General features: G+C 37.8%; 3 protein-coding genes across 4 annotated transcripts in view; 2 read left to right on the top strand and 1 right to left on the bottom strand.

Annotated features, from left to right (window-relative positions):
- LOC127617129 (solute carrier family 25 member 48) overlaps nucleotides 1-4,608 on the top strand; it is a 5,612-nt gene extending 1,004 nt beyond the window's left edge. The window contains exons 2-7 of the mRNA XM_052089034.1: nucleotides 83-126; nucleotides 1,260-1,331; nucleotides 1,859-2,111; nucleotides 2,380-2,655; nucleotides 3,405-3,538; nucleotides 4,034-4,608. Coding sequence (XP_051944994.1) covers nucleotides 83-126; nucleotides 1,260-1,331; nucleotides 1,859-2,111; nucleotides 2,380-2,655; nucleotides 3,405-3,538; nucleotides 4,034-4,138 — 884 coding nt within the window. The 3' untranslated portion in view covers nucleotides 4,139-4,608. The remainder of the gene's footprint in view (nucleotides 1-82; nucleotides 127-1,259; nucleotides 1,332-1,858; nucleotides 2,112-2,379; nucleotides 2,656-3,404; nucleotides 3,539-4,033) is intronic.
- Nucleotides 4,609-15,732: 11,124 nt separating this feature from the next.
- LOC127617149 (complexin-2-like) lies at nucleotides 15,733-61,814 on the top strand. 2 transcript variants are annotated; one of them, XM_052089062.1, is made up of 4 exons: nucleotides 15,733-15,818; nucleotides 49,097-49,252; nucleotides 54,739-54,914; nucleotides 58,470-61,814. In XM_052089062.1, the coding sequence occupies exons 2-4, from the start codon at nucleotides 49,222-49,224 to the stop codon at nucleotides 58,665-58,667; spliced, it is 405 nt and encodes a 134-aa protein (XP_051945022.1). In that variant the 5' UTR covers nucleotides 15,733-15,818; nucleotides 49,097-49,221; the 3' UTR covers nucleotides 58,668-61,814. The 2 variants fall into 2 exon arrangements, with proteins under 2 accessions (XP_051945022.1, XP_051945024.1); XM_052089064.1 differs by lacking the exon at nucleotides 15,733-15,818 and adding an exon at nucleotides 15,871-15,984.
- Nucleotides 61,815-67,797: 5,983 nt separating this feature from the next.
- On the bottom strand, nucleotides 67,798-71,121 carry LOC127617204 (THO complex subunit 3). The gene is made up of 6 exons (XM_052089131.1): nucleotides 70,929-71,121; nucleotides 70,430-70,586; nucleotides 70,118-70,322; nucleotides 69,791-69,952; nucleotides 68,768-68,868; nucleotides 67,798-68,524 (listed from the first exon to the last, which is right to left on the bottom strand). The coding sequence occupies exons 1-6, from the start codon at nucleotides 71,106-71,108 to the stop codon at nucleotides 68,361-68,363; spliced, it is 969 nt and encodes a 322-aa protein (XP_051945091.1). The 5' UTR covers nucleotides 71,109-71,121; the 3' UTR covers nucleotides 67,798-68,360.
- Between the last annotated feature and the right edge of the window lie 968 nt (nucleotides 71,122-72,089).

The following is a 72,089-nucleotide window of genomic DNA, read 5'->3' as shown; positions in this document are numbered from 1 at the left end:
GAATTTATACACGTAATGTCCATTAAAAAGTTGTTTTGCACACTTAACTTGCAACATACTGGATAATTTGTATTTGTTACAGGAGCATCGAGTGTGGTGGTTGGACATCCTCTTGATACTGTTAAGGTAAGACAATACATGCTTGATTTGTGAGTCAAGTTCAGTGTTGGGGAGTAACGGAATACATGTAACGGGATTACGTATTTAAAATACAAAATATATGTAACCGTATTCCACTACAGTTACAATTTACATAATTGGTAATTAGAATACAGTTACATTCAAAATGTGTTTTGATTACTGAAAGATTACTTTGCATTTTGTTGTCATTCGTTTCATTTATAATTTAGTCCTTTCAGATGGAAAACACACACATATATATCTATATATATATCTATCTATCTATCTATCTATCTATCTATCTATCTATATATATATATATATATATATATATATATATATATATATATATATATATATATATATATATATAAATTATGCAATCCAAAGTGCATTTGAACAGTGGTGAAATACTTTCTTATGAAGAGTTACATTCAAAACGAACAGACAGAGAAGCAAGTTTGGAGCAGAAGAAATAGAAATAAACCTTGTGTAAATTGTCAGCTTTACGCTAAGCTAAAATGCTATTTCTAACCATTTTATATGCACATGTTACCAGGCATGATCATATTTTTTAATCAAGAAAATTCACGTTGGATCATGATTGATTTTTTTAGTAAGACCTTTGATATTAGGGCAAAAATCTTATTCTTGATGATAATTTTGTATTGTTTTCCTGTAAAAATTATCTAAAAATCAGTTTGATTTATCTTGTTTTAGAAACAACACTGCATAAGATATTTAGGTTTTTCAGAGAATGTATTTTTAACATGTGTATTTTGTCTTACTGTACCGGCAGAGTATTTATAGTCAAAACAAGTTAAAAAAAATCAGCCAGTGCTGAAGAAGTAATCCAAATTATTTAGAATACTTTAATGACCTTGAGTTGTTTAATGGATTATGTTACAAGTTACATTTTACAACATGTATTCTGTAATCTATAGTGGAATGCATTTCAAAATTAACCCTCCCAAACCTGGTCAAGGTGTACAAATAAAAAAAAGTGCATGCAAATTTGTATTTAACTTTTAAAAACTGCCAAAAAAAATTCTGACTAAATTACTTGCTAAGCCATCTCTGTCCCCTGTACCCTCTGGTGTACATGTATTCTGACTAGATTCCTTCTTGCTCCTTTGCAGACTCGTTTACAGGCCGGCAAAGGATACAAGAGCACTCTACACTGTGTTGTAACAATCTACAAGAAGGAAACTGTAAGTCCCAGCATTGATGGATGGTATCTTTATTGATCAATTAAAATATTTACTCAAAAAATATATATATTTAAGTATCTTGTACAATAACTCTCTAAATATCCTGTAAACAATTTATGAAGTTTGGGAGGAACTTGTTCATTTTGTCCTGCCAGTCATATCTCATATACATATGACATATCGCCACCGGAGTGAGCGATCACTCCAGTGGCGATTCTTCCGGCATCCCTCTTTATATTTCATAACACCTATATTATTATTTCAATATCGTTTGTCTATTTTTTGCTTTGTCAGAAAGGGGTTACTTCAGGCAGTATCTCAGAGCTTGAGCCCCTTTGTTATGGACAGTACTCCAAATCCGTTTACTTAAATATACTACTGGACTATATTAACCAGTGAACGTTTGAAATCCAAATGGCCAGTGCTAGTTGCCTTTACATGAGAGCATTTAGGTGTAAAATGTGATTTAATTTTCTTGGAAGCATAAGTAGAAAATGCATGGTAACTTATTTTTTGTCTTGTGATAGGTTACTGGCTTTTTCAAAGGACTTTCCTTTCCACTGGCAAGCATCACCCTCTATAATTCTATGGTCTTTGGCTTCTTCAGTAACACACAACGACTCATTAGCAGATATCGCTATGGTGATGGTAGACACCCATCAAGCATGCTTGACTTAACTGTAGCAAGCATGTTAACTGGCCTTGTTTCAGTGGTGCTGGGTGCCCCAGTTGACCTTGTCAAAATTAGGCTCCAGATGCAAACCCAACCTGTTCTCACAGGTAAGCCATAGGCTTGGGTATTTTCCATAGCAAATGTAGAATTTAGCACCCTGGAGCAATGTGTGCGAAGGAAGTGGATGAAAATCCCTGTGTAATCATTACTGAAAGCTTCTGACTCAAAAAAAAGTTTCATGTGATTTAAATAATTTGTAAATGAACAACAAACCAAGTCAATGAACAACTGAAATAATATTTATTGAGATAACATAATAATAACATTTTAATAACACACAGTATTACTCACATACTGTTTTATCTGTGTTTTCAGAGAATTTAAACCTCGCTGGAAACGGGAATGTTCCTCTTCGTTCAATGGGAATTCAGACCCAGTCTATGTACAGAGGGCCACTCCACTGCATTAATACCATACTGCAGAATGAGGGCATCCAAGGGCTCTACAGAGGAGCGGGAGCCATGATATTGCGGGATGTACCTGGTTATGCTCTTTACTTCATCCCATACTCATTATTTTGTGACTGGCTGAATCCTAATAGCAATGGCTCCCCCCATCCCTGCTCCATATGTCTTGCAGGAGGTTTAGCAGGTAAATGAGACATATTTATCTGTTCAAAACCTGAGTGAGCTTTTTGCTGCCTACAAAGGCTGAATTCTAATTGAAATTGAACCTCATAAGGGACTGGGTTGGAACACTTTACTCAGGCAGCAAGAGCAGAGAGACACAACTTACAATTTATTTCAATACTTTGGTGTTAATTATGTCCATGGTCAAAACCCTGTCCTTGTCTTACCCTGATTCCCTATGGTTAGCCACAAATAATGATTTTTATCCTGTTGGATTTGGCTCAAAATCGCAGTGGATCAAGGTTGATGTGACGGCACCAGACAGCCGGCTGTTCAGCTTCCCGTCTGTATGCAGACTGCACACATAGTCAGCTCACAAGGGCTTGGAACAGAGGCATGCACTATACACTGACCTATAAAGAAACACCTGATGCACTTGTAGTGTTTTTATTTTTGAGTGAATTTGAACATGTGTTGAACTTACTGTATTTCTCTCTTGAGTTAATAGGTTGTGAGTTAGATACTCTGTATGACACAAAACTACTTCTCAGCAGTCATGCACAGATTAACAAGCATACGTCTTGGCTAAGGCTAGCAGGATTGTTTTTGAAAATATCTTGCTGTACCTCCCATTAAGACTTTCCTATAGCTATGTCAGAAAAAAAGCCTGGTTTAATGACCTTAGTGGTTCAGTGACAAGCGATTTAAGGAAACAATATTCTCCAGTCCATTACATGAGATCTTACTTATGGTTTTGCTATTGTTTTACAGGATCCATCTCATGGGTCACGGCCACACCATCTGATGTGGTAAAAAGTCGGTTGCAGGCAGATTCCATGCAGGAGAGGAAATACAAAGGCATTCTGCACTGCATCATGCAAAGTTACAAAACAGAAGGAATTCATGTAAGTTTATCTCACTGTTACTATATGTTATGTAATTTCAAAGCTGTAAAACTTTGAAAGAATTTGTATTGCAGGGGCAGACAGGACATTAATGGCTGTTAAACAATAAACAAAAATAACTTGGGTAAATTGGTAGTTTGTTGATAGAGATCTTCTTTAACAAGTTCATGATATTGATAACCTAGATTTTAGGAATTTAAGGAATATCTAAGGTATACAAATAATTGATTATTTCAAATGTACATTATTTTGTATTTTATCACCAATTTGACACGGCACGTTTTAACATGGACATTATCAAATACCTCTGAATGTAAAAAAATTCTGATTAAAAACAAATAAACTGGTCTTAAGACATAGACACATTAATAGATATAGCTAAAGTCTTGGTATAAGTTAATTTATGTTGGTTGTATATATGTTGTTTAAAGATTTCTGTGAAATATAAATACAATTCAGATGCTTTTTCTATATTTGTCTGTTTTGTCCAATTAGGTTTTCTTCCGAGGGGCAACCGTGAATGCTATCAGAGGATTTCCAATGAGTGCTACCATGTTTCTATGTTACGAACTTTCCCTCCAGTTTTTCCGAAGTTTTTAACACACAGTAACTCTGTCTGTTTCTGAAAAGATTCTAATGCACATTTACAGTATATGCTCCTCCAAATGATTTCAGAGATTTAAATGGCATGTAGAGACTTACATGTGGCTTATATTGATGTGAGTTTGTTGTTGATACATGGAATAGTATCAGTGAAGCTTTTAGGCTTTTCTTATATTAAGAAATAGTGGTTAATAGGTGCATATTTTGAACATTGTTTTAATCAAATATTTTAATATATAATTGTGCAACATCTGCATGTGAATGCTGTACTACTTTAAATTTTGCTCTTATACATGTGCTTATTATCCAATTAAATGTATACTCCATGGCCTTTACCATTGAACACCTAGCATATTATTAGCCTGTGCTTAAAGGTTGTAAATATGTTTAACAATATATCATTTTGAAGATATTTTTAAATTGCTGATGCATTATGATGCACATATATGAAGAAATATAATTAAGTAAACCAGTAAAATAAAGTTTCTGTGTTTGTATATTTCACACTGTTCCAGTGCTAATGCCGGATATTTTGTGAGTTTGTATGGGATTATATAATTATTTTTCATAGAAGTACTGCTCAGGAAATAATTTTTATGTCTTGGCTGTGGTATGTTTGAAAATGTTAATTTGAGAAGTCAAGAGAAGGTCGAGTAGATGTCTTATAAAACATTTCGATTATTTCATGTCCTCTAATACAATTACAGGTGAAACTCGAAAAATTAGAATATCGTGCAATAGTTCATTAATTTCAGTAATTCAACTTAAAAGGTCAAACTAATATATTATATAGACGCATTACAAGCAAAGTAAGATATTTCAAGCCTTTATTTGATATAATTTTGATGATTATGGCTTACAGCTTATGAAAACCCCAAATTCAGAATCTCAGAAATAAAAAAAAAAGGATTTTAAATACAGAAATGTCGGCCCTCTGAAAAGTATAATCATGCATATGTACTCAGTACTTGGTTTGGGCCCCTTTTGCATTAATTACTGCCTCAATGCGGCGTGGCATGGATGCTATCAGCCTGTGGCACTGCTGAGGTGTTATGGAAGACCAAGATGCTTCAATAGCGGCCTTCAGCTCTTCTGCATTGTTTGGTCTCATGTCTCTCATCTTTCTCTTGGCAATGCCCCATAGATTCTCTATGGGGTTCAGGTCAGGCGAGTTTGCTGGCCAATCAAGCACAGTAATACCATGGTCATTGAACCAGGTTTTGGTACTTTTGGCAGTGTGGGCAGGTGCCAAGTCCTGCTGGAAAATGAAGTCAGCATCTCCATAAAGCTTGTCTGCTGAAGGAAGCATGAAGTGCTCTAAAATGTCCCGTAGACGGCTGCATTGACTCTGGACTTAATAAAGCACAGTGGACCAACACCAGCCGATGACATGGCTCCCCAAACCAACACAGACTGTGGAAACTTCACACTGGACTTCAAGCATCTTGGATTGTGTGCCTCTCCATTCTTCCTCCAGACTCTGGGACCTTGGTTTCCAAATGAGATGCAAAATTTGCTCTCATCAGAAAAGAGGACTTTGGACCACTGAGCAACAGACCAGTTCTTTTTTTCTTTAGCCCAGGTAAGACGTTTGACATTTGAAGCCCATGTCCAGGACCCGTCTGTGTGTGGTGGCTCTTGATGCAGTAACTCCAGCCTCAGTCCACTCCTTGTGAAGCTCCCCACACATTTGAATGGCCTTTTCCTGACAATCCTCTCCAGGCTACGGTCATCCCTGCTGCTTGTGCACCTTTTTCTTCCACACTTTTCCCTTCCACTTAACTTTCTATTAATGTGCTTTGATACAGCACTTTGAGAACATCCAACTTCTTTTGCAATTACCTTTTGAGGCTTTCCCTCCTTGTGGAGGGTGTCAATGATGGTTTTCTGCACAACTGTCAGGTCAGCAGTCTTCCCCATGATTGTGAATTCAACTGAACCAGACTGAGAGACCATTTAAAGGCTCAGGAACCCTTTGCAGGTGTTTAGCTGATTAGAGTGTGACACTTTGAGCCTACAATACTGAACCTTTTCACAATATTCTAATTTTCTGAGATTCTGAATTTGGGGTTTTCATAAGCTGTAAGCCATAATCATCAAAATTATATCAAATAAAGGCTTGAAATATCTTACTTTGCTTGTAATGAGTCTGTATAATATATTAGTTTCACCTTTTAAGTTGAATTACTGAAATTAATGAACTTTTGCACGATATTCTAATTTTTCGAGTTTCACCTGTATGTCATAACGTTTTGACATTTCAGATTCATTTAATGTGGCTTCTTGTAATTTTAAAAGGGGAATATCATGTCAAAGACATAAAAGCATTCATCACGAATTTTTACAAGATCTATAAAATCCTGGCATAGACTGGCACACACTAAGGTATCTGAATCACTAGGTGGCGCTGTTCATCTATTTCTCAGGGAAATCATAGACGAGTATCGAACAGATTGTTTTCATTAGATGGTGACACTGTATAAAACAAAGCTGAGAAACAAACCTTTTCCTCGTTGAGTTGTTGAGGGGGGCATCAGTGTTGATAGAAAATTACAGCCCTTCAGAAAAACATGGCTTTCCCAGGGAATGTGGACAATGCTTAAGTCTCAGATAGTACATACAGAAAATATCAATAAAAGTACAGCTCTAAACATTTCAATTGATCAGTTTGATTTGAAAATATTTGGGTTTCAGACCATTTTAGTCACACAAATTTAAAAAAAAATGTACAGCCATTGAAGTGATGGATGAGCTATAAGTGAAAACACGGCAGAATCTGAAGCAGCAGTCTGTATTGTATCTATCTCACTGCTGCTGATTGGCCTCTGCAAAACACCACCTCCATCCACTAATAACTGATGCTGGTTTTCCCATAAGCCACAAGCAAAACAGCCTAAGCCCCAAGTCAATCAAGCCATGAAGATGCTGCCAAAAGCACTTTTAGTAGGCTACTAATGATATGCTATATACTGCACTGATGGATCTTAAAGGAATAGTTCTCCTAAAAATGTAAATGCTCTTTTCATTTACTCACTCTCCAGTCATCCATATGTGTTTGACTTTCTTTCTTCTACAGAACACAAACAAAAACTTTTTGGAGAATATATCTGCTCTGTAGATCCATACAATTAAAGTGAAATGTAGACAGATCTTTGAAACTCCAAAAAGCACATAAAGGCAGTATAAATGCAATCAATAGGACTCCAGTGGTTTAATCCATGTCTTCAAAAGCGATATAATAGGTGTGGGTGATAAACAGATCAATATATAAGTAAATTTTTACTATAAATCTCCACTTTCACTTCTGCATTCTTCTTTTGTTTTTTGCGATTCACATTATTTGACTTAAATATTGATCAGTTTCTCACCCACACCTATCATAGTGTTTCTGAAGACATGGAAATAACCCCTGTAGTCAGATGGATTACTTTTAGGCTGTATTTGTGTGATTTTTGGAGCTTCAAAGTTTTGGTCACCATTCACTTGCATTGTATGGCCCAAAATAGCGGAGATATTCTTCTAAAAATCTTAATTTGTATTCTGCAGAAGAGAGAATGTCAAATACATCTGGGATGGCATATAAATTGTTCATTTTAGGGTGAACAATCCAATTAATTGACCTTCTTTTTGTATATTATACATTTATTAAAGATTACTTCAAGGATAATACATCAAGCCATCCATGTTCATCCAATGTTCACGACTTGTCTTTGACTATGCAATAGTTGAAACCAATTTTTACTGCGTACTGTACATTATACTTAATGTTGCTTCTTTGATAATGTTGGCCATTAAAACGTTTAAGAAATCTTTAATAAGGCACTATTTCAAATATGAATGATACACCTAATTCTCAGAGGAGCAGCAGGTGGTAACCCATTATTTGTCTCGTATATATTCCCATCTTTGGAACAGCATCTTTCTTACTGATGACTCAGATGTGGTGGCTCTATACGCAGCTGCTTGGTTTGTGGACAAACTCAGCTAAAGTGACATCTGAGTGTCTGGGCAATGATCAATACTGTGTCACGCAAACAAGATTGAAATAGATCTCCTACACATTTTACTTCGAAGTGAAGAATCATGCTTAGAATTATTTAAACTTAATGTTCAAACATGTGCAACATATAAACACAGCAGAGTATGTCGTCAATGTATGTCAAATACTTCAATTGAATCAGTTAACTGAAATGGTCACAGTAACTAAACACACAGATAACCCTAGAATTGACAATTATGAAATGTATAATGCTAGAGTTGAAAAAGAAAATAAAGCAAGATAAATTGGATTATCTATTTGTGTTGTTAGTCTTGTTAACTTATTTAGGGGCATGAATATTGACATGTGCACATACCACTAAATCCAGATCACTGCATGAACAGATCTAATTAAGATGACTGTGCCTCACAATCAGTTAAAGAATGAGCATAATACTAGGTCTTTGTATAAAATAAAAAAAAGATGTGTGATGTGTGCTCCTGAGTAATATCAGGCCATGGTGTGATAGAAATATGATATCCTGCTAGCTGGCATTGACTGATAGATTGTAATCAGACAAAGTCCAACTCAAAAGCAATATGTTGCATGTTATTGACAGCTTCCCTGGAGAGATATGCTGCTTTCATTTTCTCGAACAATGTTTTATTGCCCATTTATTGAGACGTGCATGGCATGACAGCTGCTGTTCTTTGTTGTCAATTTAAAGGCCTGTAACATCCTAAAAGGATGAGACAAACAAACATATACACAACAACTGCTGTCCTCATCTGCACTGATTAATGTTATTACTAGTTGCTGCATAAAATATCAATGAACCTTTGTTAATCAACATTAATATTTTAGGATAGAATTCATATGAATATTTAAGATAAAGTATTTGTATGTGCTGTGATGTTATTATTATTAATATGTACAGTTGTGGTATATACAGATAAAAAATCATCTTAAAGTGTTGAAAGGATGCTAATATGTGAGTAAGTGTCAGGGTTGTATGTGTTTTTGTTCATATGTTTTACTTTGATAAATTTGTTCCATGCCATTTTTGTTCCTGTTTCCTTGTCATGTGATCTTGTTATGAGTTTCTCATGTTCTTATGTCTTGTCCCCATTGGTCCATTGTTTACTTAGGTTGATAGCAGTCTAGTTATCTTGGTATCAGTCTTGTCATTGGTTATCATTGTCATGTGTTCTCCCAAGTCCAAGTATTTAGCCCTCACGTTTGCCATTGTCCATTACTGTGAATGTATCGTTGTTGGTGTGCAGCTTTCCATGTCGTGTCGTGTCGTGTCGTGTCGAGTTTAGTCAAGTCAAGTCATTTATGTTTGTTCTCACGTTTGGAATACACATTGTAAATAAACTGCACTTGGGTTTTTCGCACTTCATCGTCATCATCTCTTCGTCTACATGTAGTCAGCCAACATTACAGAATACTCGACTGATCAAGATGAATCCAGCTGTTCAGTTACTTCGCCTATGCCAAGAAAACTTTTCCATTGTGGAATATGTTGAGGACTTTTATGCTCTGGCCAGCAGAGACAATTTAAATGAGATTGCCTTCAAGGACTGTTTTCGCTTTGGACTGAATGAGCCAATCTCTTCCTTGATGCCAGGTGGTCAGTGTACCCACAACCTGGCTCAGTATATCAACCTTGCTTTAATAATATGTGGTGCATCGTTAACTGTGGGGGATGTGGCCGCCAAGCCAGAGTTCCACGTCATGGCTGCCGATCTTGCGCCACCTTCTGCCCCGGATCCTGAGTCTGCTCCATGCCATGTCACAGCCACGCCTGAGGCTGATCCAGCAGCTACCTACCAGCTGGCTACCATTACACACACAATACGTTAATCTCTCTAAATAAAACATGGAATTTCTCCATAGACATTTGAATAGCCTGCTTAATCCAGTTTATCTTCTGCTAATTAAATTGCATTGAGTTGTGTTTTTGAACAGCAAAGATTAATTTAGACTCACAAATATCATATGGAGTGCCATACATTGAACAATATTATTGTATTTCTTGATAATTGCATTGTTAGAAAACTGTACTTTACTCCCATATACTGGTCCCCTGGTTCATGCTTTGGAGCTCAGCATGAATGTTAACAGGCAAAGAAAATTAGAACCTGCAATCATTAAAAGTAATATACCTTTATTTTATTGCATTTTTATAGACAAATTAAATTAAAAGTTTTGTTCAAATAGTATCCATCAAGTATGTTTTTTGTGTTCTATGTCCTTGCATTAACACTCCTTTGGTTGAATGTTATATGTGTACAGTCTGCTGTTTGTTGCTTGTTTGATTGAATATTTATGTTTCTTTTTTTTAAACATGCTATCATTTTATTTGTATTATATTTTCTTTCATCTCATTGAGCGTTAAGGTGGGATTGCATTACATGTATTTTATTTTGTTAATTTGTGTGTGCATTTTTTTAAGAACATATACTGTCATTTTGGGTATTTTGCATTCACTATGCAATGTAACAACATACCTGGACTTTACTAGTGACTAATCAAAGAATTATTATAAAGCTGATTATGGAGTCTGTTTGACACATTTCTATAAAGGACATGTACAAAATGTATGCCATTGAAAATAAATCAATTTAGGTGAAATGATGGCTGAGTAACCTACAGTTTATTTTTTTTCTTTATCTCTGATCGTATCATTACAGGGTCCCTCGTGGCCTATGTAGTGACGTTAGATTATGATTTCCTTGTGGCTCCAATTACAACTGCATAAACTGCATGGTTCTTTCAGTCCAGAAGTGATGTCAAAGGGTAAAATGAGTCTTAAATGGTGCAGGTCTCTGAAATCAGACCCTATATAGATTTGGTACTGTGAAGGCCTTGTTCATGTTCTGCTTTGTTTGAACTGATTATGTTGCTCTGTGTAAGCCTGAGCACCTGTCAATAATATTTGCTCAGGTCTAATATACAGCAGAGGTAATGGCGGATCATTAATCAATGTACACAGAACTTATACAAGATCATGCTGACCACCAGAAAGGAAAAACACTCTGGTGTAAAGCCTGAAATGGCTACAAGCATATAATGCCATGTTGCTGACAGATAGTGTCACTAAACATTATTACAGTATCATTAGGCCAACATGATTTCAGCACCTTCATGACTGTGTCTTTCTATGATACTTACCTGCCTAAGAGGGCAGGTTAGAGATAAATCCCAAAAGAACATATATATACACACACACACACACACACGAGTATGTTTGAAAGAGGACTATGATATTCTGCTCATAACAGTTAAAGAAAAAGTTATTTAAAGGAATAGTTTGCACAAGCCATTATTATTTACCTTCTAAACCCATATGTTGTTATTTTTTAGGAATTTCTTCTGTTTTTAACGTTTTCTGTTGTTGAGAAAAAATAAGTAATTTGGAGTGGTTCTCAAAACGTTAGCATGAAAACATTAATCATGCATCGTTAGTGGAATGTTCTTTAAATGTTACTACTTTGTTAAAAAAAAATCTGCAATTTTCAATTATTGTCCAAGTTCAATCGTTTAAGAAGTTCAGTGATGCTTATAGTGACCGCAGCCATCAAACACAAAAAAGGACAGGAAAAACATAATAGAAGTAGTTCATACAACTCTTGTGGTATTCCAAGTTTAATGAAGCCTTTCAATAGGTTTATGTGAGGAATTTATGTTGTTATTCACTTGATGGTGTGTTAAAAGCCATTTTGCCAAAAAATTTTTTACATAATTTATTAGCATAGGTACAATAAAATATGCATTTGTAATTTTTTACAGTAATTTCTCATTAGGCCTACGTAGATTCATGAATTTCAGCAATTTAGTCTAGTTTGCCATCATTAAATTCCAATATGTATCCTGCATGTCTTTAGACTATATGGATTACATTGCATCCAGAAAGTATTCACAGCACTTCACTTTGTTAAGTTACAGCCTTTTTCCCTCAAAATTCTACAAACAATACTCCATAATGACAAAGTTTGTTCGTAATATTTGCACATTTAGAATCAAAAAACACATGTACTTCACAGCCTTTGCTCAATACTTTGTTGAAGCACCTTTGGCACCAATTACAGCCTCAAGTCTTTTGGAGCAAGATGCTACAAACTTGGCACACCTATTTGTGGGCAGTTTCTCCCATTCTTCTTTGAGGACCTCTCAAGTTCCATCAGGTTGGATGAGGAGCGTCAGTGCACAGCCATTTTCAGATCTCTCCAGAGATGTTCTATCGGGTTCAAGTCTGGGATCTGGCTGGGCCACTCAAGGACATTCACAGAGTTGTCCCGTAGCCACTCCTTTGTTATCTTGGCTGTGTGCTTTGGGTCGTTGTCCTGTTGGAAGATGAACCTTTGCCCCAGTCTGAGGTCCAGAGCACTCTGGAGCAGGCTTTCATCAAGGATGTCTCTGTACATTGCTGCATTCATCTTTCCCTTGATCCCAACTAGTCTCCAAGTTCCTGCCACTGAAAAACAAACCCACAGATTGATGCTGCCACCACCATGCTTCACTTTATGGATGGTATTGGCCAGGTGATGAGCAGTGCCTGGTTTCCTCCAGACATGACGCTTGCCATTCAGGCCAAAGTATTCAATCTTGGTTTCATCAGACCAGAGAATTTTGTTTCTCATGGTCTGAGAGTCCTTCAGGTGCCTTTTGGCAAACTCCAGGTGGGCTGTCATGTGCCTTTTTCAGAGGATTGGCTTCTGTCTGGCCACTCTACCATACAGGCCTGATTGGTGGAGTGCTGCAGATATGGTTGTTCTTCTGGAAGGTTCTCCGCTCTCCACAGAGAAACACTGGAGCTCCGTCAGAGTGACCATCGGGTTCTTGGTAACCTCCCTGACTAAGGCCCTTCTCCCCCGATCGCTCGGTTTGGCCAGGCAGCCAGCTCTATGAAGAGTCCTGGTGGTTGCAAACGTCTTCCATTTATGGATAATGGAGGCCTCTGTGCTCATTGGGACCTTCAATGCTGAAAAACATTTTCTGTACCCTTCCCCAATCCTGTCTCTGCGGTCTACAGACAGTTCCTTGGACTTCATGGCTAGGTTTGTGCTCTGACATGCACTGTTAACTGTGGGACCTTATATAGACAGGTATGTGCCTTTCCAAATCATGTCCAATCAACTGAATTTACCACAGGTGGACTCCAATCAAGATGTAGAAACATCTCAAGGATGATCAGTGGAAACAGGATGCACCTGAATTTTAAATGTATTATAGAATGTGGAAAAAGGAAATATTTGATTAATTTCCTAAGGAGGAATGGACTGGAAGGATGAATCTAATTAATAAGAACTAAGTTAAAGAAAGACAATAGGTGGCAGTAATGCAATTTGGATGCCATCTGCTGTAAAACACCAAGGAAGAAGAAGAGGATGCACTCATTGTTGCCAACTTAGCGACTTTGTCGCTATTTTTAGCGACTTTTCAGACCCCTTTAGCGACATTTTTTCAAAAAAGCGACTAGCGACAAATCTAGCGACTTTTTGGACAAACCTTAGCAACTTTCCAAATTCCAAATATCGCCAGTACTGCAAGCGTGAGGTCTTACTTCCCAGCTGCGTCTGCTCTGTTCAGTGAGCGGCTGAGAGGAGCAGCACATTCCGTTGACTGCACGCCAGCGGACATAGACATGAATGAGCTGCGCATGTGCACGCTGTGTTAGCAGGAACCAATCAGTGATCACATAGCAGCTGCCTTCTCCTTTGTTTTAATTCAAAACATTTAATTTGACCGCTTTTTCTTGGCATGCGCTTATATTCACTACTAATCAGAGTTTTAGTTCATTCGGTTCGGTTTCTGAACTCTCCGACTTCAGATCGTATAATTTACAGACTCTATACATTTTACTTATCCAAACACAACAATAAACCTTCTTCAAACTCATAAACATGTAACGTTAGCTAAGTTCCGTTCCGTTCCGTTGTCTAACAGAAAATATGTAATTGAGAACCGTTTTACTGGACATTCGGCTATATACTTATATAAAAACAGTATGAGCACGGTTTAGGGGAGATAACCGTTATTATAAACTGAAGTAGGCTACAGTACCGACAAATTAGGCAGAATGCAAATACGACGCGATGACGTCATTAATATGCTAATGACGCATGACGTCATCTGGCGACATTTAGCTACTTTTCGAGCAGGCTTTAGCTACTTTCCATTGAAAATAGTTGGCAACACTGGATGCACCTGAGCTCAACTTTGAGTGTCATGGCAAAGGCTGTGAATTGTTTTGTTTTTTATTTTTAATACATTTGTAAAGATTTTAAACAAACTTATATCACGTTGTCATTATGGGGTATTGTTTGTAGAATTTTGAGGAAAATAATGATTTAAAGGGTTCATGACATGGGTTTTTTTATTGTATTATTATGTTCCCTTAGGTGCAATTATAGTATTAATATATTTTTTTTTAAGAAAAACTTTTAAAATCTAGTGATTTATGACCTTTTCCCACCCTGTTTCTCATCCTCTGATTCAAACAGTCTGTTTTGGGGGCGTTTTCCATTTAAGACTTCAGTGTTAACGCCCACTGTTATGATTGGCTAACGTCAGTGCCTATGTATCAATTATTGACGCCCCAGCCAGAACAATATGCAAGTAAACTAAGTAAAAACACTGTGATTATTCATAATGAATGAAACTGCGCTTTAAAAAGTAGTTTAAAGTTTAAAATAGATTACTTACAGTTTGCGTCGTCGTTGTTCCCAGAATAGTCGGCACGGACTTATCTTTGAGCAACAGTTTTCTGGCAAAGCCAGCATCATATTGAGATTTGTTCTCAAAACAGTCATCCTTAAAATGTACAGAACAAACGCTTAAGTTAACACTGCCGTGACTGGGACGTCCGCAAAAAATAAACTGCATCCATTTTTCCCTGACGTCTAGATCTTTCGGCAGCTTATTCAGAGGTTTTGTTTGACCACAGCCAGGAACAGCACATCTGTGTGGTATCGTAATTTTCCTGTGCACAAGTAGTCTCTGTCAGAGCTCGCTGTCCATCGACTGAACACTTGTGAGGCGCACGGCGATACGAAATGAGCGTAGTTGTCTTGCGCTTAAAGCGTAGTTATCTTGTGCTGGAGGCGGTCATATGCAAACGCTGGTACGTCACTTCTAACCATGAATCCAGAATTAGCTGTATTTTGAGCTTGATTAAATAAATGATTCGTTTAGAATGGGGAGGACGTCTTAAAATATTAAACTTGCAGGACGTTTTAATGATACAAAGACCTCTTATATACCAAAAGATCAAGGCAAATTTGGTTTCTCATGTCATGACCCCTTTAATCCATTTTGGAATAAGGCTGTAACATAACAAAATGTGGAAAAAAGTGAAGCGCTGTGAATACTTTCCAGATGCACTGTATATCGGGCACAACAGAAAAGTCTGCATTTAATAAATTGAGTCTGAAGAAAAACAAAGTGCGTTTGATGGGGCAAAATAATCTTGTTTGTTGAAACAATTCTTCATGGCAGCTTTCCAAAGCAGTAAGTGGTAGAGTGTGGTAGAGTGTGATCGGGGGCGGGTGGGTGTAGAGCGAGAATCTGAGACGAGAGGGAGGAGGCGATTCGATACGGAGCATAACACACACCAGTGTGACACCACACGCTGAATTCAAAGCAGTCCAGACCGCAGAGTCGCCACGTCGCTCTCACACTCTTATCGCAGAGGTTTGTAAACCTTCACTCCTTGCATGCTCTCTTTTCACCATTGCCATTCAATGCTGCATGTTGCTGATTATGAACGATTTCATGGTGCAAACTCGGCGATGGAGTGAGTTGGACACGCAGGGTAAGGCGTGATCTGCCAGTTTCAGCTCCACGGTGTAAGAAAACTGTAAGTGAAATGTTAGTCGCCAGGTGGTTTCAGATGCGTTGTGTGTTTTCAGGTAAAAGGGGTAGAGGCAGAAGTGCGCGCGACGTTCACATTTGATGAAAGCCATATGCGCAGGTGCATCATCAAAGGCAATTGAGGGATCTGACAGCTGATAGAATGCATGATTTCATTGTATACTGGTGGAGGGAAAAGCCGAAAAGCAATTGAATGGGATGCATTATCCTGCTGTTGATCTTTCTTCATAATGAGCTTGGAGCTCTAGAGATCTTCACTGATGCTCAGTGTTTCAGTGAGTGGGTGTATAAGAAGCCAGTATCTGATATTAAAATTGCCTCGACTTTCAGGATGTAGCATTGCATGCATAATACTGTTAATAGGACAGCTCCATGCCTATGTAGGCATAGGGAGCCTTTCTGTGCCATTGTATTTGTTCAATATGGAATTCTGCAAAAGTGATTGGAAGCAATATAACATTCTGTCTAAAACATATAACTGTGATGTTCTATTTGACTGAATGAAATAGCAAATTTTTGGATAAAGGTTTAGATGTGCTATGAGATGTTCATAGCTAGAAATAAATGAAAGCATACTCAGTTTAGTGACCGACACAAAAGGGTTCCATATTTGTATTGGTATTTTATTTATTTTTTTATGTGGTGTCTCATGCAATTCATATTAGTGGAATTGTGCCTGTTTTATGAGAGGCAGTAATGCTTGCTTTCAAAGGATTCTCCCTGATTGGATGCAGCAAATGCATAACTATTTCGTACTTTTGGCCCCAGGCAAGAATGGGAATTATGCCTAAACCTTGACCATTATTCATGTGCTGTCTCTGAAAGAGAGAGACAGGGAAAAATACATAAAAGAAGTGAAAGAGAGAAGGGATGCATGAAATTAATGTACTGTAATGGAACACATGAGATCAAGTGTTTGTGTGCAGAAAAAAAGTGCAGAAACCTGATTTTGGTTTCTGCACTTTTGTTTGATTTCACTGCATATTACAGTCTCCATATGCTTCTTTTTTCTCAAAATGTAATTTTACAAAAGAAAAAGCAGTGTTCGTACCATTTATGTATTTGTATTATGTTTTTTTTTTATTTGTTTGTAAGTGCATGTTTGTGTAATTGTGATTATTCAGAACAATATTCTAATGATTTGTATGAAGCAAATGAAACAGCATTATACTTTACTGTACTGTTTTATATATACAGAGCATTTGCTCTTTCCACCTATTGAAGGTTGGAATAGAACGAAAGTGTTACAGAGAAAGAAATGGGCTTTAAAAAGTAGTTTCACTTAGGGCTGGGCGATATGGCCAAAATTGTTATCACGATAATCTTTTTCATATTGTTCGATATCTATATTTATCACGATATACATTTTCACATTGCACTTTCTTTTTTTATTTCAAAGTTGAAGGAAGAAAAGATGAAAAAATGAATTCTAATTTAAACAGTCAAAATAGTCTCTACAAAACTGCACCGGGTGACCAGAGATGGCCAAAGCTGTGGGGTCTGTGGGATCTTTTACCAAATTTACCATCTTTTACCATTTATCAATTGAAATTGAATGTTAAAAGATCATCTGTTTGTTCTGAAGCATAGTGACAGCAGTCCAGTATTTGTTGGAAAATGTTCACATTAAAATGAAATATTTTTTATATTTCTTTAAATTCAGATACCCAAGTATGTGGCATAGAAGCCCTTGTGACTGTGGAGTGATGCTGAATGTGGGTTCAGGGTTGTCCCGAGAGAAAATTTAGAAAAAGTTTTTTTTTTTTAAATAAAAAAACATTTGTATATTTTCATTAAAGTGAGAGACTAGTCTACCAACTAGTAATTTTAGTCTTTCCTTATCCATTCCAGACATCTAAGTAATTTCACAAAATTAGAACAGAAATCGATTTGTTTATTCGATTTGTTTATTATTAAAGGCTTGTAACATGCTGATTAATAAAGATACATTTAGAAGGAAAAACATTTTGATCTAAAAGGTGCTTTGAAACCATGTTAACTCATGCTGCGCTTCATGTCTACACACATGCAAGGAAAAGAGACAACGCGTGCGGAGCAGGACAGGGCAGAATTGATGCATATTTGGCATGATGGATCCATGTTCTCATTCTGTTTACGCCAAATTCTGACTCTACCATCTGAATGTCTCAATAGAAATCGAGACTCATCAGACCAGGCAACATTTTTCCAGTCTTCAACTGTCCAATTTTGGTGAGCTCTTGCAAATTGTAGCCTCTTTTTCCTATTTGTAGTGGAGATGAGTGGTACCCGGTGGGGTCTTCTGCTGTTGTAGCCCATCCGCCTCAAGGTTGTGCGTGTTGTGGCTTCACAAATGCTTTGCTGCATACCTCGGTTGTAACGAGAGGTTATTTCAGTCAAAGTTGCTCTTCTATCAGCTTGAATCAGTCGGCCCATTCTCCTCTGACCTCTAGCATCAACAAGGCATTTTCGCCCACAGGACTGCCACATACTGGATGTTTTTCCCTTTTCACACCATTCTTTGTAAAACCTAGAAATGATTGTGCGTGAAAATCCCAGTAACTGAGCAGATTGTGAAATACTCAGACCGGCCCGTCTGGCACCAACAACCATGCCATGCTCAAAATTGCTTAAATCACCTTTCTTTCCCATGCTGACATTCAGTTTGGAGTTCAGGAGATTGTCTTGACCAGGACCACGCCCCTAAATGCATTGAAGCAACTGCCATGTGATTGGTTGATTAGATAATTGCATTAATGAGAAATTGAACAGGTGTTCCTAATAATCCTTTAGGTGAGTGTATATCGAAATCGTTTTATCGCCCAGACCTAGTTTGACTAGTTAGTGCTTCTTAAAAGGCACAAGTAAACATGTTGTTAAAAAGCATGGCGATAAAACCAAATAAAAAGAGTATACAATAGGCAAATCTTGAAACTTGAATATGTTCTGTTCCACTAATGTCACCTAATAGAAATCGCAAAAAAAAAAACAATTTCCCCTGTCTTCAATTGAGCACCCGCCCACTTTTTCAGACACCTGGGTTCCAGAAGTATTTTTCTCATCCATTTCTTCCATAAACTTTTCATAAAATCCTTCATAAAAGAGTTCTAAGCCATGAACCAAACCTAACATTGAAGTGAATCATAACATTACAAACTTTTTTTTGGAGTAAAAAAGTATTTGAAAATCAGTTTTAATATAGTTATATTATAAGAAAATAAGTTATCTGTAAAATTGAATTGGGATTGTATTTTTACTTCTGGAACCCGGCTGTTGTGCTGTATTGTCCAGGCAAATAATTAGTCCCCCCAAACTCTGTTGGTTGAGCCAGTGGTGCTGTTATTGGCTGGTCAGAATTCTCAAAAAAACAGAGCACTGTTATGACTCATGACACATGACTCATATTGACAAATATGTCTGTCTATGTGAATGGATAGAGCAATGTAAGGTGTAGTTCATGACAGGTGTGTAGTAGCAGTTTTGAAGCATCCACTGTGTGTTTGGTGCTGAGAGTAGTCAGTGGAGGTCTAGTTCCATCCATCCATCCATCCATCTTCAACCGCTTATCCGAAGTCGGGTCTCGGGGGCAGCTGCTCCAGCAGGGGCCCCAAACTTCCCTATCCCGAGCCACATTAACCAGCTCTGACTGGGGGACCCCGAGGCGTTCCCAGGCCAGTTTGGAGATGTAATCTCTCCACCTAATCCTGGGTCTTCCCCGAGGCCTCCTCCCAGCTGGACGTGCCTGAAACACCTCCCTAGGGAGGCGGCCAGGGGCATCCTTACCAGATGCCCAAACCACCTCAACTGACTCCTTTCGACGCAAAGGAGCAGCGGCTCTACTCCGAGCTCCTCACGGATGACTGAGCTCCTCACCCTATCTCTAAGGGAGAAGCCCGCCACCCTTCTGAGGAAGCCCATTTCAGCCACTTGTACTCGCGACCTAGTTCTTTCGGTCATGACCCAGCCTTCATGACCATAGGTGAGGGTAGGAACAAAAATTGACCGGTAGATTGAGAGCTTTGCCTTTCGGCTCAGCTCTCTTTTCGTGACAACAGTGCGATAGAGCGAGTGCAATACCGCCCCCGCTGCCCCGATTCTCCGGCCAACCTCCCACTCCATTGTCCCCTCACTCGTGAACAAGACCCCGAGGTACTTGAATTCCTTCACTTGGGGCAATACCTCCTTCCCTACCTAGAGTACGCACTCCATCGGTTTCCTGCTGAGAACCATGGCCTCAGATTTAGAGGTGCTAATCCTCATCCCAGCTGCTTCACACTCAACTGCCAAGCGATCCAGTGAGAGCTGAAGGTCACGGACCGATGATGACATGAAGACAGCATCATCTGCAAAAAGTAGCGATGAGATCCCCAGCCCACCGAACCGCACACCTTCCCCACCCCGACTACGCCTCGATATCCTGTCCATGAATATCACAAACAGGATTGGTGACAAAGTGCAGCCTTGGCGGAGACCAACCCCCACGTGGAATGAACTCGACTTTGTGCCGAGGACCCGGACACAGCTCTCGCTTTGGACGTACAGGGATTGGATCAGCCCTAAGAAGGACCCCCCACCCCGTACTCCTGCAGCACCTCCCACAGTCTTTCCCGGGGGACCCGGTCATACGCCTTCTCCAGATCCACAAAACACATGTAGACCGGATGGGCATACTCCCAGGCCCCCTCCAGGATCCTTGCGAGAGTAAAGCTCTGGTCCGTCGTTCCACGGCCAGGACGAAAACCGCATTGTTCCTCTTCAATCCGAGGTTCGACAATCGGCTGAACCCTCCTCTCCAGCTCCTTGGAGTAAACTTTACCAGGGAGGCTGAGAAGTGTGATACCCCTGTAGTTGGCACACACTCTCTGATCCCCCTTTTTGAAGAGGGGAACCACCACCCCGTTCTGCCACTCCTTAGGCACTGTCCCAGATTTCTACGCAATGTTGAAGAGGCGTGTCATCCATGACACCCCCTCCACATCCAAGGCTTTCAGCATTTCTGGTCGGATCTCATCAATCCCCGGGGCTTTGCCACTGTGGAGTTGTTTGACTACCTCAGTGACCTCCCCCAGGGAAATAGAATCTGATCCCCCATCAGCCTCCAGCTCTGCCTCTAGCATAGAGGGCGTGTTGGGATTTAGGAGTTCTTCAAAGTGTTCCTTCCACCGCCCAATAAGCTCCTCGGTTGAGGTCAACAGCGTCCCATCTTTGCTGTATACAGCTTGGATGGTTCCCCGTTTCCCCCTCCTAAGGTGGCGGACGGTTCTCCAGAAGCACTTTGGTGCGGACCGAAAGTCCTTCTCCATGGCTTCTCTGAACTTTTCCCACACCCACTGCTTTGCCTCCCTCACATCCGAGGCCGCAGCCCTTCGGGCCTGTCGGTACCTTGCAACTGCCTCCGGAGACCTCCGGGACAACAAATCCCGGAAGGCCTCTTTCTTCAGTCGGACGGCTTCCCTGACCACCAGTGTCCACCACGGTGTTCGAGGGTTACCACCCCTTGAGGTACCTAAAACCTTTAGGCCGCAGCTCTCCACCACGGCTTCGGCAATGGAAGTTTTGAACATTGCCCACTCCGGTTCAATGTCCCCAAACTCCGCAGGGATGCCTGAAAAGCTCCGCCGGAGGTGTGAGTTGAAGATCTCACGGACAGGGACCTCACGGACAGGAGGTCTAGTTATAGGAGAGAAATCAAGTGATTAATTATTTGTAGCTGTTTTTTAGCCTCCATCAAATTGCTTTGTGAGTGTGGCAGGGTGGAGGGCGGTTGATTCTGCACACCCGGCCCCTTATCAGGCTGTTCAAGCCTGAGAGGGATAAAGGTGACCAGAGACGGAGGTTTGACATAGAGAGAATTACGGGCACCTGCCCGACACCTACATTTTCATTTATTAATTTTGCAGACACTTTTATCCAAAGTGACTTACAAAAGAGGAAAAACATAAGCGAATCATCTTAAGGACAGTGAGAGTGATTACAAAGTTTCACATTAAAAGATGTGTTAAGTCATTTGTTCGAGGAAGCATCACAAATGGAGTTGGGAAGTTCATTCCACCAACGTGGTATGATGAAACTGAAGGTCCGGGAAAGTGTTTTGGTGACTCTTTGTGTTGGTACAACAAGGCGATGTTCCTTTGTCAACCGCAGGCTTCTGGTGTGTGTGTAGCTCTGCAGAAATTATTTTAGGTATGCTGGAGCAGACACAGTGAATGTTCTGTATGCCAGCATCAGAGACTTGAATTTGATACGTGCATCAGTCGGCAGCCATTGGAGAGATACAAAGAGTGGTGTAACGTGCTCTCTTTGGTTCATTAAAGAACAGACGTGCTGCTGCATTCTGGATCATTTGCAGAGGTCTAACTGCACATGCAGGGAGACCTGCAATGAAACCAGCCTAGTTATGACAAGTGACTGAACAAGCAGTTGTGTGGCATGTTCAGAGAGGAAGGATCTTATCTTCCTGATATTGTAGAGTGTAAATCTACATGATCTGGCATGCTTTGAGATGTGGTCTTTGAAATTGATCTTGTTATCAATGGTTACCCCTAGATTTCTGACCGTTTTGGAAGGCGATACTGCAGTTGTAGTAGATTCAGCTCCCGTCTCAGGAAGATTATCATATTCCTTTTTGTGAGCTATAGTTCTATTGTCGTTACTGAAATGGCCTAAATTTCTTTGTGTGATAAAGAACAGCTGTGATAACGTGTGCTAAAACAGCTGCTAAGCTATAACACCACAAAGCAGCCACATTTGTATTTGTGTAAGAGGTATTGTGAAAGAAGATTTTGTCTTTTTTAATTATTGCCTTTTTTCAATCGACTCATGAGAAACTGTAGACTAGATCAGTGACCTCAGCTTGTTTTGACTTCTGGACCCACATTTTACGTTGGATATAAAGTGGTATCCCAAACAGGAACAAAATAGTTATATCAAAGAGCATGAAACAATGTCCTTAAAATCAAACATTGAAAACTATTTATTTATTTAAGGCTAATGATTCACTGGACAAAACATGCATAAAAAAAAAAAAAAATGTATTCTTGCTGCAAATGAACCCATATTTACATTTTTTGTCTACTTAGTTTTTTGTCTACTATGTTGGTATTTGTCCACTTTGGCATCCACCTAATTTGGCTTGCTTCTACTTAGAAATAGATGAATTTGCTCCAAAATTCATAGAGTTTAGTGGCGGCATGGTCTTTGATGCCAATAACTAAAGAAATGGGAAGCATTTTCTCCTCTCTTTTAAAAGTTGATAAGCCTTTTCATTTTGCTGCCTTAACCATTCACAACTACACGCTTATTTTTATGTTTTGTTTTTCCCTGTTGTCCACAATCAGTACAGACCTGCAACTCTTATTTTTGTTGCAAACTACCAGATTAATACACTGGATTAGAACATTCCGTTTGGAAGGTTTGTTTTACTCAATTTGTACAAGTCAAATAATTTGAAATAAACACAAACAAATAAAAGTATATTGGCTCAACAAATGCTGGAATAGATTCAGGTCTGATCTTGGTACACTGTAAAAAAAGGATTGTTGAGCAAAATTCAAAAATCAAGGCAACATTATGCAGAAAGATTTTTGAGTTTTCTCAACAACTGTCTTAATAATTGTCCTTAGTAAAATTGCTTTTTTTAGTCAATGTAAATTTGTTTGTTTACTAATGCAAAAAAATCTTGTTGAGAGAATGACACATTTCTTGTTCATCCAACTACCAATTTGCTATATGAGAACTTTAATTTTGTTACCATTTCAATTAATTTTACATGAAGTAACTGCAAACTATGTCTCTGGAGAGAGGTATGTCTCGCACGTTGACAATTGTCTGACAATGGCACAATAAACCTCAACCCTTTAACACACAAACCTCAACAATGTTTAATTAGATATTAGTTCATTAGACACATTTTAAAGCTATCTTGGTAAACTCTTTGTTACATAGCCTATGGATTCATGCCATAAAATCAGTGGGCATGCTGTAATTAAAAGTTGGGCAAAATCTTCTGGCAATTTACAGTGGACTTTTTTTAATAATAGGATCAAATAGGCAGTTTCAATTCATATTAAACATTATTGGCAAGATAAACTTTATTGGACACATTGCCAATGCATTATATTTAATTTAATTTAATTTGACCAATTGTCACACATTATACATACATTTCTGCATATACATGGTGAAATTATTTATTTTTCACATATCCCAGCTAAGCTGGGGTCAGAGTGCAGGGTCAGCCATGATACGGCGCCCCTGGAGCAGATAGGTTCAAGGGCCTTGCTCAAGGGCCCAACAGTGGTGTCTTGGTGGTGTTGGGGCTTGAACCCACGACCTTCTGATCAGTAACCCAGAGCCTTAACCGCTGAGCCACCACTGCCCCAAAGGCACTATACTGTACATACATATATAAAACAAATGAAATGCTGAAGTTTAATTTGCTGAAGTGTATTTTCTCTTGCTGCTGTTCAGTCTCTTTAAGTACTGTATACCTAGCTGTAGCTGAACGTCCAGGTCCTTCAGTCTCTATCGCACACATGCTGGGTCTCTCTTTTGTGGTTTCGCTATGAAAACTGTTTCAGATGAGAGTGAGTGAGCGTTTTTGCTTGGGACATGCATTGTTCATAATGAAAAAGTGTGCACTGCTCCACACAATCAGTTTCTGGGGTCGAGTTGTGCAGTCGAGACAAGCGTGTACCTCATAAATTAATAAATGCCAATTTTAGCCACAGGAAGTGGGGGGAAATGTGAGTGAAGTTTCAGGAAGTAAAACAATTTTAAATAAATAAGGACACTGCATTGATTTTTGTTTTTACGCAGTAACCTAAAACTGTTAATCATATAAATTAGCGTGTCTAATGTCCCAGCCCTATTAATATGAAATTGTTTGTTCAGACAACTCTGTTAGTTGGTAAAGTTGCAAAGTAATATCTGTCACTCTAAGATCCCCATAAGTTGGATAAAATGACATTTAATTTTATGCAGTGTATGTGTCTTCTATTAGCTCCTCAATAAATCAAGGTTTGGCTTCATCTGGTTTGATTGGAAGATTTTGCAAACTAGATGTACTCCATATGTTACCATGTCAAGCTGTGGAAAGATGTTAGAGAGGTTGATTAAAATTGAAAAGAACCTTGATCAGACTAAATGGTCTAAAGATAATGCTCTTTGGATTGAATGCTTACAGCCAGCATTTCAACTGAAAGCTTATCTCTCGTCCCCAGATTTCTCCGTCTGAGTGCTTATCCAGTGAGCAGAAACAAACAAACCCTGCACACACTTCAGACACAAAGAAGAGACTTGAGCTAGCTGAAAGTGACAACCTATAGGTCAACATATTTTTGTGTGAGCTGAAAGTCTAAGAACTTGTGACTAGAATAATAATATAATAAAATGAGTTTGAGAAGAGCTGCAGACTTTCAAAAACTATAAAGTCACAAAATGACTGTCATAAATTAACATACAAAGGATACAGCTAAAGAAATGGTCTGGAATCATAAGGGTTACACCGTGTCCTAACCAAGCATGATGCCTGTTAATTTCAGTCACATTACATTAATGCATACAGCATATTTTCTTTTCCCTAGAGATGGTGCATTCAAGGTACTGTATACATTTTATAAGTTTGTGTGTTCCTGGGAATCAAACCCATGACTCTATCAGTTGCAATACAGATTGTCAGTACGTTTACATGCACTTTTAAAGTTTGATTTCAGTCGGACTAAAGCATTAATTTGCCTTTTTAAAATGTAATATAAATGCTTTAGATGGACTGAAACTGTACCAGTCCTATTTTTGCGAAGTCAGAGAAACAGACTTATATTTGGCATCCTTATATATTCAATTATATATTGAATATTCAATTATTACATTTCGCACTGCAAGATGTAAACTTGCATGATGTACACTGTTACCCCTAACAGTGGTTTTTCTATAGTAACATACTTAATTCAAGTCAAGTCAAGTGGTTTTTATCGTCGTTCAACCATATACAGTTATTACAGTACACAGCGAAACAAGACAACGTTTCTCCAGGATCATGGTGCTACATAAAACAACATAGGGTAAACACAGAACCACATGAGACGACACAGACTAAATAACATTTCTACATAAAGTGCACATGCAAAAAGTACGGGAGAGTACAATAAATTACTAAAAGAAACAGGATAATAGGCACAGAAAAAACAGTGCAGCGCTGACCATTACACATTTGTAATCGAGTAGTGCAAAAAGATGACACTTTCTAAAATGCTAAATGTAAACATAACAAATAACATAATGAAATAGTGTTCTATGGACATGGCAGTTATTGAGGTAGCAGCCAGGTATAAACTGACAATGAATTAAAGTGCAACTCTGGACATGTGCAAAAGTTGGATGGTATACTGAGTATTGAGGAGTCTGATGGCTTGGGGAAAGAAGCTGTTACACAGTCTGGCCGTGAGGGCTCGAATGTTTTTGTACCTCTTGCCAGATGGCAGGAGGGTGAAGAGTTTGTGTGAGAGGTGTGTGGGGTCATCCACAATGCTGGTTGCTTTGCGGATGCAGCGTTTTGTGTCCCAACCAGGCACTGATGCAGCTGCTCAGGATGCTCTCAATAGTCCCTCTATAGAATGTAGTGAGGATAGAAGATGTGCTTTTCTCAGCCTTTGAAGAAAGTAGAGATGCTGCTGTGCAATCTTGGTAATAGAGCTGGCGTTGAGGGACCAGGTGAGGTTCTCCGCCAGGTGAACACCAAGTAATTTGGTGCTCTTGACAATCTCCACAGAGGAGCCGTCGATGTTCAGCAGAGAGTGGTCACTCTGTGCTCTCCTGAAGTCAACAACCATCTATTTTGTTTTGTCCACATTCAGAGACAGGTTGTTGGCTCTACACCAGTCCATTAGCTGCTGTACCTCCTCTGTGTATGCTGACTCGTTGTTCTTGCTGATGAGACCCACCACGGTCCTGTCATCGGCGAACTTAATGATGTGGTTCAAGCTGTGCATTGCTGCACAGTCGTGAGTCAGCAGAGTGAACAGTATTGGACTGAGTACACAGCCCTGGGGGGCCCCAGTGCTCAGTGTGGTGGTGGTGGTGGAGATGTTGTTCCCGATCCGGACTGACTGAGGTCTCCCAGTCTGGAAGTCCAGGATCCAGTTGCAGAGGGAGGTGTCCAGGCCCAGCAGGTTCAGGTTTCCAGGTTCTGAGGAATGGTTGCGCTGAATGCTAAGCTGAAGTCTATGAACAGCATTCGAACATATGAGTCCTTTTTATCTAGGTGGGTGAGGGCCAGATGGAGGGTGGTGGTGATGGCGTCGTCTGTTGAATGGTTGGGTCTAGTGGGGGGGGTCTTAATGTGCCGCATGATGAGCCTCTCGAAGCACTTCATGATGATGGGTGTGAATGCGACGGAACAGTCATTGAGGCAGGATACTGAAGACTTCTTTGGCATGGGGACGATGGTGGTGGCCTTTAAGTATGTTGGAATGACGGCACTGCTCAGAGATGTTGAAGATGTCAGTAAGAACATCTGTCAGCTGGTCTGCGCATCCGCTGAGCACTTTGTTGTCTGGTCCAACAGCCTTCCATGGGTTGAATCTACGTAGAGTTTTCCTCACATCTGCTGTGGTAAGACACCTGGTCGTTGGGAGGAGGGGTGGTCTTGCATGCCACCACGTCGTTCTGCTCTTCAAACCGACCATAGAAGTCGTTCAGCGCATCTGGAAGGGAGGCATCTATGTCACAGGCAACTGATGTTGTCCTGTAGTTGGTGATGGCCTGGATGCCCTGCCACATGCACCGCATGTCGCTGCTCTCCTGGAAGTGACTGTGAAACCTCTGTGAATCTTTGTGATTCTCTTCTGGTTGGAGCATGTGGTGATGGTCTTGGAGAAAGTGACATCATCACTGCACTTGCTAATGTAGCTGATCACTGATGCTGTGTATTTCTCCAAGTTGGTAGAGTCACCATATGTTGCAGCCTCCCTGAACATGTGCCAGTCAGTACACTCAAAACAGTCCTGAAGAGTAGAGATGGCTCCTGCTGGCCAGGTTTTCACCTGCTTCCAAAGCGGTTTTCTGTGCCTGACAAGCGGTCTGTATGCTGGAATTAGCATAACAGAGATGTGGTCTGAGTAGCCAAGGTGGGGTGGGGCTCCGCCCGATACGCGCCTGGGATGTTTCTGTAAACAAGATCAAGCGAATTCGCCCCTCTCGTTGTAAAGTCCACATACTGATAGAATTTAGGGAGCACTGTCTTGAGATTCTCATGGTTGAAATCTCCGGCGACAATAAACAGTCCATCAGGTTGAGCGTTCTGCAATTCGCTAATAGCCCCATACAGTTCACAGAGCGCTTCCTTAGCATTAGCGCTGGGGGAATGTAAACTCCGATTATTATGACAGTGGTGAATTCCCATGGTAAATAAAAAGGTCTGCATCTAACAGTCACAAGCTCCACCAGGGATGAGCAGTAGCTAGAGTCTAGCATAGAGTTCGTGCACCATTCCATGTTGATGTAAACACACAAGCCACCACCGCGAGTCTTACCGCACAGAACTGCATTTCTGTCGGCACGAAATGAGGCGAGCACATCTAGCTGAATGGCAGTGTCCGTAACTCTGTCACTGAGCCACGTCTCTGTGAAAACAAAGACGCAGCAGTCTCTAAACTCATGCTGCGTAGTCTGCTGGAGTCGGATGTAGTCCGTTTTATTGTCCAGGGAGCAAACATTTGAAAGCAGGATAGACAGGAGAGCTAGGGTTTGTTTTTAGCCTTGCATGGACCCCCGCCCTCTTGCCGCACTAACACTTCCTCGCATACCGCTTATGACAACCTCACCCCCGGCCACCAGCATCAGGTGATGGTGAGGACTGTAGGCCTGGTCTCCGCAGCAAGCCGAGGTCATGTAGCTTCTCCTGCAGATCAACATGCAGCTTGGTTGTTGCATGAATCTTATATTTGAGTAGTGTCCTGCGATGGTAAACATGAACACAGCCTGGTTACTTTAAAAAAAGAACATTTAAGTCAATTTTACTATAAATATCCACTTTCACTTTCACTTCCACATTATTCTTAAGTTTTTTTGCAGATTTCATTATTCGTGCATATCGTCACCTACTGCTTGGGACTGGTCGAAGAAACTTAAGAATAATGTGGAAGTGAAAATGGAGATTTATAGTAAAATTTACTTAAATATTGATCTGTTTCTCACTCACACCTATCATATCTCTTCTGAAGACATGGATTATCATCTGGATTACTTTTATGCAGCCTTTTTGGACCTTAAAAGTTCTGGCCACCATTCACTACAGAGCTGATATATTTTTTCACAAAAATCTGAATTTGTATTCTTCAGAAGAAAAAAGTCATACACATCTAGGATGGCATGAGGGTGAGATAAGATAATTTTCATTTTTTGGTGATCTATCCCTTTAAGTAAAAGACTACACAAGAGATACAGCAATTAAAAAGGTAACAAGGTAACACTGAACATGAAATGCTGCATGACGTGACAATCACAGTCAATCAGAAGATATTTGAGAAGCAAATATGGCGAAGCTTGACCGCGCGCCTCGTAGGCCCGGGCAATAATGAGGATGCCTCTTTGAGGGCACCCCGCCCACCAAGCCGTGGCAAACCGCAGTGGCCACATAGAACCTGGCAGTGGCGAGGCAAGTGCCCGCTGACAGTTCTTTCTACAGAAAATCCAGAACTGAAACAAACTGGCAGTTAGCTGGTTCTGTAATAAGAACTTTAGTAGAAGGAAACGCATGCAGGTGCATTTGCGTTACTACGTTCAGCCCCTCCCAAGGGGGAGGGGGGGACTGGGCGACTCGGAGAGACGTAGAGGAGACATTGCGCTATCAACAGAGGCGAAGAGGTCCTCTTCTGCCCTGTAAAATCTACCCAGATCAGTTCCAAGTGGAGGGAGCCCTAGCACTTGAAATGGTCTCGATAATCTCAAGAGAAAACCCTGTGAACCTCATTTGGTACCCTTAGGGGCCAGACATGAAAGGTTTCACAATTCAGGCTGGGGATGAAATATCGTCCCCTGTGCCTGAGACAGAAAGTCCCTCCTGTCCGGAATCGCCCAAGGCGAGCCGTCGAGGAGAAATATAATTTCTGAGAACCAAATCCTGTTCGGCCAGTGAGGCGCTATCAGTAAGAGGCAAGACCCTTGCTGGCGAACTCTGGCTAAGACTCCCGGGAGCAGAGAAACCAGGGGAAAAGCATACCGACACATTCTGGGCCATGTATGCGCCATCGCGTCCAGACCCAGGGGGGCTGGGTGACTCAGAGAGAAGTAGAGGGGACATTGCGCAGTCTCTTGAGAGGCGAAGAGGTCCACTTCTGCTCTGTAAAATCTCTCCCAAATTTGTTGTACTACCTCGGGGTGGAGTTTCCACTCGCCCCTTGGTATGTTCTGTCTGGACAGCAAATCTGCTCCCACATTTAGGCGTCCAGGGATGTAAATTGCCCTGAGTGACAGGAGCTTGCCCTGGGCCCAAAGGAGAATCCGACGTGTCAGAAATACAGCTGACAAGAACGTGGGTCTCCTTGATGATTTATGTAAGAGGCTACCGCTGTATTGTCCACCTGCACCAAGACATGGCAGCCTCAGGAGGAGGTATTTCAGGGCCAGAAATACAGCCATCAACCCGAGACAGTGACTGTGACAACCGAGCTGACGACCCTCCTATCCCCTTAAGCTGGACGACCACTTAAGGCCGCTACCCCACCCGTCAGGGAGGCGTCTGTCGTTAGCAGTCTGCGACAACAAGACTAAGACGATGTCCCTGTGCTGAACTGCCAGTTCCTGGAACTGCGCTAGGATCAGCCAGTCGTCTACATAATTCAGAATGCAGATGCCCCGGAGTCGCAAGGAGCCAGCGCTACATCATGCATTGTGAATGTGCGGGTAAAAAGGGCTAGGCTGAGTGAAAGAACCTGAAACTGGAAGACTTCGCCCCCGGAAGTGAACCTCAGGAACTTTCCATGTTGTGGCAGAACTTCTAAATGAAGTATAGAAGTGCGTCATAAGATCGATGGTGACCAGCCAAACGAGTTGTAGGGCTTGAGACACGACCGTCTTGACAGGCATCATCTTGGACTTGAACACCCACGGGTAGTTCAAGCTTAAGATCTAAGCCAGACGCCACCCCTCACCCTCCATGGGAAACGGGAAGTATTTAGTGTAATAACCTAACTCTCTCTCTGGAAGGGGAACACATACCATGGCCCCTTTAACCAGGAGATTGAGAGTTTTTTTTTTTTACAAAAAGAAATCCGGTTTACGGTAGTGAGAACACGCCGTTGAAACACGGAAAAGCGGCGAGAGAATTAAATCCTGACGCCCTTATAAGACCCACAGAAAAGGATATATCCGGCAGAAGTTTCCACGCTGCCAGGATCTCTGAGATGGGTATTATATTTTAACACTTCCTGTTGAGGGGTTGTCGGGTGTTTCGCGTCCTGAATAAAATGCAGGAACAGCGAAAACACCCAATTTTGACGGAAGCCTCTGCAACCCGAAACACCAAGAGGTGGCGGGAATGGAGGGGCTTCGAGGGGGTACCGGGAGGGGTGAAGTGAAGCAAAATATTGTGCAAATTCAGCACAAATGCTAATTTTTCACAGTCAAACCCCTCTGTTTGTAATACACCCTATTTCAACTCAACCAAATGGAAAGTGTCCTTGGGGTGTTATGCAGTGCAGTCAGCAACACTGCACTAATGTGTGATATGAACTTTAATGTGACAGAAGCTAATTGGCCCCCACTGGAGAAGGGGGTTCCCATGACCTCTTATGTGAGCCCAGCCCAGCATGCAATGATTGGCTTTGACAATTACATAGCAGGAGGTCAGTGCAAATAGTTTCAGACCCCCTTTGTAAAATTGTGTGTCCTCAACTGCACTCACACAGCATGGGATGTAAGATTAATATGCTGGTCTAAGTGAGTCGCTGCTGACTCTTGATATATTGTCATAACATTTCTGGGATATTTTCAAATTTATTCATAACACAAACTTTGTCTTGGCTACATTTTAAATAATATTTGACAATGATGGCTTTTTCCACCTTGTGTGTGGGTCATTGCCATCATGTACCCATCATATACTGTATGTCCTAACATATAAGATATAATATTAAACCCACAATTTTTTTTATGGAATCATATTAGTTGATCTTTTATCACAATTTTATTTGAAATAATTCCCCCCATGTTAGATAACAAAACATGTTTTCTTTGGAATTTTGTTTTAATTTGTCGTCAATGTATAGGTTTTTCTTTTGTCCTCAATATAATTTTACATCCTGTCTTTTGTAATATCCCTTTAACTGTCAAAATACTTATTGACATCCTTTAGGACGTGGCCTAATGCCTAATTAGGTTGGAGAACACCTGACAAGGGATCTTTGACCATTCCTCCTTACAGTATCTCTACAGATCATTCAAAATCAGAGGTCCATGTTGGTGGAATCTCCTCTTCAGTTCACCCCACACATTTTCTATGGGGTTCAGGTCAGGGGACTGGGATGACCATGGCAGAACTTTGATTTTGTGGTCAATTAACCATTTTTGTGTTGATAGTGATGATTGTTTTGGATCATTGTCCTGCTGGAAGATCCAACCAGGGCCCATTGTAAGCTTTCTGGCAAAAGCAGCCAGGTTTAGATTTTTTATCTGTTGGTATTTGATAGAGTCTGTGATGTCATGTATCCAAACAAGATGTCCAGGACCTCTGGCAGAAAAACAGCCCCACAACATTAAAGATCCAGCACCATATTTAATGTCTCGGTTACTGTTGTAACCTCCATTCCCTGATGGAGGGAACGAGATTTTGTGTCAATTTAGTAACATTAGGGGTCGCTTTTGAGAGCCCTAAACACCTGTAATCTTTGAGAAAAGGCCAATGAGAATTGGCGAGTGGAATTTGCAAGCCACTCCCTGGACATACGGGTATAAAAGGAGCTGGAATGCATCCTCTCATTCAGGTTTTGTGCTGAGGAGCAGAGACAAGGTCCCGGCCATTTCAGTGGCTAGTACAGCGTTGTGGCAAGAGGGACACAAGGTCTCTTTCCCTCCATCAGGGAATGGAGGTTACAACAGTAATCGAGATGTTCCCCTTCTGTCACTCACTCGACGTTGTGCCGATGTAGTGACACTAGGGTTCCCTATAGAAAAGCGCCACAACAGCTGGACCGTGTTACGTGAACTGCCGATACAGGTGCAATCAGTCTGCACGTAACCTCCCCCAATGCCCCATAAGATGTCATGTAGTTCCCCACACCTTTAGGCGGGAAACGACAGAACTAGCATGGGAGCAGGCCACGCCAGTGCTCAGTGTCTGGTCACCATGACAATGGAGGCCGTAAACACCGATTATGTGACCCAAGCAGTGAGGAAACCACTCTTTTTTGACAATGTGGGTAGTGCAGCCTGTTCGGGGTGCGGCAAACATAAAGCAAAAGTAAACAAAAGATTTTCCTCCTGGCCCTCCACCGGGGGATGGAGTGGTCTGGTACCAGCTACATGGACATAGTGAAATGTTTTGAATGAAAAATCAAAAAGACAAACAATGCAGAATATTTTTCCCAGCCTTATTTGCTCATATATACAAAGGGTGCCAACATGTTTGGCCACCAGTGTACATCAGTAAATCCATTATTAGAAATGTGTTCTACTATTGAGATGTTTTGAGGTATTAGTTGGTTTGTCTCACTCTAAAACATTTCCTTCCACTTGACATAATAGTACAAAAAACAGTATAATAAAATGAAAACTTATATTAACATAAAGTTGACACTCATTAGCCAACACGCAATCCATAATTTAGCAATTTCTAACTTCAGCTCTTTATTTTCCTGTTCTATGTTACAAAGTTTTTTTACTTTGTCAACAAAATATAAATGTTCTTTCTTTGCACTGTCAAACAAACAAGTGATAACCAGTGCTGAAGCATTTAACCAATCAGATATTTGCATAATTAAGTAATACATTTTCATAAATGGCTGGCATCGTTCAGCCATTGCCAACCTTGTTAAAAGGAAAGGCATTTAGCATTATACATTTTTAATTTAAAGTACTGATTGCCATTGTACCATATCTGCTAACCATGCTAAGTGATGCAAACATCATCTGCAGCCTGAAACTGAACATTGACCGGATGTTAAGTGTGAATGCACTTGGCTGCATAGGAAAGCTATAGGATGCTCCCTTGCTCCCTAATTAGTGAATGACCTACAGTGTGTTTTCTGACTGCATTGGTCTCAGAACAGTTTGAAAGGCACCTTATTTACATCCTAACTACGTATTCAGCCTCAAAGTTCTTTTGGATGCACCCATTGATTGCTAATGCACAATGAATATAGGATTTCTAAGGTAAATTAGTCCTACAGTCCTCATCAGAGGTCATGGTTTTTAACAGTGTGGTGTTTCGCAATAAATCGCTGAAATGTTTTTAAATGGCATATTGGATGAAACTAGAGATGTTACTCTTTTGAGACAATGGGTTTCAATTTAATAAGTTGATGAGGTTTCTTACCCAGATGTATTTTTTTTTTTGGCATTTCTCCCAAAAACAAACTCAACTGAGATCGGCGCCATGTTGTTTTGTCACATAACACCATGCGTCAAAAGGTACTGCATAACAGGAATGACCAGTGTAGTGCTTTTTACATTTCTTGCTCCAGTCACCAGCAATGTTGCAGACAAATTGTGTAGGGACCAACACGCATAACAAGAATAATGTGAGCTAAACCTCAGGAGTGCTCTCAAAGAATACTTAATAGAGAGCCTGACAAAACTACTTTCAAATTTCCATTGGCTTCCCCTTCACTATGCAGCATGTTCTCAAAAGTCAAAGCAAAGCTTTTCTTTTTTTTTGGCCGGGCCGGAAGAGTGAAGCAGTCACAGTAATGAAGTGCTCATCCAATGAGTTCCCTGCAGCCAATTCTGTGCTTCACTGCACCTTTTTTGTGTTCCACTCTTGCTTGATGGTTCACAAAATAAGCTGTTTCCCTGGTAACAACTCAACACACCTGTTTCTATATTGCCACATTAATTAGTTGCAGGCAGTTTGTGAGTAACACAGGTAGACTGCGCTCAGGTGCAGCAAGAGCAGAGATTGAAGTATGTGTATAATCAGTGCTTATTACTTATGTGTATTAGCCTGGCTTTCGATCTTCACACTGATTAGTCCCTCTTTCTCATGTTTATTAGAAGACGTCTGTCCTAAAAGCTTCTTCATTCAGTAAATATAAATTAAGTTCTCATCTGAAACCACTATGAATGCTTCTATTTCTTGTCTAATTTAATTTGTTATACCCCCGGCATAATTCAAGAACGTTCCAGAGCATCTTGTGTGCTTCAGTGTAAGCAAAGAAATCTGACATTTTTTCCCAAATGAGTGATTATAGGCCTAGTCATCTTACTTATTTCTTCTTCATCATTTTATGTCATAAATTTTCTGTTTATTTCCAGTGTTAAATGAAAAAAATCCCACATGGTTTCAAAGTGGCATCAGACTTTATTTGGACCCTACTGTATAAATGTAACAGAAAGGCCCAGTTGAGCCAGGATTCAAACCCAGGACCTTCTTGCTGTGAGGCAACAGTGCTACCCACTGAGCCCACCCACATAGGAAACAAACTGAAATTCAAAAACATTCAAATGAACAGTGACTTAAATATTAAAGTAAAAATAGTTCTGTGACATTTTCTTATAAGATAAAAAGGACACTATGCTAAGTGCTGTTTTCTTTGGCAATAAAAAAATGCATTGCTGTCTTGATCAGGTCAGATGCCTTTTGATCTGTCTCTGTGGCAGTTATTCCACAGTGTTTGTAGTAATAATATCACAATGGCACCACCTTCATCTCTGTACAAATGTACAAAATTAACATGTGCACACACCAAGGTCGCCAAACCTCTCCGTCCTGTGTGTCCTTGTATCCACCCCCCACAGTCCGATGATTTAAAAATGCTGCCTGAACATTTCTGTGCCACCACAGACTGATTGCTTGCCCCTGCCTGGCCTTCCTTTTGAAAACCTCCTGGTTCTGCCCCTGATTCTAGGCATGATGTAATAAAAAACATTCTGAGAATGAACAGATTACTTTGCTGTGTCTGTGTGTAATGATGGATTTCTATAGTATTCTGGCCAGGCCCCATGCCACATATTTAATCTAATCATCAATGGGGCTTTGCTGTCAGAATCACTTTGTAAACTAGGCAGAGCTGCTCCAAGTTTAACCTAATTAACCTTCATGCACTGCCTTCTCCTATTCTTCCCACAACCTCCAACTTCTTCCCTTGTGCTGACAGCAAATCAGTTCCTTATTTATGGTCCAGCTGGGTTTACAGTGTGTGTAACAATTGTTACAATTTCATAATCGGGTGTGATTTTCAGTTTTATTTTATGGAAATTAATTATGTCTGACAGATGTCATAAAGATTCTGTGCTGGCAGACTTCCAACCCAAGAGTGTGTGTAAATATTCATAGTTTTGCCTGAGAATCAGCTCTCTAAAATTCTTAATTCTAAATGGTCAGTTATAAATTTCGAAGTTTGCATATAATGACTACTAAACTGAATATTTGACAGTTCAGTATACAGTATATCTGCAACTCTGCTAGTTCCATGCGTCTCACAGTACTCAGTATTCTCTTCTTGAGCTTTTAAATAATCGCAACTGTAAATTGCAATTGCCATGTAATAAGTGTGATATTTGTAATTTATTGCTAATGTATGTAGCTAATGAATATCCTGGAAATCATCACATTTATTTTGAGACCAAATACTTATTTTTTTTTATTTATTTCAAGGTGATTTAAAAAAATAAAAATTATATATATATATATATATATATATATATATATATATATATATATATATATATATATATATATATATATATATATATATATATATTTATTTATTTTTCTGAATCTGTTTATTTTTGAATAAGCATCTTAATTTGTTACTCAAAAATCATCCTGCTATCCTGCTATTTGTATAAGTTGACAAATTGTGCCCAATAACTATTGCCTGGATTTCCATCTTGTCACTTTTACACTTCTTAGTTTTCACTTTAGTCCCTTATTTAACTCCATAGTCCACCCTGTCTTGTCTCACTGTTGCCCTCTTGTTTACCATTGTTGTCACTTTTGCACTTCTTAGTTTTCACTTTAGTCCCGTATGTAATTCCATAGTCCTTGTTAGCGTTCGTGTTCACTGTTCATTGTTTACACCTGCCCTTGTTAATTTGCCTTTGGTTTCTGTTAATCACCTTGTTATCTTGTTTGAGTTCTGTTCTTTCATTGGCCACCTATCCCATGTTTGTGTATTTATACCCCGTGTCTTTGTTCTGTCTTTGTCAATCGTCGTTTGATGTTGAACCTGGTGTGTCTTTCCCTTTCGAGTTCCCAGTTCATGTCTACCTTGATCTGCTTACCCAGTTTATGTTTCTTTTCCCCATCGTGGGTTGTTACTTTGTGTTTTGCCCTGTTTAGTTATTCAAATAAAGTTCAACTGCGTTTGGATCCGCATCTCCTCGTCTGCCTCGTTAATCAAGCGTAACAACCCCAAGTGAGGGGAAGTCTTTTTACCAAACATCCCCTCGCAAACTTTTTTTATTTTGTTTTCATTTTTTTTTTTATTTGATTCAAAACAACCTTCTGGTGTTATGTCTTTTCATATAATCCACCAATAGTCAATAAAAATGTATGTATTTATTGCACCTTGATACATACACTTTGAGACCAGAAACAAGCTAATTTTCATTGAGGTGTGCCTTTAGCCAAGTTGTACCCTACATTATAACTTGCATATACACTACTAATTTTTTATTGTCTTTTTTTTTTTTAATTAAGTAATAATTGATTAATAAAATGGCTTGGCAAACTTTACAATAATGCCACAGAATAAATGTAAATTGTCTTAAGTTTGCGACTTGCCAAAGGCACGTAACGTTCAACTGAAAAATAGGCTGCAAATGTCATTAACTGTAAAGTCTGTGACTGTTTTATAAAGAATTAATTTATTAGCGTTTATCATTTTAGCAATATTTAGGACTTTGTTTAACCAGTTGGACACATTTCTTTTATCTACATTTTGAAATGCATTTTACAATTTGAATGGATTACAATGTAAATGACGTGTGTTAGCCTAAAAACATCCATTTGTAAATGTCAGGCACTTTGTGTATTACCCTCAGGTAAATGTTGCTCTAGCAGCTTTGGTTTTTGTTTAATTAATTAAACAATCTAACCTAGAAAAGAAGAAAACATTGTTTGTATTGTGAAAACATTATGAAAACATCCTCGGTAGGAAATAAATGGGAATAAAATGGACAAACTCCTCACCAATTATTCTCTTTGTTACGGTCTAGTAGAATTGAGTCCTCTCCTAAACAAGATAGGAAAAATCAGTTCTATTAAAAGGCTAAGGAGTTCTCATTTATGTAGCCTCCAGGGAGCCTGCCTATTTTCCACCTTCATTTCACTATACGCATAAATATTACCGGTCTATAAAATGGCTTGCTAAGGGTTAGAGCCTGAAAACACTCAACAATAGCTGAAATATTTGATTGATTTTCACAAGTTTTTCTTATTTATTGTTAACCCTGCCAGTGCAGTTCGGTGTGATGCAAACATTTAAGATAGTCTATCAAGGAAAAAGACAAAAAAAAAATATTTCCTCAAAGTTTTGCTGCTACTTTATCTCTTCCTTTTTCTTTCAAAGCATCTTTGTTGATAAGAAGCTGCCTGGCAGAAAGGTTTTAGAGTTTTGATGTGTTTTAGAGTTGCATTATAGTCCTGCTTTAAAGTTTTAATCTCCAGGGTTGTTGGGAAAGACAGAAATCCTTCCTTGTCCATATCTATTGATTTGAACTGCCTCCAGGCCTGTTTTACCTGAGTCATTACGATATGGCTGAAGGTAGCTTGCAATAGGCTTAATGGTTGCAGTCAGGGTGTCACCCTTAAATGGCTGTCTTTGAAAGTATCTGCAAGAAGATAAGAGAGGATGTGGACTGAATCAAGGACAACTAATCTTCACAGGAGTCATTATTCCACTGCCTTAGAGAAACATGCTTTAAGTGACTTGTGGGCATTGTACCGCACGCATTTGCTATTTAGGCCTAATTTATGTAACAGCAAGTCACTGAGATTCACGTGTTCATGTGCAGATCAATTTGTGAAAGTAAGCATATAGGAAAATATTGCTGTGGACAAACCATAGTTTTTTTCTCACTTGGCATGTGAGACTTATCAATGACCTTATAATTATTATAATATTTTGAGTTTTTAGCTGTATTATTGCTGTTTAAAATAACAGTCACTTGTCATTTGTACCACACAGTGCAGATTTATAAACGTACTAAAATATATTTTAATGTAAATGTACAAATCCCAAAAGGTTTTTGTGAGTGTTAGGTTTAGGGTTAGGGGATAGAAAATATCAGTAGCTCAGTATAAAAACAATTAAGCCAATGGAAAGCCCTTGTAATGATAAGAGTACCAACATTATAAAGCAATTTTATTTATACGATTCAATTACAATGTGTTAGCAGACACAATACAAATAGTATATGATGTTTTTTACACTGGGATGCAAATAATATTTGCCACAATAATGTAAAAAAAAAAGTCTCTGCCTTACATTTATGCTTTTTCCATTGGGGAAATGCACAATATAAATGGACAGCAAAACCCTGAAGAATGCATCTATTCTTCTTATCAAAGCTTAAGTAAAAACTCCTTCTGAGATGTTCCCTGTACATTTCCATTAATTTATTATGTTGTGTGATTGTGTAAATGGTAAAGTCTTTAATAGGAAGAGTAATAATTTCATGCCCGATTGAGCAAAGTCACTGCCAGCTCTTTCCATGCTTTAAGTAGTTATGATAAAAAAAAGACACTGATAAATAAAAAAAAATAAAAAAAATCCATCACAATATTTTGTGCAGTAAGCATCTAAAATTAATTGTCACATCAATAACTACATTACTTTGTGTATTCATCAGTGATTTTCTATTTTGTAAATAAAATGCCCTACAATGATTGCATAGTTTGAAGTAGGTTATGTAAGGATCCACTTGGAGAATCCACTAATAGCTACTGAAAGTATATGGTCCCATCTTCTTCCTCTTTATCTATATGATATACAACTGTACTATTTTACTGTTCAGTCATGCTTTGTTCATATTAGCTGTCAACGTGCTGCAGGGTTTCATTTTCTGTCCGTCGGCTTGAGCACAATGTTTACTACTGTAACCTTGATGCTTTTATTCGAATCCCATTATTTCTTTTTGTGTTTGGAATGCCCTTCCATTCTAGAATCTCAAAGATGGATTAGATGCACCAATCAATCGGAATGTTGTTTCTCCTTGACATCTTCCTACAATTTATAGTACATTGTGAGCACTTAGAACACACAGATCCATTTGCTGTCTTGGTTTGACAAAACCTGCACATTCATATGTCTATATTATATAGTAATTTGGTGCATTCACAAAGTCAGATGCTGAGCTGTATAGAATATGTTTTTAAAAGAGATATCAGAAAAGAGGTTACTCATTTGTAATTATATGCAAAGCAATGCTTGATAATGCATTATGCACATTCTGCCTGAACCAAGTTTCATGGAAGCAAAGAGGTATACAAAATACTGGCGATACTCTGGTTTGTTGCATCATTGGTATAATATCCTAAAGTTGACTGTTGTGTTGGCTTGGTAGCACTGGTTATACTGGAGCCAGGTTGAACAGAACTAGAATATGGCACACAAACCCCACCTCAAGGTCACAGAAAGGTGTTTTGTGTTGTGCTAATCAAATATCGTGGGTGTTATCAAACCGGAACCCCATTTTGTAACTCTAGAAAGAAGATGAGTAGTATCATGTAAAGTGGTTCTCAGTTGGTTTTGCTTAAGCATCAAGATTTTACATCAAGATCGACAGAGTGGTGACCCAAAATTGTTTATTATAAAAGGTCCTTAAAATTAAACATTGAAATGTTGTAATAAGTAAAGAATAAATTATTAACATGGCACAGGCTGAATAGAAAATTTACAATTTTATAAAAACAACAGCAGAAAAGATTTAGAATGTTAATTAGGGTATAACATATTGATAGGATATTGATATTGGTGGACTAGATCCTGCTATGCTGCTGCTGTTTCTGCAGAGCAAGTACGAAGACTTGCTTTTGCTAGAACAAATGCAGACATGCTACTGCACAACTAGACTTTACAGGCAATCCCCATGTAGCAGCTCTAGACATGTGGAGCTGGGGTGGAGGTATAAATACCATATTACCTATTGGACATACCAGCTTACACCATGTGAGCAAATTGGATTAACGTATCACATGTGAGTGACCTGAGTGGCTAGATTACAAGTTCAAAGAACCTATCAGATTGCGCCATGTAGAGTTTTAAGCACGAATTCCAGACATTTAAGTTACAAAATACATCATAAATGTGATAAATTGCAATTGTTACCTTAAAGAGCTATTTCTATGTAATTAATCTAATAAAATTAGTTTTGTTTGTGTAAGCTAATGTATTGAGGTTGATTCAGTGATGTGGATAAAAGCTTCTGCTAAATGATTAAATGTAATGTAATTATTGTTTATTAAGATGTTAACCACATGAAGTACATGTTTAGGGTATTTTGTGTGTGTGTGTGTGTGTGTGTGTGTGTGTGTGTGTGTGTGTGTGTGTGTGTGTGTGTGTGTGTGTGTGTTGTGCAAATCAATGGGGCTTAAATTTGCTTGTGTCAAATGTATTTATTATTTGTATTTTTATTCGATTTTTTTTAATAGATATGTTTGTTTGTTTATTTGTTTTTTGGATTTATTATTTGATGTCCGTGACCCTATCAGAACAGGCCTGCAACCAATTTTTAGGTGGTTGTTCTTCCTCCTCTTACAAAACCTATTCAAATGTTTTAGTGATTTCTAGAGATACTGTATACAGTAAAAATTCATAGAAATGAAAAGAAGACATAGAAAGTAAATATTTTTTGAAAGGTTATTAAATTCTGAAAATGATACAAACCGTTACTGCACACAGTATTTAGGGTAAATGTCACACTTCTTTCAGAATGTCTTTTGTAAGGAAAAAAGAAGAATGAGGGGTGGAGTGTGAGGGAGTATGTTTCTGACAATTGAAGAGAAAAAGAGCGAGAGCTAGAAAGTGAGAGAGAGATAGGGAAGATTTATCAGAAGGCAGTGAATGCTTTGCTATGTTCCAGCTATCCAAGCATGTTGTTTTCTTTATTGTTCTGTTAGAAATTCTTGAAGACAAATTGCAAAATTCAATAAACTGGTAAGTGGAAAGCAACTTTGTGTAGACAAATATAAGGTATTAGTTTTATAACAACTGCAAAATCTTTCCAGTTTAAATAATGGTAATTTTATTAATCTAATGTCTATTCTTGCAATGCCATTCAGGGGTGGATCTACTGGGGTGGCATGGGGTGGCAAATGCCACCCTTAGAAAAAGCATTGCCATCCCATCTGCAAGCCCTGCATAAGTATCCAAATGTATTAATCATAAATGTAATTTTATTATTGTTGATTTTTACATTGTGTAAGGTTTTATTCATGCCAAACTGCCTAAACTCTCATTGAACACACAAATGACTACAGTCCCATTGACTGATTACAGCAGCAATCAATCACAGCATCGACCAATTGCCTTACTACTATTGCAGTGTACAGTGTTTGGGCTCTCATTGCTGAGTTTATTTCCTTAACAACAATGACCACATGGACAAATACGTGGAAAAAAAAAGAGGTAAAAGAGGAATTTCTCAATTGTTTCCAAGTATTCACTGAATGATTATTAGATGCATTGTTGTCAGTTATGGGTTGAGATGGGTGAGACACGTCCTCAACACTTTTTGAATTAGATTTCGTCAGGCATGTGTATAATCCACCTAAAATATCTCCAGTTCTTGAGTTGGCGTTTCTATTTCATTTGTGTGTGTTTTGACTGGTGATCCACCGCTGGAATTTGTTATTTTGAATGTTATTATAAGTGTTTGTTGCAACTATTATCAGTGTCCTTTAGGGTCAGTAGTTTTGTCGCAGCTCGCACTCTTTTTTTTTGTGTCCCCCATTGTGATGGCCTTTTCAGATATTGTGTGTGTGTGTGTGTGTGTGTTGTCTTTTTCTCTCCCTCTCTCTTAATCGCTCTCAGGTGTGTGTGTGTGTGTGTGTGTGTGTGTGTGTGTGTGTGTGGTAACCAGGTGCTGATTGTTGATTGGGTGCACTGGTGCACAGTGTGTTTCCTCCCATTATAAACTTTATAAAGTGTTTCATGTCTGGGTTTTGTGATGGGAGATTGTTGTTCGTGAACTGTGTCATCTGGGTCATGGGTGCTCAGGTGCTTTCCGGGTTCCCGCTGCTGGAGTGGAGAGTTTGTGGTTGTTGCTGTCTGAATTTCAGAGTTTGCTGTTCTTTCATATACAGAACTGTCAATAAATGTGTCAGTTTCTCCCTGCATCTTTTATTGGATTTTAATTTTTTAAAGTGTAACACCCATCCACTGATGTTCAGATGCAATCAACTTGTTTTATTAAAATAAAAAGTTCAAATTAGAATCCAAAACTTCTAAAAGCTAAAGGAAAAAAGTCACCACTAGATCAATCAGTCATGTTCTTAAAGTGCTGATCTATGTATTCATCTACTGATTAACAAAATCCCAAGACTGATAGTTGCAGATGTAGAAATAAAATGACCATATTATGTGAAATATTTGAGTGCTTAAATCAATCATGTATGACTGTTGATCAAAACAGGTAATTTAAAATAATCTTTAACTGTGCATAACATAATTAATATTCATGAGTTTTGCAGCACTGCCACCCATAGTGCAATTTTCTGTACAGTTTATTTTTATTTGGACCTAACTTTGTGTCAATCTTTGCTTTCAGTTTGATTATTCCAGCTGTTACAAAGGTGATAGGCCTACAGGATTTTATTAATAGAATAACATGGGATATGCCTGCATTTTCCATTCATGGGTACACTTAACAAAGGTGGTTCTCATATCTGCCTGCGAAATGTGTTTAATATGAAAGCAAGTCTTGCACAGAGACCCAGACAGCTCGTATGCTCTGCAAGGTTTTTGGGCTGCTGCCTGAACATTTTCACACTCCTGTTCACACATACAGTGGGCTAATTTCATAAAAATTGTCTCATTTTACAGATTACCCCCTAAATTAAGAAATGATTGAAATAATAAATAAATAACATTGTATATGTTTAAAAGTTTATGATAGACTTTTTTAATGTCTAATTTAAAAGCATACATTTCAGTTCTGTGTCCTCAATTTTCAAGGAAAAAGTATTTTATTCCACTGGATGGCAGGAAGTGCTAGAAAAAGTCATTTTTCTTCTATCACCTTCCATCACATTATACTGTTGAAATCTAGGTGGTGCTAATGAATTTTAGCACTCACCCATAGACAACAAGTCATTTTTTGAAGTGCTGTGAGCTTCCACACTGTTTTGTTGAATACCTTGTCTTCTCAGTTGATGTGTAACATTTAATCTTCTATAGATGATAACCTATTTTGCTGATTATTTGTTTCTCATACTTCTAACAGACTTCATATTTTGTTGCATTTCTTTTTTTACACATCATTGGATTATTCACCCAAGCAATCTTACAAACAAGTCAATTAGTTATTTCTTTAATTCATATTAAAGAAAGAAGTTTGTGGCTATTTGGGGCTTACAGTTCAGTGGACGTTTGCATTTAATGCCTTACCAAAATAAAATTTCCCTTTGTGATATTTGTTTTAATAATTCAAACTGTAGTATTATGGTAAAAAAAAAAAAAAAAAAAAAAAAAACTTGTCACTTTCCTGAGAATGAGAGCTTTCATTTGAAATAGTACTTGTCTATTTAAGTGCTATGTGAAGGACTTTTATATATATTTTTTATTTCTACAACATAGACTCAAGGTGGAGCAATTTGAAACACAACTTATTTTATGTCTTGTTTTGTCATTTTATGTGACTTTTCTCTGGAAAGTACAGATTCTAAGCTTTCAAATGTTACCACATATGCCTAACTTATGCATACAGGGACATCAGGGTGTTCAGTGTTAAAAGTGCTTGCCATATTGCATCTCCTCAGAGTTTAAAAGGTTACAAATAGCCAGAAATCTTCAATAAAGATTTGATAGCTCTTCATATAATGACAAAACTTTAGATGTTCATTGTGTACCTGTAAACAATAGTTAGTTAGACTTTTCTGATTCTTCAGAACTTACTGTGAACTAATTTTGAGTGCCTGCTGTGGGATTTGTCTGGAAGCTTTCTACCAGTATAACATAAATGTGCAGAATTTGTTTGTAGATTGGAGAGACTGGGGACAGATTTCACAGACAATGTCACAGCTTGCCCTACAGATATTGGATATTATATTTTCCTGGGCAATAAAATGTTCAATAGCTAACCCAACACTTTAAGGCAGGGGTCCCCAAACTACGGCCCGCCCCCACATTTGGACCGGCCCTCTGAACAATGCCATGCAGAGAAATATTTTTACAATTTAATTTTAAATATGTTTTAATCATATCATATTTGTATTTGATAATACATATTGGCTTTCAAAATAAAATTTCCCTTAGTTATAATTATTAAAGTAGCCAAATTATTTGTTAGATTCACCCGTATTAACGTTCCATCGCGATCAAGCGGGTGCACGCGATCCAGCAAGAAAATTTAAAGTGACAACAAAATGGCCAAACGGTTGGGAAAGACAAAAGTTGATTCAGAATGCAGGGTATTTAACCAAAAGTGGACAAGTGATTATTTTTTTGTTCAATGCAAAGAAATGGCTGTTTGCCTCATCTGTCAAGAAACAGTCTCCGTGTTCAAAGAATACAATCTGCGCCGACACTATGAAACCCGCCACAGAGACAAGTATGCGAGTTTACAAGGCCAAATGAGAGCAGACAAAGTGTCGAAGCTAAAAAGTGGACTATCTGCTCAGCAAAATACGTTTGTACGGCAAACCCAGTTGAACCAGTCATCCATTCGAGCTAGCTGTCAGGTAGCTAAACTGATTGCAACCTGCGGTAGGCCATTCATTGATGGTGAGTTCGTAAAGAAATGTATGAATGCTGTTGCGGAGGAGGTTTGCCTCGATAAGAAAGACGTCTTAAATGCGGTGAGTCTGTCCGCAAGTACAATCACCAGACGAATTGAAGAAATGGGGTATAATGTATATGCCCAGCTGAAGGAAAAAGTGAAAGAATTAGATTTTTTTGCATTAGCGCTGGATGAAAGTAATGACGTGCAGGACACGGCACAGCTGCTCATTTTTCTTCACGGAGTTAGCTCAAACTTTGAAGTGTCCGAGGAGCTGGCAGCCCTAAAATGTCTCAAAGGTACTACGACAGGGGAGGATATTTTTGGTAAAGTGTGCCAAACGATAGAAGAGTTGGATCTAGACTGGTCTAAGCTGGCCAGCATCACGACTGACGGAGCTCCTAGTATGGTTGGCGCGTCAAGGGGACTGATAGGACGCATGAATAGAGAAATGGAGGAAAGAGGTCTCATGCCCCCTTTACAAGTACACTGCCTAATTCACCAGCAAGCACTGTGCTGCAAAGTTCTGAAGTGGGAATCGATTATGAAAGTGATGGTATCATGTATAAACTTCATCAGAGCAAACAGACTTAAACACAGGCAGTTCCAAGTCTTTCTGTCTGAGCTAGAGTCTTCTCACGGAGATGTGCTTTACCACACAGAAGCCCGATGGTTAAGCCGGGGCAGAGTTTTGAGGCGTTTTTACGAGCTGCTACCCGAAATCAATGTTTTTCTTCTGACAAAGGGCAAAACTGTCCCAGAACTGATCGACACAAAAAGGAAATGGGACCTCGCCTTTTTAACAGATGTGACAGAAATGTTGAATGGCCTCAACGTGCAGCTCCAAGGCAAGGGGAAACTAATATGTGACATGTATTCCCACATAAAAGCATTTGAGGTGAAACTAGCACTGCTTGTGGGACAAGTGCAAAAGCAAGACTTCACCCATCTCCCTGTTACCCAAAGCCTCTCAGCTGAGAAACCAGTGGTCCCATTCCCAGCTGAAAAGTCAGTGGAAGCGCTGGAAATGCTGAAGGCGGAGTTTGATGTGCGATTCCGTGAGCTACATGTCCACGCTAAAGAAATCAGCCTTTTTCAGATCCCTTTTGCTGCTGACATTGACGAAGCCCTGCCTTCTTATCAGTTTGAGTTGGCTGAGTTACAGAACTGTGATGTTCTTAAAGACGCGTTTAAGCCCAACAGTCTCATTGAATTCTATACTGTCCTCCCTAACGAGACCTACCCAAACATCAGAAGGAATGCAATGAAGATGTCCACACTTTTTGGCACATATATCTGTGACCAAACCTTTTCACGCATGAAACTGATGAAAAATCAGATGAGATCAAGACTCACTGATGAACATTTGCATCAGTCTTTGAGTCTTTGAGACTGGCTGTGACAGGAATGGAACCTGACATTGGACTTCTCACCAGCCAGAAACAAGCCCATAGTTCACACTGATTAGCCTAATACGCATGAGTAAGTAAATAATTTGATTTCAATAGCAATGAATATGAAAAAATGTCATTACGATAGTAATAATGCTCTTTTAATAGGCTATATATCACTTGATATGTATGGTGCATAAATAATAAATTAATCTAGCATTAGGAGGCATAATACTGTAAATCCATTTAAAATCATAATAAAATCTCCACAATAAATCACTCCGGCCCTCCATTATAGAAAGGAAAAATGATGTGGCCCTCATAGAAAATAGTTTGGGGACCCCTGCTTTAAGGTATGTGCCAATATAGAAATAGATTTTCCAGAATGAACCTGAAGTACTATTACATGTTGTAACGTAGTCAATGGAAAGGAGGAGGCGAGAACCGGCTTGATAATATAAATAATATTTTAATAATAAACCGAAACAAAAGACACAAACACACTTGACGGACATGTCCATAAACTAACTCTCTCCCTCGCACAATCCTCCGCACTTGGTCTTTATCCCTCTCGGAGGCTTGATTAGCCTGATAAGGGACCGGGTGTGTATGATCATGACCCGGCCCCGCCCTCTGCCCTGCCACATTCGTCCCTCATTCTCTCAGGCAGGGCAGCCTGTGGCAGGGCAGCCTGGGGGGGTGTGCATGACGTACACCCCCCCCCCTCTTTTCCTGGGGAGGGGCGTGCCTCTTGCCCCATCTGCCGGCAGGTCATCCCTGTCTACCTGGACAAGGGAGGGGACAAGGGGAGGGAAACAGAAATAATTAAATAACGGGGGTATTCCTGTAACAGTGTAGTAACCCCCCCAGACAGAACGCCACGCCGAGTTCTTGGGGAACAGAAGGGGTCTCCCCCACCCCTGGCAGCGGTTCTTCTGCTCCAGGCAGTCGGCAGCGAGCCCCTCCCCGCTTGCGGTCGGCGGTCTCAGACCCCGCCACTTTTCAGCGGCTGGTAGAGGACTCCTCCGCCCCCGGCAGCAGCCCTGACCGCTCCAGGCATTCGGTTAGGAGCCCCTTCTCCCCTCGCGGTCGGCGGCCGTCGTCCGCTTCCAGGCGGCCGGGCTCCTCATCCCCGTGGCTGCTCCATTGCGGTGGACGATAGTGGCGAGAACTCTACTACGGCGTATCCCTCCTTCTTCCCGTGTTTCGGCACCAGTGTAAAGCAGTCAATGGAAAGGAGGAGGCGAGAACCGGCTTGACAATATAAATAATAGTTTTAATGATAAACTTAAAAGACAAACACACACACGATGGACATGTCCGTAAACTATCTCTCTCTCCCGCACAATCCTCCGCAGCTGGCCTTTATCCCTCTCGGAGGCTTGATTAGCCTGATAAGGGACCGGGTGTGTATGATCACGACCCGCCCCCGCCCTCTGCCACACATGTATTATTCACTCGTCAGAAATTATGGTTCTTTTTGGAGATTGCTTAACCTGGTAGAGAGCATTTTTGAATTTCAGCTCCAAAACTGATGGTTGAGGTCATATTGCTACTGTTGTGATGATATAAATGAAATATCAGTGTTTCTATATCACATGCTGATCATCTTTCCTCTCTTTTGTCCAATAGGTGTAAAGGATTCATCAGGACAAATAAGATATATTCACTGTGGTGGATCAACATAATCAAGGTCACAGTTAGACTAAATGCAAAATTCTCTTTAGCTTTAAGAGGACCAGATATCTGAGTGCATCATGGATTTTGTGATGAAGCAAGCACTGGGCGGTAAGTGTCATACTGTCGCCATTTCTGTGCAACTGAGAGATATGCATTAATATACATTTTGCATATATCATGGTGCTGTTTCCACAAAGATACTGCATAGAAAAAAGTCCAAATGTCATCCAAATGTCATTTTGCTAATCTTGCAAATTTGCAGGCACTCAAGGAATCCAAAATCAGTGTCTACATTTGAATGGGTTTGCATTTGAAACATGGCAGAAAATGCATACAATTACACAGAAATGAATAAGGGTTTAAATTCAACTACCTATATGTTGCATAGGCAAAGACATTCTTCAAAAGTCCATACAGTTGAACAATAACAAAACAAAGTATTTATTGATTTGGATATACAGTAGTTTCACTTTATTTGATGGGCAGTGTGTATAGCTTATGGATTTGCTCTATCAGTGGTCATTGGGCCCTTAAATCAATTTCATGATTTTGTTTTATCAGCTGAGTGACAATGGGCAATAAAACGAAATGTATTTCTCTGCCGCCAATTCCCTTGAGTGGTCAAGATGTAGTTGATAGCCTTCTGGAAGGCTGCTGTGACAACATGATGACCTTCTATGTGAAATGTCTTCAAGCAACATAGATTGTGATTTCACTGCACATCAAATTTTACACAGCTCATTTGATGTTCTGCACTGATAAGACCAAGATGTGAGATTTTGATTATGAATTGTGAATTAGAAATTTGAAATAGGTAATTAATGCATAATTAGGTTTAGGTTTATATAGTGCTGCAAAAGGGACTTTTAGGTGCTTTAACTGGTCACCATTTGTCCAGATTTATTTATTTAACTTATTTTGGCCCTTTTTAATCAAATTGTCATTATATTTCATTTTAAATGGTTCTACAGTGTGACGTATTTTTAAAGTACAAATATTCAGCATATGTTGTCTTTCAATTTACATGACGTCATGATAGCTGCATGGTTAATACAAAAAAATTTAGTTATAAATAGTTTTAGATGATTACAGCATGTCACAATGCAGGACATGTCTCATGGGTATTTCATATTAACTACCTAAAGAAAGCTACAGTATGTGTATCTTAAAGTAGCACATTTATATATATATATATATATATATATATATATATATATATATATAAAAACACTTTAATAATTTGATCTTATAGTCTACAAATGTTCATCAAATGTGTTCTTTATTGTGTATGGAGCATCTCTTTTTAAACAGACAGACATTGCTTAAATTCTGCTCATTTAAGCTTTGAAGCAATTGGAGCATGATTTACCCATGAAAGACATCCATTATTAAACAGACTTACAGTAGCCAGAATTTCTCAACCCTTGCAAATTATTCAGAAGCATATAGTATTCTTTCAAGCTCCCACAGAGAAGTCGAACGCTGCCCTTCCAGTTCAGCAGACTGTAAAAAACTACTTTCATGTTTGGTCTGATTGTGTGAATAAAGTTTAACAAAGGAATAAAAAGGCATAACGAAAAGAAAAACATGAATTCATGAATTACCCTGTTTATATTCATGTTAATCTATCCACAGATTTCAGCTCACAATAAGCAATAAGCACACGAAATATGTCTGAATATTTTATGTATAATGTTTGTTTTAGAGACTTTATTAATGGAATGTTCCAGGTTCAATACAAGCCTATGTTTAATACAAGTTAATCTCAATCGACATTTCTTTTACATACTAATGTCGATTACCACAAACAGTAGTTTCAACTTGCCACAAGATGCAAACATACGGATTAACAGGATATTAGTATAATAAAATAAGGATTTATAGTCAAGGGCTATACTGGATTAAAGGTCTGCCAACATTGCATCGTCATGACAACAATGTTATAATGTTTGATAAAGCTTTGATTTAATATATATATATATATATATATATATATATATATATATATATATATATATATATGTATATACTGTATATAAAAGGTTAAATCAAAAGGATAAAAGGATGAATCAACATTTTGTGTTAGTCAGTATTATGCCACAAATGCTGTCGGTTGAGTTTAACTTGTAACTCAACATGTCTTTAAAGGCTAGCAGTGCTGGTATTATGAAATGCAATTGACCTATTTTACTACTACTACTTAACTGTTATGAAAGAATTTACTTAATATGCTAATTTGCTAAGCTCTGATAATTCTCATATCATTAAGAATTAGGGCTTTTCCTGAGATATTGGAGTACAGTTCCAGCCGCGGTGTCATGGTTATGTATAGCCCAGATTTGCTCCTCCATCCATAACATCACTGCTGTTTGTGCAGAGTGCTTTGATGTAAAGCCATGGACAATCTGATAGAGGGAGGCAATTCTTTTATGTTAACCATCCTCTATTTGGCTTCAAACATGACAACAGGACTACATTTGGTGACTTACATCTTCACTTTAAGCACTCAAGAGTGGTAATTGCTTTGCGCTTGTAGAACAATGTGTGTGGCAATTCATAGTGAAAATGCAATTTTTATTTGTACAGATGGCAGTGGAAAAGAAAACACTGAAGCTTATTTTACAACCATCAATTCAGTTGACAGACACCTTGTATGTACCTTCTGCTCTTTTCAGACTTATTAGAAATAGAAGGTGCCAAAAATGACCTTGAACAGCTGTTAAATGTGAAATACTGTTTGCACAGTGTCCCCTAATAGTATTTGGAAACCAAAGCCAATTGCATTTGATAAGAAAATATCTAACCAAAGGGTGTGGGTTAGCGTTTGAATGACCTGAGGACATAGTTAGTGAGTGCTAATGTGTTAGTTCCTTACACACATAGAAACAAGCACACAGACACACACACAGTTAAAAGCCACTTAAAGAGTTCATCGCCACTCTCCCATTGAATGTCCAGAGTGTTAAATGGTAGCAAATAAACACAAGTAAAGGTAGTGTGTAGACATTGACAGTGGATTTCAAATGCACTCTTGTGCATAATAAATGAGTGGCATTAATAATAAATGAGTGCAGGTCTTGCGTTTGCTTGTAGAGACACTAGACACATGGCACAAAGCCATTATGCAATTGATTAATTGACTTAAAGCAAGACTATAGCATTTTGGTAACACTTTACAATAAGGTTCAGTGTGTTAAACTTAACAATGAATAATACTTTTAGAGCATGTATTAATCTTAGTTATTTTAAGGTTATTTTCAAAATATTCTAATACATTTGATATAAAATCAATAGTTGGTTTTGTTAACATTAGTTATTGCAATAAGAACTAATATGAATTAACAATGAATAATTTTATTTAACTAACATTAACTAAGATTAATAAATGCTGTAAAAATATATATTGTTATTAGTTTGTTCATGATACCTAATGCATTAACTAATGTTAACGAATGGAACCTTATTGTAAAGTGTTACCAGAATTTTTTAAAGGGATAGTTCACACAAAAATACAAATTATTTTAATTTACTCAAGTATATGACTTGTTTCTTCTGCGGAGCACAAACAAAGATTTTTGGAAGAATAAATTAGCTCTGTATGTCCATACAATGCAAGTGAATTGTGACCAAAATGTTAAAGCTGCATAAAGGGCATAAAAACAACATAAAAGTAATCCATATCAACCACTCCAATGGATTAATCTATGTCTTCTGAAGCGATCCAATTGGTTTTGGGTGCGAATAGACCAATATATATATATATATATATATTATTATTATTATTATTATTTTTTTTTCACTATAAATTGTGACATCAGCATTCACCTTGCCAATTCTGATATCAATCTCAATTACACTTCTTAGTGCCAATACATGGATAAAACCACTGGAGTCTTATGGATTATCTTTATGATGCCTTTTTGGTTTTTGGAGCTTCAAAAATTTTGGTCACCATTCACTTGCATTGTACAGACCTACAAAGCTGAGATATTCTTCTGCAGAAGAAACAATGTAATACATATCTGGAATGGCAAGAGGATGAGTAAATGATGAGAGAATTCTGTGTTTAACATCTGGATGAAAAGAACATCGAGGTACAGTATATGCAAACAGTGCCTTTGCTTGGAAGCTTTTATTAATGCACCGACTTGCTAGTTGTGGCAGTTGTTTGCTGAGATCAAAACAAGCAGCTTTATGATGTAGAATGCACAGTGTGAAAGAGCTACACCAATGAAGCAGATGGCTGTGAGAGGAGTGGCACATGCATCATTCTGGTTTTGGCTTCATCATTTTGGCTCCAGTATATCAACATATCAGGATATCACACAGAGTAAACAATAACGCTGCAATCACCTTGCAAGAAATCACTTCTTAAACAGCATCTCTGTCTTTATGGAAAAAAAGAGTAAAACACTGCCAGTACCACTGTAACAATTGGTGTCTTGGAGTGGAAGAGCGGAAACACAGGAATAGAATCTTTTAATTTCAAATCGCTGGAGTGGAACAAAAAATAAAGCTCAAGACCACAACGTAACACTTCAAGGTCTGAAAAAGCAATGGGCAAAACTTGATGGTATTTATACACAAAAACTAAATGAGGGAGTGATGAGCAGTTGGGAATGATGAGCAGTTGGGAATGATGAGGACTTTGAATTCTGGGAAATGTAGTACAGGAGAAAACTTCAAAATAAGGCTACGTCTACATTCATTTGGATACATTTGAAAACGGTGTTTTCGTTTCAAAACGCTCTCTGTCCACACAGTTTAAGCTTTTTCCAAAAGTTGCTTTTTCCACACTGAAATGTACGAAAATGCTTAAATCGGGTCACTGCGCATGCGGAAAATCCCCGCAGCATGTACAGTCTGAAACTCAAACGCAATTGTCGTCATGTTCCATTGTCAGACACCAATTCCGAGTAAACTTCCCTTCGCCTTTGAAGGAATGCAATGTGAAGGTTGCACAAAGTGACATTTATTTTTTAACAACGCTATCAATGTGAGTATCAAGCACTGCTATAACACAGGTCACCATCTTGATTGTTTTAGTTGGATAGATCACATGACTAAAAATGCATCATCGTTTTCCAAAGCATCTGTTTTCACAGTCCATACTACAATGCAAAAACGGCGTTTTAAAATGTATCCAATTTGGAGTGCGTTTTCAAAAAGCTCTCGGTGTGGATGGAAGGCCAAAATGGAGAGCAAAAGATGCATTTTCAAACGAAAACATATTACTGTGGACTAGGCCTAAGAGTCCTTGAAGAATATGAGGGAGACAGACTGTTACATTACCGGATTGGAGAGCCAAGGCGGAGTCCAGGGTTCAGAGGGCGAAGGCGGAGGGGCCTACCCTAGTCTGTGAAGTTACCAGGGCTGATGGTTGAGCCGGTGACTTGAGGGGAACTGGCAGATCAGAGGAGGGAGGAGGAGCCATGGAAGGCATCAAGGGGTTGAAGGGAGCCTGCAGAGGTGGGGCTGATGGGCTAATCCTATATAAAAATGTAAAGCCCACTGGCTTCTCTCTCCTGCCAGTTTGTGAATAAGATTTATCGTGAGACATGATGGTAGTAATATTTCTTTGCTTATATATACAGGGGCCACCAAAGATATGGGGAAGATGTTAGGAGGAGAAGAGGAGAAGGACCCAGATGCCCATAAGAAGGAGGAAGAGAGGCAGGAGGCCCTGAGACAACAAGAGGAGGAGCGAAAGGCCAAACATGCTCGCATGGAGGCGGAGAGGGAAAAGGTCAGACAGGCCATTCGAGATAAGGTAAGCTTTTTACATTTCCTGTGACAGCTGCTTATTCTATTAAGACCACACAAAATTAGAACAATTGGTAAATATAGGGGCCTTTTGATAATAACTAATCAATATCGATCTAAAACAGGATAAAGCAATAGTTCTATCATAACAGGACTCAATGAGTAATGTTTGTGTGCAAATACCACATCAAATAAGAATCACCATTACACTTTTAATCAAATTTGCAGGAGACCATAATGCCAGCTAATTACCGCAATTGAACAGGTCCTTCATAATGGAAGAAACAGCTTCATGCACAGCTTCCCTTCACATGGCTTAAGTTAGTCAGTGTCAACTGTAGCAATAAGGGGGCTTTCACACTGGGCATGTTTGCTGCGGTCCAATTCCGAGTGCGATTGTTTCCCTTGCCCCCTGCAGTCTTGGTCTGGTTTCACACTGACTTGATTCTATCGAATCCCGGTCCATTTGCGTTCATATTACGTCATCACAAAAACGCATGGTGAACACAATGCAACTCATCATTCTTTTAGTTTTTTTGGTGCCATTATTCACAGCAGAGTGAACGACAACTGCGTATTTGTGCTTCATGGCGTAACTCATCAGATGTCCAGGGGAGGGTGGCTTGCTGCTGCTCGCAAAAGCATTTTTTGAGGAGACAGCTGATTGCAAAGAAATTCATTTGCATCTTTGTTTACACTGCACGCTTACTCACACTCGTGTCCAAGGTGAAGTTATCGCCACTGTCTTCTCCTATTATAGCCTATAATTATAACCTATAATTGTATTTATATATAGTATTTATAAGGTGTATAGACAGATAGACAGACAGTATTTATTGTGTTGATTGTACTTGTATGTCATTGTGGTGTCATTACTTTTTTGGGACTTTCAGGAATTTATAGATCCTAGTGTTTTGTCGATACTAACAATGTTCGTTATCGGCTAAAACGCATGCGCAGGTTACTTTACTGCCTGAACCAGTGCGCACCCGAATTCGAGTCACTTTCACATTCACGCGAATTGCGCTACAGTTCTATTGCAACCGAACTCAGACCACCTCCTACAGGTAGTCTCGGGTTCTGTACCGCGGTGCGCACCCAGCATGACAGCTTTCACATTACCAATTTTTCATGCAAATCGTGCTCTGTTTCAAACTAAACTGACAGTGTGAAAGCACCCTAAGAAGCACCATGACAGCATCTGGACATGTCATGATCTTGTTCAATCAAGAGTGGCAGAGAAACTGATTAGTCCCAGACAGTGTTGGGTGTAATGCATTACTAAGCTATTAATTACTGTAATTAAATAGCTTTTTCATTGACAAAGTAAGGGGTTACTCCTAATTTTATAGTAATTTAATTACAGTTACTTCTGATGTAATTGTGTAAAATACTTTATAAAATATAGAACAATCCTATATAAAACAATAGTGACTATAAAATTTAAATTTAACGACTAATGTTAAAATATGTTTTCTAATTTAACGCTGTCCCCTGAAATGATTTTTTTCAGTTCATGAATTATTTATTTATTTGAAAGAATTAAAAGAAAAGTTTCATGTCTATCCTTGTATTTTTCAGTTGGTCGAGGTCGATAAGGGTTTTAGAAAGTAATTAGCAATAAGTAATGCAATTACATTTCAGACAGAGTCATTATTAAACTAATTACACTGTAAAATATGTAATTAGTAGTTAGTAATTAATACATTTTTTTAGAGTAACTTTCCCAACACTGGTCCCAGATGACTTTGAGGCCAGTATGATTAAATCTGAGCTTTTGGCCGTTAGTGTGCTTGCATTGGGGGAAAAAATATAAAGTATATAAAAGTTTGGACAAATGTACAGTAGAAAAGTAAATGATGAATATGACTCATAAAAAGCTCTTTAATATATATATATATATATATATATATATATATATATATATATATATATATATATATATATATATTTTTTTTTATTTCTTTTTTTAGCTTAGACCTTGAAATGCAGAAACGGTCTTGATAAACATCTTTCCATAACTAACTAACAGTGCAGCAAAGATGTCACTACCATCTGATGTAGTGGCACCAAAGGCATAGGTTTGGTTTGAAAGTTGGTAGGGGCATATTGAAAGGATAATATTCAAAATATTTGTATTAAGAAAATGTGAGATAATATAGGCAAAATAGCATTATTACCTTATATAACAAGTCTCATTGTTTTATTTCTTTGCCCCACCATATTAAATATTCTTTTTTTTTTTTTTTAAGAATTTCTAAATAATAAACAAATTAAGAACTGACCACTAGGGCTGCATGGAAAGGAGGAAAAATGTGATAAGCAATAAACTTGGATAATGTGACAGCGATATGTGATTCGATAACCCTAAGATTAATGGGTCAAAATAGAACATTATCTTTTTCAAGAAGATTTACCTCGAGAAAATGAAATCCAAAGGACATGAAGTGTCATTCTGTAAAATGTATTATCCAGCATTAAACAAATGGATATCTAAACAAAGTGTAGAGTAAATTAACAATTTGCATGTGCAAAATGATATGGGGAGAATGGAGCATTGACATTTTTCCCCACTTTCTGCTTTTCAACTCCCTTTACTACCACATCATCTTTTCTCATATTGCTTATTTAAATTTTTATCTGAAAAGGCCTCCTGAACAAAGCAGGCATTAGACTTCGGTTCCAACTAATGACGTTTTTTGATCACAAATGTCTTATTTTATTGATTGTGTATAGATCCCGATGTTCTTCTCCAATGTGCAAAATAAAAAATGTATTGGTAGTTATATTAGCATGTAAAATCCCTGAACCTCTGACACAATCATTCACTCATGAATTTCAAGGATTGGAGGTAAGATACCAATGGAAATCCACCTGTGTAATCTCCAGAAATGTACAAAACAATAATACAAACTACTGTGATTGGTGCATCCTGAACAGCGCTGAGAAAAGTAACAGGTGCCACATGACAACATCAATAATAAGCTGCTTCAGAAGAAGTAGGGCAATTATTTACACATGATTAATTATACTAAGGACCTATAATAGTTGCTAAAATAAATACATAGTATAAAGTTATAGTATTTTCTTTGTGGTAAAATTGCCCAAAGGTTGGTCGGGACATTTCCGATTTTCTGAAAGTTGATGGAGACTTGTCCCTATCATCCCTATATCTACACCTAAGGCTGGCACTGCTAATATGTTTTGGTAGTTTCATTACATTGAATATGTTTTTATAAACCCTATTATATTATATTATATTATATTATATTATATTATATTATATTATATTATATTATATTATATTATTTTATATTATATTATATTATATTATATTATATTATATTATATTATATTATATTATATTATATTGGTTGATGGGTTGTTGTCTAGAGTAGGCCAATATGCTTATGTTCAATATTATTTATTTATATACTATATACTATTATGTTTATATATATTATATTTATAATTATTTCAACTATAAAATTATTTTCTCAGCAAAACATTTGATATGCGATATCCCTCTTCTTCCATTGCTGGACTTTCTTTGTTTATATAGTATGGACTAAAGAAGAAAGAAGAGAAAGAAGCAGAGGAGAAAGCGGCTATGGAGCAAGCTTGTGAGGGCTCCCTTACCCGCACCAAAAAGGCCATTCCAGCTGGCTGCGGGGCAGATGACGAGGAAGACGAGGAGAGCATTCTAGACACCGTTCTCAAATTCCTTCCTGGACCTCTGCAGGACATGTTTAAAAAGTAACAGACACAAAGCTGTTTCTGAAGGAAGATGGGTGATGGGGGGATTTTTGCCAAACAGGTGAAAGGCTTCTCGCGGCCTTGACGGAATTTTATTTTTGCCTTTCTACGAATAGAAACACAATTCATAACCCAACAAACGTTTTGTCTTTTCACTTCCATTCAGGTTCAAATTGTTTACACTTTCTATAAATCTTTCTATTTGTTTACTAATGCATCACCAGGGTCTCTGATACTTTGAAAATGATCTGCCTTGGGTACTCATCGATCAGCCCCACACAATTACAGCACATTTCAAGATGTTGATATTGAGCTCTGGCACTGGGTATATGATGGTTCTTTTGTTTAAGTAACATTTTATTTATTTAGCTATCTTTTTTTCTTTTCTTTTGTAGACTCTCTAATGAGATGCAGAGAGGTTTAAGGGCACTTTAAAAGCAGCAGCTTGATATAATTTTTCCTTTCTGCTCATAAAACTTTGTCAGTGAAGTGTAGAATGCAACTGTTTTGCATCAGGTCAAGATTCTACTATATGAGGAAATGTGTGGGTTTTATGTTGCTAATGATATGATAGCTGATGATGTATTTACTTAGTTATGCCATTTTAGACCACTTGAATGCTCAAATGGTTTGCAGCCTGGCAGTTCACATGTATTGTTGTTTAGCTTTTTTAAAACACAAATTTTTTTCTCAGTTTTTTATTGTACTGTGAAAGTTTTTGACATGACCACAAGTAATATTCACATTAGCCTTGCCAGCAATGATACCATATCAGGAAAAGCAACAGTTTATCTTTTTACAAACTGGACCAAATCACTTGTACATTTAAGAGTCATTTAGAATGATTCAGGATCTCAAAAACAAGAATTTACAAAGAATCTAGAGAAGTTTGTTCTTTTACGAAGTCACAGCACATTTTCACTGCCAAAACAGAAGAACTGATGTTTGATTACTCACAAATGACAATCAGAAGCAAGTATTGTAAATCTTAGATAGAATAAATAATAATAATAATAATACAGCCGGTCTCATAACAAAAATAAAAATGAAAAAAACTTGTTTGTAGATTTTTGTGTCAATGATTGATAAATCTGAAATGTTATTTCATGCATATGGACTTAAAACCTTGAATATTGGTAGATAGTTTCACAATATGAGAATGCCTACTGTACCTGTACCATCAGAATTGTTAAAAGAAAGACCTGGCTTTTAATGTGCTTTTAGTACAAAGTAGGTAATTGTATATGTTAATGTAAAAAAAAAAGAAGCCTAAATGTAAAATAATGCATTTTAAGTGTTATTGCCAAATTTGAGAAATTGTTTTAGCAGATTTTTTCACAAAGAATAATTAAGAAAAGAAAGATGCATGAACTTCAATCACAATAGTAAAAACATACCAAAGAGAGACTGATCTTGAGCAAATATCATATGAACACATCTAGTAAAAGTTAAATGTACTGTACAATGCTGAAAAATCATGTTAAATTATTTTTCATAATAACACTTTCTTACATCTTAAAAACAACAATCATTCTTGCCTGCTGCGAAACAAAACTATGAACATGATAATAAGTTGCTTACAAAAAATGCTAGCTCTTGTTTGGTCCAAAATATCCATCTTAGTGCTGGTAAAGTCTGATGTGGGGATGCAAATAGAATCACTTAAGGCTTTTGTTATTTGAATTATTAATGTTTTTAAGCATTGAGAAAACACTGCCATTTGATAAACACATTGGACACTTATTTCAGGGGATGGTTAAATGTTTACATACCAGTTTATTAGTACTGGGGTAAAGAGTCAAGCTCGTTTTGTAAAGTAATGCTCAACTGGGGATTGTATTGCATGATAAAAAACTAAATATTACCCTATAGATAAGTTTTAATTTTTTCCATTACACATAACTTAGTAGTTGTATGTTTAAACTACGGTAGGAGAAAACTACAGGAATGTATCCATACCCATTAGGCTGGTTGTTCTGGTCATATTCCCTTTTAAGATTGTGACGTTTATTTAAAAAATCTAAAAGTAAGAACAGAACGACATACTTAAGAATAACACATCCTGTTAATTTTAGCAGTACGGAAGTAATAATTTTTTTTATAATTATTATTAAATTATAAAGAAAGAATGAGATTGACTTTTTAATATGTGTAGTGCTGAAAGGTTTTTTCACTTGTCAAAGCCATATTGTTAGACTGCAATAATTAATGAAAAAATAATACATAGGTAAATCACCTTGTAGTCAAGCATCTGTTTTCCGTAAAAAAAAAAAAGCATAAAATGTTGAAAAATGACATTTGTCTTTAAACTCTTCATTGTTCCTGTCAGAATGTGTATATGCTGTACACAGACATTTCTGTAGAAAGAGAATCTTTTTAAAAGATTGTAACTGTTGTAACATCTTCTCTGTGTACTCTATATGTTCTCAATGTAAGTGTGTTTTTATGTGTGTCTGTACGTGTTTGTGCTGTTATTTTATGTCATTGTTGATGTCTCTTAAATCGGACACTCAGAGCAGGCTGTGCACGCTGTCATGGAGACGGTGGAGTCAAGATGTGGGAGTTCTAATGTTCATGTATGCATGCAGATGAACTTTGCATTAAATACCAAAACAGAACATCAGGTTGTCACATGTTTATGTATTACTGTCCCTGCAACAGAAGCTGCATCCTTTATCCAGGGCTCCAGGGCTTGGTTCCCATCTGTTTAATGGGATATTATGAATTTATGAGGCCTATCTTCAGGGTTTTAGCTACTGACAGAACTGAGTTAACATTTTAAAAGAGATGGAATTGCTAAACTAGAGCAATTTCTAGTCGGATATCCATTGCAACTGATCTCTGACAAAACAAAAAGTGATAATATTATATAGTTGTACTTACAATATACCTCTTGACATATATGGCCACAATTCAATTCTCAAAGATCATCCTTTCATGAGACAGTCCACTTAAGTTAATATTCAACCTAACACACTTCTGTTTTGGGGGCCACTATATAATTGGTTTATTCACTCGCTTTATAACAGTTTAGGTGTCAATTCTCCTTTTATTGATACTTCCATCTTTTCATATGTATCCCAGTCACATTTTGATTATTTTTTTCATGTAATGTTTTTACATTAGCATTACATAATAAACAACTGGGTATAAGGGCTGACTGTGTTGATGATTCTCTAAATTCTATGATGCTATTGGACTTTAGATGTACAGTAGCATGAAATTATACCTTGGTTTATTTGTTCATTTGAAAAGGTATATTAATTATGAGACCTGGAGCATGTGTCTTTCCACTGGTTTATCATATTAGGAAATTACCTGAAAAGTACACTTAATGAACACTGATGCGCTTTGAAAATCATCCAGTGCAAATAGCTCCTTTAAACATCAAGGTGTCATCGCTTGATTCTAGTTTAGATGCTTTTCACAATTGTGGCTATTAATCAGTGTTTGGACTTTGTAAGTATTTGACACATGATTAGCGTACTGTATATCAGGTTATGTGCTTGAATATTTGTTTCTATTTGGAATTTCATATTCAACCAAATACATAAAAAATTATTAATGATTTACATGCTCTCTTTTCATGTCTGGAGACAAACAGTAAAAGAGTCTGTGGACAAGACTATGTCTTAGACTTCCATTACTAATATGACAATGTCTCTTCATTGGGGTTGGAGATTACACTTGCATGCTTTAATTCAGAAAAAGGGACAAGTTAGCTATTTGTTTTCATTTATTTACTGTATGCATGGTACTCAAAAAATTGTAAAAAAAAAATTGTTTTGTTTCCTTTTTATGGGCTTATATGTGCATAAGTGAGAAGAGATTTATGAATTGTTGCAAAAATTCAAATTAACATATTAATTTACTGTAACATTGACCAACTACACAGGGGAGTTACAGTTGGAAGCTTATGACATCGAGACATTAAATAGTCCAACATCACTTTGTCATGAATTAATTGGCAAGCAAATCCCAACGACTGAAGCTATACATATGCCATTGATTTATGTTTTGGACATGTATCTATTTTGAGAATGTTTTAAGTTGCTTTAGTTGGTGACACAATTTTGTGACAGCACAGAATGAAATAATGAGTATTTATTGTCTGGGAGCTGAAAGGAATTTCAAACAGTTAATCTCAATTTCAAACAGTTTCCTAAACATCTGTACATTTCTGGTACATATGATGTAGTGTAAGACTCATTTTATCCTCTTTCTGTGTGTTTGAAGCTTGGTTTCTAAAAACAACTTTAGAATGTTACTTCTTCAAAAGCAATTACAAACCTGATGGAAATGTTCACTGCATCAATTATGCATCAATTATGATTTTATGATGAACTCATTTAAAACAAACTTCCTATTTCAGCATAAACCTCACTGCAACCCTTCAGCTTTATCTAATATGTTTGGTTTTGTCTCTTAAAACTGCAATCTCATTGCATTTGTTATTTATAGCTAACAAAATGTAATATAATTCCTTTCCATTGCATTGTTTATTACATAATTGTATGCATTTCAAATGCAACTGGTAAAGTTAACAATGATATCAGAAAAAAGTGTCATCAAAGTGTGGATATTGTAATGTGCGAGTTAATTTATCTGTCAAACTATGTCACTGTAAATCTGTTATGAAACAAAATTACCTACATTACCATTTTGGAAAGCACAAATAATTATTTTTTTTATATTTAAATATTAATGTTTTGGGATTTGAATGAGCAACTAACTAAAACAAAAATGTGCTACTGTATATGCTATTTTATGCCTTATTATTTTAGAATAAATTACATCACTGAAGAGCAACAAAAGCTAACAAGGCTACTCTCGTTACCTCTGATAAACAGGAGTATACAGTAAGTTAATGATTTGTCTCATATCTCCAGATATCTCACTACTTTTGTAGTGGTCTTACATAACTTGTAAACTGGTAATCAGAAGGTCGCTGGTTCGATCCCCACAGCCACCACCATTGTGTCCTTGAGCAAGGCACTTAACTCCAGGTTGCTCCAGGGGGGATTGTCCCTGTAATAAGGGCTCTGTAAGTCGCTTTGGATAAAAGCGTCTGCCAAATGCATAAAAATGTAAAAAAAATAAAACTCACACCATTGACAGTAAAATTATCACTAATTTCCTAAATTGTATTGACCTGAAAGAACATAATTTACCCATAATTTAACATAAATTTCCCAAAGTGGTGACTAACCAATTAAATAGTTACATATTTAAAAGAAACAAACAAATAAACCAAAAAAAAAAAAAAACTGCCTGAAAATAGTAATAAAGGTAATTTAGTATGAATATTTGCAAACAAAAAGTGCTGACCATCTTTACTAAGAGAATCAGAGGGCATTTCACTTCAGTCGTTTTCTATTGTGTGTTTGTATGTGTGGTTTGTGGCTTAACCGATGTCATTTTATGATTTGGACATATATAGGAAAAATTTGATCCAATTCTATAGTTACAAAAACATGTCTATTGAGACAGGTTATTAAGACAGGATAAAAGGTATCCTTTTATAAAAAAAATCACATCACTTGACTTGATAAAAAGAAAAACATTGCTCATTCTTACACAATACAATATTTTATACAAATGTCCAACAACATTAGATATAGTTTCCAAAAAGACTTATAAGTCATCGTGCACTAGGTCACAAGGTGCTTATATGTGACCTTCCCCAAAATATGTGCGTCAGACATACCACAATAAAGATATAATAAGTGGAATCACATCTCTTTTCATCACATCAAAATGTATTTAATATGTGCATTTAGGACATATTAGATCCTTAGCACATATTTTCTTAAACTAAAAAGCCCATTTATCAAGATTGTCTGAGAATTTAGAGCAAAATCAACTAATTAATCTCCAAAATAACAGATCTAATATCAGTTTTAGAAATATTTATAGGCTTATATACACACACACACATACAATAAACATACTCCCTAAACTGTACACAAAATAAAAAAAAAAAGAAAATAAATTATCCTAAATCTCAACATAAGATTAAACAATAACAATTCTCCCCCGTTATACTCGTGTTGTCACAAAAAATATGAACTTGAGAGGATTGAGTAAAACTGACAACAGTGAAAGTTTTTTTTTTTTTCTCGAGTGAACATCACGTCACTATATTACATAGAAATGTACATTAATTTGTACGTATAAGACAGTTACACACAGATGCAAAAAAAAAAAAAATGAGGACCTAAGCTTATCCTCTCAAATTTAAACAACAACAGGAGGGAAAGGTTGATAAGCCAAACCCCTACTGGGTAACATGAGATAAACAGGGCTTTGCTAAATTAAATGTAATTAAAGAGCATTTGAAGGATGCCTGTAGCTCCTTGTGATTTGTAGGAAGTGGCAAAGTGAGACATACTGGTCTGGAGCCTGCTGGGGTGAATCACCAGAGAAGGGTGAGGACAGCTGCCATAAGCCAGGCTACAGACTCCTAAAGTGGGCACGGAGGACACTCATGCTGTGCAAGTCTGTCACAACTGAGAAAGTTTAATGATGGGGCTGGATCTAATCTCAGTTACAAACTATTCCGTTAAGTATAGACTGCTCCAGGTCTACAGGCTCCTGCTGTTTGCTCCACCTACAATGACTCTGTACTACACTACATCTCAGAAAAATGTCATAGAATTAGATAAATCCACAGAACTGCTGCTCACTGGATGTTTTTTGTTTTTGGCACCATTCAGAGTAAATTCTAGAGACTGTGTTGTGTGTGAAACTCCCAGGTGATCAACAGTTACAGGAATAAACAAACCAGCCCATCTGGCACCAACAATCATGTGGCAGCAGTATAGTGCATAAAGTCATACAGATATGGGTCAGAAGCTTCAGTTAATGTTCACATCAACCATCAGAATGGGGAAAAAAAATTAATCTCAGTGATTTGGAGCGAAACATGATTGTTGGTGCCAGACGGGCTGGTTTGAGCATCTCTGTAACTGTTGATCTCCTGAGATTTACACGCACATCAGTCTCTAGAATTTACTACGAATGGTGCCTAAAACAAAAACCATCCAGTGAGCAGCAGTTCTGTGGACAGAAATGCCTTATTGGTGAGAGAGGTCAACAGAGAATGGCCAGACTGGTTCAAACTTACAAAGTTTACGCTAACTCAGATTAGCGCTCTGTGCAATTGTGGTGAGAAGAATATCATCCCAGAATGCATAATACATAATAAAATGTTCTGCTTTGTATTGGTATGTCTGACTGTATTAATGTTCACGTTATCTTATATTATGATATACAGTACATAAGAGTTAATGATCAGGCTATTTGTTTTATTTGTGTTTCCTATTAAGAAATATAAATTAAGATGATTTCAAGAGAGAAAAATGCACCACTGACAGCAGTAAAACACAGAAATAAAATTACATTTGATACCATTACGGGACAACTTGTCATCTGCAAACAGCTTAAAAAACTAGCATGGATGCAGTGACACTCAGTATTTTCCCTAAGTTTAATAGCATACATTTTTGGTTAAATACATTAATATTTTCACTTTTATAGTTATAGAGTTAAATATACAGCGCAAAATAATTATGGTGACTCCAGCATTGCAGGCAGATCAGCATTTGACTGTTGACGCTAACAATGTCCCACCCCTTACTAAAACGGAAAATATGATTGGTTAGAAAATATCATAGCGTGTCTAAAACGAACATTCTGATTGGTTTCTCAGTTTCGTCGAACTGTCTTTTTCGTCCATGCGTTCAGTTGTGGTCCCGCCTCTCGCTGCTCCATGCAGATAATCTCCCTACACTTATTTAATATATAAAAAAATTATAATAATTACAATTCACTCAATGGTGCAGCGGCATCACCTCAGCAAAAAAAAAAAGGTTTTGGGTCAAAAGCCTCCTCACTGTTCTAGTCGGCCATTCATATTATAACCCATGTTAAGTGGGCATACACAAAATCCTTTTAAAGATAGATGGGCATACGGTGTATGCCTGCATATGCCCTAGACTACACTACTGGAGTAATAGTAAATGTTCATGGTTCAATCATACACGCTGTGTTAATGACATGCTGTGACAAAGATGAGAGGCATGCTTGGCTTTGATATACTTCCTACGAATTCGAAGAACGAACTGGTGTGACGTAATTTAGAAAAAAATCTAGCCGAAAAGAAGGTGTTTTTGCGTTTGTTTCAGTGATATGTAACCACTTGCTGGGGAGAACTTTTAGGAAAACGTCTGTCCGGCTGCTAAACACCTTGTTACTGCCATTGGTCCACGTCATCGGTAGGTGTGACCAAGAGCTCCACCTACATTGAGGTCGAAAGCTGATTCTGTTTATGTCGTTAAGTGAGTCAAAATCAGTCAACATGAACACATCCATGTGCAGGGTTATTAGCAAGCTCGTGCAAATGTACCTACATCTGTACGATCATAAAGACCAAGTCATGTGATTTATAAATGAGTGATATGAGTCATGTCATGTAAAATGGACCAAACCGAAAGTTGACCAAAAAGAGAGAAATATATATATTTAGTTTTTTAAGTGTTTAGAAATATTTGGATATTTCAAACATTATTTTTCATGTCATTCATAAGTTTCTAATGCCTTAAAAGGAATTTATAGTTAATTCCCATTTAATTTTTTGATTTATATTTTTGAAGTTAAATATGTAAAAACTACTTTTTAAGGTTTATGAAGCACTCGTGCAGAAAAAAACACACCAATTTATGACAATTAATCGTCACAGCCCTAAAATAGACAATTATCATCATAATCGCAATTATTTGTTTGATAATTTATCGTCAGCCAAAATCTTTTTGCAATCATCTGGATTAACAGTCAACAAAAAGTTTTTCCCCCTCGTTTCCATTTGACATGGCCTCTTGCATGAAGATTTGATGACAAATATGATAATTTTTGGACAAACACCGAATCCTGCACAACAAAATACGTCGCTGTTTACATTTAAACGATTATTGTTTTGAGATATAATTGAGATAGTTGCTTTATAAAAATGTGCTTCTTGGTGAAAGTGACTCAAAACAATTAAGCAGGCCACATTTCAATGTGGCTTTAAAATCAACGCTTTAGAAACAAACAGTACAAAAAGTTTATTTCATACAAAACAACTAAAACACGCCTCTTTTATGAAATGCACTGATGCCGCCATTCTTTGAGTAAAATAGCTTGTGCTGCCCTCTGCTGGTCATTTCTAAAACTGGATTCAGAAGAAAAGCAATTGAACCAAGAGCCTTAAGACTACAGACATAATACATCTATTTTATCTCCAGAAAGGCAATAGTCAATGATAAATAGATTCAAAATACTCTGTAGCTCAAGTGTTTCTAAAGTCTTCTACTACACAGACATGGCAATGTCACTCAAGACTAGATTCCATTCAACATCGCATGCACAAGAATTATGCTCACAAGAGGAGCTGCATTTTGCATCTGATAGGACGAAACCCTTCAGGGAGATGTCTTATATCGAACTTACATGAAGTGCATTTTAATTTGGTCATGTCTGATGCTTAAAGAAATATGAGAGCTGAACATCAAAATATCTCTTAACTATTATTTACAACATTTATTCACATTTATTAAGACATCTAATACAAATAAGTCAAACAGATTAACTATTCATTTAACCTCCAAATGAGCTGAAACTCTTCACTGATAAAAAAAACAAATGGTAAAACTGGTCCTCATGAGTCATTAGGAAGTCCAAAGAGCTTGACGGTTCCTGCTTCTCGGTTGCTGTCATATTTCCCCTCTTTGTCATCGCAGGCATACGCCAATAGTGGTCTCTTTGGATGCCACGCTACAGTAAAGGTTGGAGACTCACACTGAATTTCCCAGAGTTTCTCACCTACAGGTATAACAAGCAAAAACATATGTGATACAATTAGTAAAACACAATACATGTAGATCCTGTAGCCCAACATGTAGAGCAAGGCGTTAGCAACAAGGGGATGGCATCAATTCTCCGAGAACACACGATGAATGAACTGACGAAATAGGTTTGTTTGTATACATTGAAAGCACTGTAGAAGACAATTAAGATAAAACCATCTGCTAAATGCATAAATGTAAATGTATGATCTTTGCTTACCAGTCTCTACTTCTGCAATATCAATAAAATGATCCTCGGAGGCTGACGCCAGCATCTTACCATCATGACTGAAACTAAGTGTTCGTACAGGCCAGTCTAGTCTGTAGCATTGAAAACAATATTAAATTATTATATAGTGTAACATGAACATAAATTATATCTTGCAACATTGTATTTATTGCATTATTTTAAAATATGTATTTTTTTATAATTATTATACTCAAGCATTATTATACTTTGCTTCTTTGTTGACAAAAAAATAAAAAAAAAATAAAAATGGATTTAATTTTATTCTCCATATATTAATTCAAAAACATTAAAGGGATATAGTTCACCAATTTTTTTTAATTCTCTCATCATTTACTCACACTCATGCCATCCCAGATGTTTATGACTTTTTTCTTCAGCAGAACACAAATGAAGATATTTAGAAAAATATTTCAGCTCTGTTGGCCCTCACAATACAAGTGAATGGTGATCAGAAATCAGAAAATTCTCATGGAGTCTTATGGATTACTTTTATGATTCCTCTATGTCTTCCGAAGTGATATAATAGGTGTGGGTGAGAAACGGTTCAAAACTTAAATCACTTTTTTTCCTCTAAATCTACACTTTCACTTTTACATCTGAAAGTCGCATGTGGTGCCTTTTCAGATTCACTTTCACATCTGAAAGTAAAAGGTAAAGTGGAGATTTAGTGTAAAAAAGAAAAAAAAGGACTTCAATATTGTTCTGTTTCTCACCCACACCTATTATATTGCTTCTGAAGATATGGATTTAATCATAGTCATTTGGATTACTTTGACATTTGCTTTATGTGATTTTTGGTGCTACAAAGGTCTGATCACCATTCATTTGCATTGTATGGACCTACAAAGCTTTTTCAAAAAAATCTTCTTTTGTGTTCTGTAGAAGAAAGAGGGTCATTCACATCTGGGATGGCATGAGGGTGAGTAAAGGATGAAATAATTTTCATTTTTGGGGGAACTATCCCTTTAATATTACGCTTTAATATTAACTGACCTCGAGAAGCAGCGAACACACACAAGCTCTTCCACATCCCACAGACTGACAAGGGCATCTGCACTTCCTGTGGCAAAATACTTTCCAGTTGGATCAAACTTAATACAGATACAGTTGGATGGATGGGCATTTATGGACTGAATGAGTTTGAGATCAGGGTAGCTGAAAATGAAAGATGAAAATTGTGTGACGTGTGCTTTAAGTTCAGCAATCATCAATACAACCAATTGACGAACTGACTGCGAAAAAAATGACATCTATTAAAATGTTCATTAAGTGCAACTTTCTTCAAACCAACGGTCTATAAAAACTGAATATAAAAGGTACCTCAATATATTGATGCATCCATTGCCATTTGTCAGAAAGAACATGTTATTGTCATTATTCCAGGAGATCTCATTGACCTCAAACTTGAACTGCTCCTCAGCACGAGGACGGTGTGTCTTAGCATCAATGAATGTAACAACATCATCTTTATTCCCTACCGCAATAGTTTGACCATCAGGACTCCAACATATGTTGATATTCTCCCTAAAAAAACAAGGAAACAAAAGCAAAATAAGATCAACCACATATTGCTCAGATGATATAAAAAGAAAATAAATAATATAGATAAGATTTATTGTGTAAGGTGTGCACCTTTTGTGCTGACTGTGGCCATGCATTTGGTGGTTCGCACATCCCAGATGCGGATGGTCTTGTCCCCTGATGCAGTGACAAACAGATCAGGATTGGTGGGATGCCAGCACAGCTGATCCACACTATCTCCATGACCTCTGTAGTTGTTTTCCTTCACCTGGTACACATGCAGTAGGATAAAGGGTGTGCAAGACAACTTTCAATAAAAACAAACACCTCCCGTTCCCAAAATAACCATAAAATAACCAAAGTTAATGTTCTAACAGTAAAGAATGAGTGGGTGTGTCCAAACTTTTGATTGATTTTGTCTGCCCACAGTGATTACATTTTTTACTTCCAAATATCCAGTATACAGTCCTGCATGTTTTGTTGCAGACATAAAAACATTACGATAACTACTGTGAAAAATAACGATGAATAAACATCCATAATTAAAAAAAATTAGCATTTATCTTGTTGTTGTACAGTTCAGGTTATTCATCGACCATAAAGCCCTTACCAGCCGATCCTTTTCCAGGACAAACACACTGGCGGTTTTATCAAATGATCCGGACGCCAGTCTTTTTCCATCGCAGCTCCAGGCTACTGAATGGACTTTAGCACTATGCGCCGCGAACTCTCGGCTTTTGTTGTTATTTCTGAAAATATCCTGCATCTCCTGATAGTACGAAGACGCCATGCTTGCAGTTCCTTCTTTTTATATTTATCAGTTCCATTACCGTTAAAACTTACTAGCGCCTCCTTGTGTACAGGAGTGAGATTACAGGCCAACATACGGGTGCACTGTAGCGGTATCAATCTCTTATATCATACCATTTTAAAACTGGTCTTGTCATACATTTAATGCACTTTTAATATCCCACATGTAACAACACTTAAAAACATTATGTTGTCAAATGTGGGACATTAAAAATGAATGCCAGCATTATATGTGCATTTTATGTGAGTGGCTCCAAAAAGTATGAATGTAAACCACATGTAAAACTATTTTTCAGAATAAATTACATTAGATTGCAAAATATCAAACCAAATGGCATTTATATAAAAGCACTGGAAAATATTTCATGCTTGATAGTTTATTTGAAAATGGTGCCAAAATTAGTTTTAAATGAAACAATACATAGTCGATGTGCTGAACAATACCTGTGGTTCCTCTGCTAGGACATCTGTGTACGAATCTGAGAAGAACAGACTTCATACATCAACTAAAATAAATAGTTGTTAAAACAACTGAAAAGTGAAGGTCTAGCCTAATTTATTTGTTACACTATTTACAAATAATAATACAAATAAATAAAAACAAAATACATGGAACATTTTCCATTGAACAAAAAATGGTTCTTCTATGCCTAGTATCACTGCCACTAGGTTTGATATTCTGTTATGCAATGCAATGTAATTCATACACATTTAAGGGTGACTTAAGTGTCTAAGTATTTTGTGAAGTCACTGTGTACTTCTTTTGATTTCTATACTTTATTAGGCTTCCACAAACATTGGCATGGCTGTTAGAATTATTAAACTCCTGTTAGGACTACTCTCAGATTATTTTATAAAATACTTTATTAATGTAAATGACATTGGAGTAGGTTTGGTCTTGGTGGACTAGATCTGCTTTATGCACACTGCTGCTGCTGCTTGACATTAGTCAATATGCTGC

The sequence above is a fragment of the Xyrauchen texanus genome, chromosome 23, assembly GCF_025860055.1.
Source record: "Xyrauchen texanus isolate HMW12.3.18 chromosome 23, RBS_HiC_50CHRs, whole genome shotgun sequence".
Taxonomy (NCBI): Eukaryota; Metazoa; Chordata; class Actinopteri; order Cypriniformes; family Catostomidae; genus Xyrauchen; species Xyrauchen texanus.
Note: the sequence above shows the minus strand (reverse complement) of the source record. Positions and strands in the feature narration are given on the sequence as shown.

Excerpts from the sequence above, each read along its gene's own strand:
- LOC127617204 (XM_052089131.1), bottom strand. The coding sequence starts at position 71,108 with ATGGCGTCTTCGTACTATCAGGAGATGCAGGATATTTTCAGAAATAAC. Across the intron at positions 70,323-70,429 it reads GGCCACAGTCAGCACAAAAG|GGGAGAATATCAACATATGT; the intron begins GTGCACACCTTA and ends CTTGTTTTTTTA. Across the intron at positions 69,953-70,117 it reads GGATGCATCAATATATTGAG|CTACCCTGATCTCAAACTCA; the intron begins GTACCTTTTATA and ends TTTCATTTTCAG.
- LOC127617149 (XM_052089062.1), top strand. The coding sequence starts at position 49,222 with ATGGATTTTGTGATGAAGCAAGCACTGGGCG. Across the intron at positions 49,253-54,738 it reads GATGAAGCAAGCACTGGGCG|GGGCCACCAAAGATATGGGG; the intron begins GTAAGTGTCATA and ends TTATATATACAG. Across the intron at positions 54,915-58,469 it reads GACAGGCCATTCGAGATAAG|TATGGACTAAAGAAGAAAGA; the intron begins GTAAGCTTTTTA and ends TTGTTTATATAG.